Source organism: Oncorhynchus tshawytscha, linkage group LG30, assembly GCF_018296145.1.
Source record: "Oncorhynchus tshawytscha isolate Ot180627B linkage group LG30, Otsh_v2.0, whole genome shotgun sequence".
Taxonomy (NCBI): Eukaryota; Metazoa; Chordata; class Actinopteri; order Salmoniformes; family Salmonidae; genus Oncorhynchus; species Oncorhynchus tshawytscha.
In genome coordinates, this window is record NC_056458.1 from 4,834,820 (window position 1) to 4,892,361 (window position 57,542).

The following is a 57,542-nucleotide window of genomic DNA, read 5'->3' on the forward strand; positions in this document are numbered from 1 at the left end:
TAGTAACGGTAAAATAGATTGGGCTTTGGTCGATCTGCACATAAAAAAATCTTACCATTTGGATGGGAAATTTCTGCTGGGCTGGAGGAATTGTTTGTAATGCTCAACTAGACCAGGACGGGTACCATTGCCCAAAGAGGTGAATTATTGCGATGGGCTATATGGCTGTACTTATGATTCTAATTCTCAAGAGGAAAGTTAAAACCCTCAGCCATGATGAGGAGGACCAACAGTCGTAGAGGGATCGTCTGAAAGGGACTGTCATGCAGAGATGGAACATAAGGATTTTGGGCACTGGCCAGCAGACCACGATTTCTACTAGCCTGGGTAACATTCAGGTCCTAAATCTGTGGCATGTGATGTTTGTAAAGGCAAAGTTGCACTGCTGTGTCAGGCTAGTTTGGCAGATTGTCTACCCACCAATGCACCCGTGAAACAAAACCGTGTCTGTGTTTTGTATGGGGAAACGGTGAGCCCACAAGTACTTTGTGAGATAGCTAGCCAGCTAGTTAGTGTTAGCTCACCATTCGTGTAGTCACACTTTTCCATGTGGTGACATGCTAGCTAATGTTAGCCCACCAGGGCAGGGATATCAACACCAAGGGCTTCCCATGGGAAGGGTAAACAGTAATTAAATGGATAGTTCACCCAAATGTTCTTACCCTGTAAGCTGTCTATGGACAAGATATGCCAGCAGTCCATGCTTTGTTTTTGTTTACCTAACCAATGTTTTCAAATGCTCACGATTTAGCATTTGTGACACAAATCCAATTCAATGGTACTTATTTTTTTTTATTTTTTTTATGGGGTTTTGTGTGCTGTGTTTCTACACTGCATGTTCCCTGTTGCAACTTGTAATAAACCAGGTGTTTTTGATTGACTTATCTGCAACTCCTCTTCTCTTTATCTTCTCTTTTGTTTAAATACAGAATTTTAATAGCAGAGTATCTGAATGTAATTTGAAGAATATAGCTGGTTTAATGTAACCCTTAAGGTCTGTGTGGAATCCTGCATCTGGCCCACCTGTGGACCAGGGATCTAGGCGGGAACTCAGCCGTACCTTTGTGCCCTATTTAGACCAGACCTGGGCTGTGCCTTTTTATTTGACAATCATTTTTCACCATATGGCCCAGAACTGATGACTCGTCCCTTTTGGTTCGTGACATGTTTGTGAAACTACAATATATCGACATTTACAGACTGCAATTTTTATTTAAAAAGTTGCATTCTATATTTGCACAACATATGTTTTGTTTGTGTGTGACTCACTATTTAAGACATTTCGATAGAAATCGTGGTGTCACCAAGTTATTGTTTTACAAGTCACAAGTCCAGTCCCAAGTCAAGACAGGCAAGTCTCAAGTCCTAAACTTTGAGTTTCGAGTCCTAAACAAGTCATAATGTGCTCTTCACCAAATGTAATACCATCTCATATTTTTATCAAGATTTATAGTTAGAATATTACATTTCGCAAATCATGAATGCTTTTAAAAACATCTATATATTTATTACTTTCCAAGTAAACATTATATTTCCATGGAAATACATGGGTAGCCATGAGAAAGACCCCCAACAGTGATCGACTATTGAGGATCGCTATGGGGCGCAATCGGGCGATGTAGGCTTGTACACAATCGCCCAACCTTAACACACACACACACACACACACACACACACACACACACACACACACACACACACACACACTCTGTGTGGTTACAGTAGGCTAATGTATCAATGGTTTTAGGAACAGCAGTAACATCAGGCAGGTTTTAGGCTACCAACTGCCTAGCCAGTTGTAGCTCAATCTTGGGTGCAATGATTACGTTCCTGCACTGACTGACTATGTGGAGGCTCATTTATTTAGCTTACATGATACACTAGTACAGTAATAAAATATATAGCTGTCAGCTATATTAGCCACGATTTACCGTTCATTGTGCAGCATCAAATGTCGAACAAAGTTGGAAATTGTTGCGCCTCAGTCTGTAATTTTCTTCCTGCATGTTTTGCAAGTTGAAATCTGTTTTTGTTGATACAGCATCGTCTTTATGTCCGAAAATAATAATTTGGGGTATCATCTTTCCAAGGGCTCCATCTGAATTCACCCGCCGACGTTCCTCTGCACTGCCACGCACAGCTTTTTCTCAGCTGGCACAATTTGATTGTCTGCTGTCCGATTCAAACTGTAATCTGTTAAATGAAGAGTTGATGCGCTGCACACTTTTTTAAATAGCATCATTTTTAATATTTGGGCTTGGGGAGGGTATCAAGTCAGGTCGAGTCAAAAGGCTCAAGTCCAAGTCAAGTCACGAGTCATTGGTGTTAAAGTCAAAGTCGAGTTGCAAGTCATCATATTTGTGACTCCAGCCCAAGTCATGCGACTTGAGGCCACACCTCTGGAAATCGATCTCCATACATTATGCCCCTGGGCTTGAGTGAAACACTGTATCTTTATCCAGACATATCTGGCAAGCCGATACTAAAATGCCCCAAAAAAATGTAACTTTAAATTTTTAAAGTATTTTTGGTGTCACCAACCGAAGTGTTTCAGGTCCCACTTGCATTTAACGACTCAACAACAGGCCCATTTTTGTGCAGTTCATGAGTAAAGCTGCAATAATAAGTTGGCCTAATGACGAGCTACATTTTTTAATGCATTTAATAATTCCAACAGGATGTTCTGAAGTTTGTTAGGCTGGCGGAACAGTGTGAACTCGAGTCACAAGTTTACTAGCCAGCTGGATAGCATTCTCAATCTGAGTCTTTTCGGTGTGGAGCATCATTTGGCAGAATTTATGTCTCCCGACCCCTCCTGTCTCAGCTTCTAGTACTTATGCTGCAATAGTTTGTGTCGGGGGGCTAGGGTCAGTCTGTTATATCTGGAGTATTTCTGCTGTCTTATCCGGTGTCCTGTGTGAATTTAAGTATGCTCCCGCAAATTCTCTTTTTTTCTCTCTTTCTCTCAGAGGACCTAAGCCCTAGGACCATGCCTCAGGACTACCTGGCCTGATGACTCCTTGCTGTCCCCAGTCCACCTGGTCGTGCTGCTGCTCCAGTTTCAACTGTTCTGCCTGTGGCTATGGAACCCTGACCTGTTCACCGGACGTGCTACCTTGTCCCAGACCTGTGTTTTGGACTCTCTCACTACCGCACCAGCTGTCTCTAACTCTGAATGATTGGCTATGAAAAGCCAACTGACATTTACCTGTTGCACCCTCTACAACCACTGTGATTATTATTATCTGACCCTGCTGGTTATCTATGAATGTTTGAACATCTTGGCCATGTACTGTTATAATCTCCACCCGGCACAGCCAGAAGAGGACTGGCCACACCTCAGAGCCTGCTTCCTCTCTAGGTTTCTTCCTAGGTTTTGGCCTTTCTAGGGAGTTTTTCCTAGCCACCGTACTTCTACATTTGCATTGTTTGCCGTTTAGGGTTTTAGGCTGGGTTTCTGTACAGCACTTTGTGACATTGGCTGATGTAAAAAGGGCTTTATAAATACGTTTGATTGGTTAATTGCTTGATTAAAAATGCTGCATCATTTGGCTTCCAAACGGCACTTCATTCAAAATGGTTGAAAATCGACCTAGAACCAAAGACAGTACAGTATGAAGATTGGAGAAGCAGTTTTTCCCTATAGAAATCCTTGATCACAGTGTGGTGCCAGGAAAATAACCTCTCACTCAACATCAACAAAATTAAGGAGATGATCGTGAACTTCAGGAAATAGCAGAGGGAGCACCCCCCTATCCACATCAATGGGACCGAAATGGTCCACCCACATAGACAGTGTGGTGAAGAAGGCACAACAGCGCCTCTTCAATCTCAGGAGGCTAAAGAAATTTGTCTTAACACCTAAAACCATCAAACTTTTACAGATGTACAATTGAGAGCATCCTGTCGGGCTGTATCACCCCCTGGTACGGCAATTGCACCGCCCACAACAGCAAAGCTCTCCAGAGGTGGGTATTCTATGTTTTGGCCGGGTAGGGTTCTCAGTCAGGCTGAGTGAGAACCCTACCCGGCCAAAACATAGAACATAGAATACCCACCCCAACTCACGCCCTGACCAAACCAAAATAGAGACATAAAAAGGATCTCTAAGTTCAGGGCGTGACACAAGGACATCAACCACCCGAGTCACTGCCTGTTACCCCGCTATCATCCAGAAGGCAAGGTCAGTACAGGTGCATCAAAGCTGGGACCAAGAGACTGAAAAACAGCTTCTATCTCAAGGCCATCGGACAGCTAAACAACCATCACTAGCACATCAGAAAAATGTAGACAAATAGACGTAGATTAGGAATCACTGGCCACTTTTATAAATGGATCACTAGCCACTTTAATAATGTTTCAGTATCTAGCATTACTCATCTCATATGTATAAACTGCACTCCACAATATTCTATGGTATCTTAGTCACTTTTAAATTGTGTTTACATATGGCATCCCCCATTTCACATGTACATACTGTATTGTATTCTGTACTACACCACTGACTGTTAAACAGCCATCTCCAGCACATCAGAGGCTGCTGCCTAGAGACATAGATGAGGATTCACTGGCCACTTTAAGGAAATGAAACACTAGCCACTTGTCTCCGTATCTTGCATTACTCATCTCATATGTGTTAACTGTACTCCATACTATTCTACGGTATCTTAGTCACTTTAATTGTTTGTAAATATTGCATCACCCATCTCATATGTATATACTGTATTCTATACTATACCACTGTATCTTAGTCCAATGCTGCTCTGAAATATATGTATATATATATATTCTTAATCCATTCCTTATTTAGATTTATGTGTATTTTGGGTTTATGTTCTCAAACTGTTAGATATTACTTGATATATATTATTGCACTGTCAGAGCTCGAAGCACAAGCATTTCGCAACACTTGCAATAACATCTGCGTATGTGACCAATAAAAACTGAAACGGATGGAGGAGCTTCTGGGTGGCGCTGAGAACATGACTTTTCACAATTTTCTCAAGGCATTCCATTACTAAGGATGTCAAGGCGACAGGGCGGTAGTCATTCAGCCCAGAGGGAATTAGATGCTTTAGGAATGGGTATAATTATTGAGTTTTTCCACAATACTGGCACGTGTTGCTGGTCGTTGACTCTCACTTTGAGTCAACTACTCACCACATTTTAGCCACTGCAGTCCTAGCTAGCTGTAGTTTATGCTTTCAGTACTAGATTCATTCTTTGATCCTTTGATTGGGGAGCTCTGATAGGTTGAAGGACATCCTCCGGAAGTTGTCATAATTACTGTGTAAGTCTATAGATGGGGGTGAGTGCCCAGAGCCTCCTAGGTTTTGTGTTGGAGTCAATGTACCCAGAGGGGGACGGAAACTAGCTGTCCTCCGTCTACACCATGGTGCTACCCTACAGAGTGCCGCTGAGACTACTGTAGACCTTCATCGCAAAACAACGTGTGATATTTAGTGTAGTTTTATCTAAAGGATAAAGGATAACTTTTTTATTTTTATGAAATTCACTGAGGAGGTGAATAGTCCTCTTCCTCCTCTGAGGAGCCTCCACTGGTACACATATTTACACACAGGTACGCACACGGTTTCAGCCTACCTTTCATAGGTGAGTCTATCACATGCTTGTGTGTGTGTGCTTTGTCCTGCAGGTGTGGCGGCCATGTTGTTGTGTAGGAGGACTCAGGCTCACTACACTTTCAACGACCTTTCGTCTGACTCCCAGGACAGAGTCCAACCGGTACTGGAACAGATGCCAGTCTATTGGTCTCTAAAACCATGCTGTTGGTTTTTGTTAGACAATGCCTGGCCTGACATTTGAATTTAGATTTTTGGTGTTCAAATGTTAATTTTTCATTAGATAAACACAACAGTTCTAGCCATAACAATCCAGTCTTCAACTTGGACCCACCATTCGGGAAGCACTGTTCAATGGTGATTGTATGTACAGAATAGTGCAGTCCAAGTCAAGTCACGAGTCATTGGTGTTAAAGTCAATGCAATGTTAAACATTATACGCTAGAGGGCACTCTTTGAATTTCGTTTGCAATGTAAAGGAAAGTCAGTTCATACACAATCAATGAAAATATAACGAGGCACTAAATGCCTTTATAGAGGTTATTCCTTTATTGATGATGATCGTGCTCAGACTACTATAAATCAAGCGCAGCAGTTTCATACAGGAAACCTGAATGTTTCATTAGCTGATAGCATCACATCAAATAGATTCATCACACTACCCTTAATATGTTGGTCTATTTAGCCGACCAAGTTGAGCACACATTCTCTGATGGCTGATGTTCTCGGTGACATTCTAATGCTGTAACATGCGTTACTCGCAACGCTTATCTGTTTTCTTCTTTCCCACCAACCACCCCGGCCTCCACCTGTTTGGGATCTGCTTTTGTTTCGGTCAGGGGGATTGGTATAGCATGCTTTGTTCACTGCCTGCTATTATTATATCTTACATGATATATGCTCTGGCAGTGAGCTACCCCGAAGGAGCCGAGCCAAAAGGCCAAGACTAATGTATAGTAATCTCCTAATGAATTGCTAAAGGAATCCGTGGCGTTTTGAGGATTAGATCTCTTGAGTGTAGCCTCCTCCAGCTACCTGAATCCGCTGTTGACTCACAGCAGCCCACCCCTTACTGCCACCCTGCCAGGCTGCTGTGGCCCCTTGGCACGCTGTCTCACCAGCCCTCAGGCATATGAGATAAGTGTTCACAAGCAAACACACTCCCACACACACTGGTAATGTAATGGTTGTGGTTCTTGATTCGTTCTCTGTCCAGAATGAAGGGCGCATGCACAATGACGAATCTGACAAACTGAATGACGGCAATGCAACCATGTATTGTGACATCACAATGAGCACTGATGCCTCAAGCACCCGCATCACCAACCGCAAATGCCTGTCTGCCTCCACAAGGGGTGTGACCTCCTTGAACCAGGTGGTGGTGTTTGGGGAACATGAACTGATCATAAGGGGAACATGTCTGGTCCTGCCTATGGACGACACCCCTGAGCCTACTGTGATTTGTACATATTAATGAATAATTTACAGTAAATCATTTGGATTATTATAACTTGAAACCCAGCTCAATGTTATACCAATACACTGCGGAATATAATGTGTATGAGCAGACTTATTCATAAGCAGATTTATGTTAGGAGATCCCTGCCTACTCAAGTCTTGCTCTGTGCACTACAGTGTCCTTATCCATAAGCAGATGCCTTGATACTGAATCTATTGACCTGAAGAAGGATTTGGTCGTTGACTCTCACTTTGAGTCAACTACTCACCACATTTTAGCCACTGCAGTCCTAGCTAGCTGACACTGTACAGGGCTGCTGTCTATGGAGTACACCCTGGCTTAATGTGTGTATGGGCTCCAAGACAGGAAGCTGGAACTGTAACTCCGAGCTCCCGCTATGCGGGATATGTTTTTGTTTTCAAAGAATTATACCTGGCCAAACCCTTTCTTTTTTAGTCAGGTAGGCAGAAACTAAATCTAAATCAAATCATATTAGTCACATGCGCCGAATACAACTATAGACATATTCTGACATTTGTTCTATATTACATTGTTGTATTTTCTTTTATTGTCATCTTTATTTAACATAAGCCACTTGCGCTAACAAATTCTACCCTACCACAGACAGTAGATAGTGTAACCACATGTTATGAGTACTGTAACTGTACCAGTGTATTGTAGTCAGTATATGAATGGAATTCTTCACATAGTCTACCCTGGCACAAATCTAGTCTGTAAGTAGGGTTGTAGGTGGGGTTGTAGATATTTAGTATATAAAAGGCCATTTGTTGAAGTAGCAGCAAATTCAACCTGAAAAGGTTGGCAGTCTTTACTTGTTCCAACCGTATTTGGGTGTATGATATTGATGTATATTTTGTTTTTGCCTTGAAATGTGAATTCAAAAAATAAAGGTAAATTGGTGGATGTGGGGAGAAACAAAACCTTAGATCTGTATAATTCATTTGTACGTGACAAAGTTACTAACAGCACAATAAAATACTTTATTATGTGAACTTAATGTGAACTTAATGGTGAATAAAAATAAATGTTGCTATTACCAAAAAAAGCAAATCCATCTCACTGTGTGTGTATTTATGTACAAGTATGTTATAACTGTTAAACTGTAACTTGTTTTATATCACATAGGCCAGGGGTTTTCAAACTTTTCTTGCCCAGAATCCCCTGCCCAGGCAAATCAGCGACCCAGGGACCCCAATTTATGTTAGCATAACAAAACAACATCACATCTTGTTTTATCATCAAGTGAATGATAATGGCAAGTAGAAGTAACGTTAATCAACATTTTAAAATTAATAGATTTGGTAGACAGTCATTATTTGAACTCCCCACAGTTCATTGGAAGAGCAAGTGTGAACTCAGTAATCTAGCTAGAAAGCTAAAGGTATATTGGCGGAGTAGAGAAAATGTTGCTTTTGTCAAGCAAATTTTCTAAAATTCTTCAGGTTTTTCTATTGAGCTGAGAGAACACTTTGCAGTTTTGAATCTAATTTCCAGCAAGTTTGGCATGGAGCTGAGAGACATTTTAGCTCTATGCATTTTGCCATGGCTAAATGTTCCTCTGCTCAAACAAAACAAAATCAATGGCCATGTGCCTTGAATGCCTGTTTTTTTTTTTTTTTACATGTTTTGATTCTTCCTTACTGTCGAGCTTTTATTTGATTGTTAGTTCTCAAAGATGGTATTAAATATATATAGATATATCTATATATATTATTTAAAAAATCTGCTTGCTTTCTGTCTGTTTTTGGTCATTTAACTGTTTTTCCATCCCGAAAATTACCACTTCTATGCAGAAACAACCCTGTAATTAGCGCCAGTAATTTCTTCCATATTAAAGGGATAGTTCGAGATTTTGTCAATGAAGCCATTTATCTACTTCCCCAGAGTCCGTTGAACCGGAACAGCTAGCATGCTAACTTCCAGTCATTGCGCTAACGCTAGTTAACATTGGCTCATGAAACTACTTCTAACTTCTTTCATACTGGATGCAAATACATAGAAATGGTATCCATGATGGTATTCTTTTGCAGCTAGCGTTATTCATAATTTTGTTTTTTAAATCACCAAAAATCCCCCCCCCCAAAAGTTTCCCAATTATATATATTTTTAAATCGCAGACCTCCTGCAGTACCTCCTCAGATCCCAGTTTGAAAACCCCTAACATAGGCTACACTTTCAGTTTAAAACAATTGTGTAAAGAATAGTGCTACAATTAAAAAACAAAGATCAATCAACATTTCAGACCAATAAGTAGGCTTATTGTTAATTCAACCATTTCCTGAAGACCTGGCTAATATATTCTGCATGGAAATACAGTACTTTTGCGTTTATTCGAAGGCAGTCATATCCTGTCATGATTTATTACCCTATATCCTGCCTCCAGAGTGGTTTGCATTTTTTTTGTAGGTGCCTTATACAGTAGTAGGCTATATCCTGTGCAGAATAACTGGCGCTTGTGCAGATCAGGGAGTGCGTGCGCGTCCCACAACTTTATTTGAACTTGGTAAGTTGCATGGACAGATCCAAATCTTGTCGTTATTGATTAATACAAGGACATTAGAAAATATTTGTAGACCTGTTGGCAAGGCATGTTTTTCGATTCAATTGTGAATGTAAAAGCTATGTAAACACGAATGTACAGTTGCCAGTCCATATAATGCAACATGGCAACAAAGACTGATATTGTTTCTAATGTGCATCTTCGACTTCTGCATTTCATGTCTGTCTTTTATTCGAGAATCAGCAATATATACCACATTTTAACAAGCCTATTATTAATAGTTTTCTGCACATGAATTGGCTCCATGATGATTACATTCCAAACTCTGGCGACTTCCGTTAAATCACCGGCGTTAGTAATAGGAATATGCCTGCTTTAATAGATCGTCATCTTTCTTTAAACACCGAATACTATTTATTTTGAATCAATTAGAGACTTTAAAAAATGCTGTAGGGCTATTTGCAGTAATGTGTTGAGTTGGTTGGGGCGTTGGCTGAAATATCATATGCAACATGCTGACTTGTGAAAATCTTCCTCCAAAATCTGTTTCTTATTAAGATTTTTCAGTGTAGGGATGGACCTCTGGGACTGAGGCATGTGATGGTAGAAACATGCATCACCAAGATCAATTAAATGAATTCCTGTCCTCTCTCTATCGCTCTATCTCTCTCTCTTTATGTCTCGCACTCATTATCTCACCTCCTCTCCGTCTCTGTGTGTCTGTGTTTGTCTGGTTTAAAGTCCAATTGTGCTATCGGACAGATGTTGGCCCATAGAGCGCTTCTTTCAGCAGCTTTCCCGCTCCCAGAAAAGAGCTAACGTCAGAGGTCGCATGCAGAAAATGAATTACTATGAGCTCAGTGCTCCATAAAATCTTAATTTGCTCATATTTATGTATGGCTGCTATATAAAGCTGACTCTTATCCATCCTGTAAAATGGTAGGCAAGTATACCCCAAAAGATCTTGACACCTAGATAGTTTGTGTGTATGCATTGATATGTTTGTGTGTATGCATTGATATGTAGGTATGATATGTGTGCGTTTTTAAAATTGTATGTCGTTCTGTGCTTGAGCTGTTCTTGTCTAATGCTGTTCTGCATTATGTCATTCTGTATTATGTTTTGTGTGGACCCCAGGAAGAGTAGCTGCTGCTTTTGCAACAGCTAATGGGGATCCTAATAAAATACCAAAATACCTACAGTACCAGTCAAAAGTTTGGGCACACCTACTCATTCAAGGGTTTTTCTTTATTTGTTCTATTTTCTACAATGAAGAATAATATTGAAGACATGAAAACTATGAAATAACACATATGAAATCATGTAGTAACCAAAAAAGTGTTAAACAAATCAAAATATATTTTAGAGTTTAGATTCTTCAATGTAGCCATCCTTTGCCTTGACAGCTTTGCACACTCTTGGCATTCTCTCAACCAGCTTCAACTGGGGTGCTTTTCCAACAGTCTTGAAGGACTCCCCACATATTCTGAACACTTTTCCTTCACTCTACGGTCTAACTCATCCCAAACCATCTCAATTGGGTTGAGGTCAGATGACTGTGGAGGCCAGGTCATCTGATGCAGGACTCCCTCACTCTCCTTCTTGGTCAAATAGCCCTTACACAGCCTGAAGCTGTGTTGGATCATTGTCCTGTTGAAAACAAGTGACAGTCCCACTAAATGCTGTGGTATTCATGCTGGTTAAGTGTGCCTTGAATTCTAAATAAATCACTAACAGTCACCAGCAAAGCACCTCCTCCTCCATGCTTCAAGGTGGGAAACACACATGCGGAGATCATCCATTCACCTACTCTGCGTCTCACAAAGACATGGCAGTTGGAACAGAATCTCAAATTTGGACTCATCAGACCAATGGCCAGATTTCCACCGGTCTAATGTCCATTGCTCGTGTTTCTTGGCCCAAGCAAGTCTCTTCTTCTTATTGGTGTCCTTCAGTTGTGGTTTCTTTGCAGCAATTCGACCACGAAGGCTTGATTGACGCAGTCTCCTCTGAACAGTTGATGTTGAGATGTGTCTGTTACTTGAACTCTGTGAAGCATTTATTTGGGCTGCAATTTCTGAGGCTGGTAACTCTAATGAACTTATCCACTGCAGCAAAGGTAACTCTGGGTCTTCCTTTTCTGTGGCGGTCCTCATTAGAGCCAGTTTCATCACAGCGCTTGTTTGTTTTTGCGACTACTTGAAGAAACTTTCAAAGTTCTTGAAATTTTCCTGATTGACTGACCTTCATATCTTAAAGTAATGATGGACTGTCATTTCTCTTTGCTTATTTGAGCTGTTCTTGCCATAATATAGACATGGTCTTTTACAAAATAGGGCTATCTTCTGTATACCACCCCTACCTTGTCACAACACAACTGATTGGCTCAAACGCATTAAGAATGCGTTAACTTTTCACAAGGCACACAGGTTAATTGAAATGCATTCCAGGTGACTACATCATGAAGCTGGTTGAGAGAATGCCAAGAGTGTGAAAATCTGTCATCAAGGCTAACGGTGACTACTTAGAAGAATCTCAACTATAAAATATATTTTTATTAGTTTAACACTGTTTTGCTTACTACATGATTCCATATTTGTTATTTCATAGTTTTGATGTCTTCACTATTCTACAATGTAAAAATAAAGAAAAACCCTTGAATGAGTAGGTGTGTTCAAACTTTTGACTGGTACTGTATATCTTTACATACAGTGAGCTTCAAAAGTATTGGGACAGGGACACATTAGTTGTTGTTTTGGCTCTGTATCTCACGGCCGTCGTTGGAAGGAGACCAAAGTGCAGCGTTGTGAGTGTACATTTCTCTTTTATTTAGTAAATGCCGCCAACAAAACAACAAACGAAAAACAACCGTGAAGCTTACAGGGCTATAGTGCCACTAACAAAGATAACCTCCCACCCTAAAGGGGAAAGGGCTACCTAAGTATGGTTCCCAATCAGAGACAACGATAAACAGCTGTCCCTGATTTGAGAACCATACCTGGCCAAAACATAGAAATACAAAATCATAGAAAACAAAAACATAGAATGCCCACCCCAAATCACACCCTGACCAAACCAAATAGAGACATAAAAAGGCTCTCTAAGGTCAGGGCGTGACACTGTACTCCAGCACTTCGGATTTGAAATGATACAATGACTATGAGATTAAAGTGCAGACTGTCAGCTTTAATTTGAGGGTATTTTTTATCCATATTAGGTGAACCGTTTAGACATTGGCACTTTTTATACATCATCCCCCACATTTTAGGGGACCAGAAGTATTGGGACAAATTCACTTCTACTGTATGTGTATCAAAGTAGTCAAAAGTTAGTATTTGGTCCCATATTCCTTTCACTCAATGATTAAATCAAGGTTCTGACTCTACAAACTTGTTGGATGCATTTGCTGTTTGTTTTGGTTGTGCGAAAATGTATCCACTCACTACTGTAAATCGCTCTGGATAAGAGCATCCGCTAAGTTACTAAAAATGTACATGTAAATGCTTCAGATTATTTTGTGCCCAATAGAATGAATGGTAAATCATGTATTGTGTCATTTTAGTCACTTTTACTGCAAATAAGAATTGAATATGTTTCTAACCACTTTTACATTCATGTGGATGCTACCACGATTACCGATATTCCTGAATGAGTCGTGAATAATGATGAGTGAGAAAGTTACAGACGCACCAGTGTAGGCTAGCTACATCAGTCTAGCTTTTCTACATGGAACACAAGCTAGATCACACTTTGCTCAATGAATAATATTTATTAGAGCCATGGAGGATGCTACCCTTACACAGGTAGAACAGAGCAGGTCTCATGCCCCAGCACTGACACACCCGTGTCCATGCTGGGCTATGATAGCAGGCATAGACAAACACCACATGTGCATCACCAGCTTGGGGCTTGAGCACGCTAATGCAATACTCACTAACCCCGATTCCTGCGTACAGCGGTGTAAAGTACTTGAGTAAAAATACAGTGCCTTGCGAAAGTATTCGGCCCCCTTGAACTTTGCGACCTTTTGCCACATTTCAGGCTTCAAACATAAAGATATAAAACTGTATTTTTTTGTGAAGAATCAACAACAAGTGGGACACAATCATGAAGTGGAATGACATTTATTGGATATTTCAAAATTTTTGAACAAATCAAAAACTGAAAAATTGGGCGTGCAAAATGATTCAGCCCCTTTACCATGGAGTGCAGCAAACTCTCTCCAGAAGTTCAGTGAGGATCTCTGAATGATCCAATGTTGACCTAAATGACTAATGATGATAAATACAATCCACCTGTGTGTAATCAAGTCTCCGTATAAATGCACTTGCACTGTGATAGTCTCAGAGGTCCGTTAAAAGCGCAGAGAGCATCATGAAGAACAAGGAACACACCAGGCAGGTCCGAGATACTGTTGTGAAGAAGTTTAAAGCCGGATATGGATACAAAAAGATTTCCCAAGCTTTAAACATCCCAAGGAGTACTGTGCAAGCGATAATATTGAAATGGAAGGAGTATCAGACCACTGCAAATCTACCAAGACCTGGCCGTCCCTCTAAACTTTCAGCTCATACAAGGAGAAGACTGATCAGAGATGCAGCCAAGAGGCCCATGATCACTCTGGATGAACTGCAGAGATCTACAGCTGAGGTGGGAGACTCTGTCCATAGGACAACAATCAGTCGTATGTTGCACAAATCTGGCCTTTATGGAAGAGTGGCAAGAAGAAAGCCATTTCTTAAAGATATCCATAAAAAGTGTTGTTTAAAGTTTGCCACAAGCCACCTGGGAGACACACCAAACATGTGGAAGAAGGTGCTCTGGTCAGATGAAACCAAAATTGAACTTTTTGGCAACAATGCAAAACGTTATGTTTGGCTTAAAAGCAACACAGCTCATCACCCTGAACACACCATCCCCACTGTCAAACATGGTGGTGGCAGCATCATGGTTTGGGCCTGCTTTTCTTCAGCAGGGACAGGGAAGATGGTTAAAATTGATGGGAAGATGGATGGAGCCAAATACAGGACCATTCTGGAAGAAAACCTGATGGAGTCTGCAAAAGACCTGAGACTGGGATGGAGATTTGTCTTCCAACAAGACAATGATCCAAAACATAAAGCAAAATCTACAATGGAATGGTTCAAAAATAAACATATCCAGGTGTTAGAATGGCCAAGTCAAAGTCCAGACCTGAATCCAATCGAGAATCTGTGGAAAGAACTGAAAACTGCTGTTCACAAATGCTCTCCATCCAACCTCACTGAGCTCGAGCTGTTTTGCAAGGAGGAATGGGAAACAATTTCAGTCTCTCGATGTGCAAAACTGATAGAGACATACCCCAAGCGACTTACAGCTGTAATCGCAGCAAAAGGTGGCGCTACAAAGTATTAACTTAAGGGGGCTGAATAATTTTGCACGCCCAATTTTTCAGTTTTTGATTTGTTAAAAAAGTTTGAAATATCCAATAAATGTCGTTCCACTTCATGATTGTGTCCCACTTGTTGTTGATTCTTCACAAAAAAATATATCTTTATCTTTATCTTCATATCTTTATGTTTGAAGCCTGAAATGTGGCAAAAGGTCGCAAAGTTCAAGGGGGCCGAATACTTTCGCAAGGCACTGTATTTTTAAGTACTTAAGTAATTTCTTTGGGTATCTGTACTTTACTATTCATATTATTTACAACTTTTACTTTTACTTCGCCTACAGTCCTAAGGAAAATAATGTATTTTTTATTCCATACATTTTCCCTGACACACGAAAGTACTTGTTATATTATGAATGCTTAGCATGACATGGAAATGGTCCAATTCACGCACTTATCAAGAGAACATCCCTGCTCCTCTCCATCAAGGGGAAGCAACTACTCCCAGTGGTCCCAGCTTGCGAGGCGGAAACCCAACTCAACTGGGACAAGCTCTTGTCCAGCAAGGTCCAAACCAGGCACTTTGATAGGCCTTGGCAAGCTGCCGGTGGTCGAGCCGTCATTGGCTAGCCACCTCAACCCCAGTTTCTCTTCTATGACCGCCACTGCTCTCCCTGGGAAGACGGAGCGCTTCACAGTCTCCATATTCAAAAAAGTTTACGTATTTGCGGAGCGTCCAGTACAGGCGTCGAACGTAACATCCCTGCTGTTGGCTTACCAGGCAGATTTGTTACAAGAGATGGGCAATCTCTTAATCACAGACAGCCAAACTAGGACCTATGGGACGAGATCTGCATCATTGCAGATCTCAATCTCCGGGCAACCAGAGGCGCCATCCAAGGCTGTGGGCATGCCATGATCCTTGGGGTGCTGGGGGAGAGAGCCTTGTGGCTCAACTTGTCCAGCCTCACAGACAGGAAAAGGGCAGATTTCCTATGTTTGGACCTTCTGTCGCCACCATGCGGCAGAAGTGTGAACTTCGCAGTAAGGAAGGCGAGTGCCCCGCTGACCTGGGTACCCTGACAACCCGGTGTCCCCCTCCTGGAGCCAAGGCTTCGCGGCACGGAGAGGGCAATTAGCTTGCCCCATCCTGGACATACGGGTCCTCAACTTCTTTCTGAGACATGTTCTCTCGCTCCATTCACTGAGGCGACTGGTTTACTTCAGTCGACATGCAGGACACTTAAGTATTCAGTCAACAAAGTAGGTTTCTCAGGTTTGCCTTTTGTTCCATTCGGGCTAGCCCTGGCTCCCCGGACGTTCAGCGAGTGTGTAGAGGTACCTCTAGCTCTGCCTAGATCGTCGATTACCTGCTTGGCTTCCCTACGCAGGAGCAAGCGGTACGTGACACGGCTTCCCTTGTAACCCACCGCACCGAGTTAAGGTCCAAGATCAACCAAAAAAAGAGCTGTTTGGTGCCCAAACAGAGAATAGAATACCTAGGCATCAAGCTGGGTTTTCTCTCTTATCGAGCTACTCTTGGACGACCACATCACGTTGTTCCCGACAGTGCCTCTACCTGTTCAACAGGGTGCACTCGGTCACACTCAGAACATGTCTCCTAGCGCTGCGGTCTGCACAGGTCATCACCGGGGGCAAACTACCTGCCCTTCGGGACACCTAAAGCACCCGGTGTCACAGGAAGGCCATAAAGAGCATCAAGGACAACAACCCCCCGAGCCACGGGCCTGTTCACCCCGCTATCATCCAGAAGGCGAGGTCAGTACAGGTGCATCAAAGCTGGGACAGAGAGACTGAAAAACAGTGTTTATCTCAAGGCCATCAGACTGTTAAATAGCCAATCACTAGCACAGAGACGCTGCTGCCTACATACAGACTTGATATCATTGGCCACTTTAATAAATGGAACACTAGTCACTTTGATAATGTCACTTTAACAATGTCTACACCAATACAGCTGTGGTGACATATCTTGTCATCTCATATGCATATACTGTATTCTATACTATCTACTGTATCTTAGTCTATGCCTTTCTGACATTTGCTCATCCATATATTTATATATTCTTAATTCCATTCGTTTACTTAGATTTGTGCGTATTAGGTATTTGTTGTGAAATTGTTAGATATTACTTGTTAGATATTGCTGCACTGTCGGAACTAGAAGCACAAGCATTTTGCTACATCTGCTAAACACGTGTATGTGACCAATAGAATTAGATTTTATTTAATGGCGTCCACCATCTCACTAGTACAGCTAAGATTACTGAGAATGAGAGACTCCCAGCGTTGGTTATCTGCTCATTGCCCGTGTCCATGACAGCACCTTGATTGAAAGATAACGTTGAGCACAGATTGTGGTTAATTCCCTAATACACTTTCTGCCCTTTCTTCGAAACTGTCACATCCTTGTCAGGACAGACAATACAGCTGTGGTAACATACATCAACCAACAGGGTGGAACTTACTCTCTGCATCTACACAGACTAGCTGTCAAGATTATTCTGTGGAGCAACGCACACCTCAAATCAAATCAAATGTTATTTGTCACATGCCGAATACAACAGGTGTAGACCATACAGTGAAATGCTTTACAAGCCCTTAAAGAAAAATTCACGTCCTGGGTGTACTGAATGTAGGGACGGACTAGTTGTCCAGAGGGAATCCCCTTTACGGGGATTGGAGACTCCATCCCCAGATGGTGAACCAGATCTGGGAGAGATATGATATAGTCACCATAGATCTCTTCGCATGCTCTGTCCGTTGTTCTTTGCAATAGCAGGATACGCACCACTGGGATTGGACGCGCTGGCTCTACTCTTTTCCTCCTCTATGCTTGATACTCCCCACCCTGAACAGAGTGATGGAACAATGATTATTCCTAATCTTGGTAGCCCCTCGATGGCCAGGGAGGCTCTGGTTAGCAGAGATCATTCTTCTGCTTTACGACAATCCCTGGCAACTACCATTACGAATTGAGAGATTTTCCATCCTCACCTAGGAACCATGGCCCTCTGGGGCAGGCCCGTGACAGGAGAAATCTGAATGCAACAGGCTGGACTCTCAGAGTCACTGAGACTATACAGTGCCAGAGCCACTCCTACACCCTCACTGTATGGAAACATGTCGTGGGACCGAAAACAGATTATTCCTTACCAATGCTCTGTATCCGAGGTTTAATGCTTCTTGCAGAACCTTTTGGACAGAGTGAAGGCTTTATCCAATGTTAAAGTCTAACTAGCTGCTATCTCATGTAGGCTTCGACATTAAAAGAATAAGGAAACACCTTCTGTTATGTTATTTCATGAAGGGAGCGCGTCACGCTTACACCCATTCTCCAGGCCTTTAGCCCCATCTTGGGATCTGTCTATTGTGCTTGAGGCAATTCCACAGCAACCTTTTGAGCCTCTGGAAGGTTTGGAGTTGAAATATCTCTCCTTCAAAACATCTTTGCTGATTGCCCTTACATCTGCAAAGCGAGTGAGTAAGCTACACGCACTGTCAGTCCACCACTCGTGCCTAAAGTTTATCCAAAGTAACATACTCAATCCCGCCATTACACCTAAGGTCAGTTTGAATTGCAATTGTCTCGCCTTAGAGCTCATGGCTTTCCACCCACTGCCCTTGACTTCTACAGAAGAAGGAGTGGTGATGATGTTGGGACTACCCTGGCTTCGGAGAACATGTCTGTAATACGGGAGTTAGCCATATCCCATTGTGAGAATGCTTTTCATTGACTACAGCTCAGCGTTCAACAGCATAGTGTCCATAAAGCTCATCAGTAAGCAAAGGATCCTGGGACTTAACACCTCCCTCTGCAACTGGATCCTGGACTTCCTGACAGGCCGTCTCCAGGTGGTAAGGGTCACATCTTCCACGCTGATCCTCAGGGGTGCATGCTCAGTCCCCTCCTGTACTCCCTGTTCACCCACGACTGCGTGGCCAAGCACAACGTCAACACCATCATTAAGTTTGCTGACAACACAACGGTGGTAGGCCTGATCACATACAACGATGAGACGGCCTATAGGGAGGAGGTCAGAGACCTGGCAGTGTGGTGCCAGGACAACAACCTTTCGCTCAACGTGAGCAAGACAAAGGACTACAGGAAAAGGATGGCCGAACACACCCCCATTCAAATTGAAGGGGCTGTAGTGGAGCGGGTTGAGAGTTTCAAGTTCCTTGGTGTCCACATCACCAACAAACTATTATGGTCCAAACACACCAAGACAGTCATGAAGAGGGCCCGACAAGGCCTTTTCCCGCTCAGGAGACTGAAAAGATTTGGCATGGGTCCCCAGATCCTCAAAAACTTCTACAGCTGCACCATTGAGTGCATCCTGACCGGTTGCATCACCGCCTGGTATGGCAACTGCTCGGCATCTGACCGTAAGGAGCTACAGTGGGTTGTGCACACAGCCCAGTACACACTGGGGCCAAGCTTCCTGCCATCCAGGACCTATATACTAGGCGGTGTCAGAGGAAAGCCCCAAAAATGGTCAAAGACTCCAGTCACCCGAGTCATGGACTGTTTCGTAAATATTTTCTTAACTCTTATTTTCTTAAAACTGCATTGCAGGCTTGTAAGTAAGCATTTCACGGTAAGGTCTACACCTGTTGTATTCGGCGCACGAGACAAATAAAATGTGATTTGATTTGAGCGTCAGACATCGAAGTGAGTATTTGCGTAACCCCGGTTCTACGATAATATGAGTAGATGTCTCACCGCATTTCCATGCTCAAAAGAGTGCAAGGAACAGAGGCACCCTTGAGAATGACCAGTGGGTTGGCGAGTGGCGTCTTATTCGGAGGAGAGGGGCTCACCTCATTCGCCACTCACCTTGTCTGTCTCCAACAGACATTGTGTGAGTCATTACTCAAGCCATAAGTGATCCACTGAGTGAATCCGATTGTGAGACATCTCACTCATATTATCGTGGAACCAGGGTTATGCAAGTAACCACAAGGTTTTATTAGATGTTTAGTGTCTGCTCTTTTCTGTACAACCTAACTTCTCAGTTACCGAGCTACTGAGTTCAGGTGAGCTCTTTAGGGAAAGAGGTACTGAGAGAGAGCAAGAGAGACCGAGAGGGGGGGGGCATACATTGCCTGTTTTGGCCTACTTTCAACCTTTTTACAAGTATCTGTGAAAGTGATCATAACGTATGACTCACACAGATGTCATACGGAGCCCCTTGTAAAATGCCCATGTTGGTCGGTGTCAGTCAGCTGCTGATAGGTATCTGGCTCATGTCCAGTAAAAGTGTATTGCTGGAAGGATAGTGTGTACTTGTGTGTGAACTAGACTATAGGCAGTTTCTGAGAATAGTTCGGCAGTTTTTGCAGACTGTTGACAGCTTGAAGCAGACTGTGCCACCAGTCTACCAGACGTCCTGTTTCTCAGCTTTCCTCCACATTCTTTAGTGATAAGCTCATGCCAACATACCAGAACCCTACAATGCTTCCCCAGCTGCTGAATTGTCTTCTCTCTGTTTGTGTGTGTGTGTGTGTGTGTGTGTGTGTGTGTGTGTGTGTGTGTGTGTGTGTGTGTGTGTGTGTGTGTGTGTGTGCGTGTGTGCGTGTGTGCGTGTGTGTCTGTGTGTGTCTGTGTGTGTGTGTGTGTGTGTGTGTGTGTGTGTGTGTGTGTGTGTGTGTGTGTGTGTGTGTGTGTGTGTGTGTGTGTGTGTGTGTCTAAAAGCTGTTTGAACCACAGGATGGTGTCATTGTCCCAATTCTAATTAGGTCTCCCTCATCTGTGCCACTGGTTAGGGGTGAGGTAAAGCACCAAACCCTTTTCCATGGCCAGAGGGATAAAAACAACTTTACTATAGAGAGAGAGGGAGGGGGAGAGAGGCCACAAGGCAGTATATGGCTTGCCAACCACTTTGGAATTTCCGTAGAGTCCCGTGGCTGATGCATATCCCCTGCTGAGAGAGACCTGGCCACAGATGCTCTGGTTTTGCCGTGTCCCCTCTTTGGCTGTAGCCCTTCACACATACCCAACCAGGATCCAGATGCTGGCATGAGATGTCAGAGAAGCAAGAGTCTACCGCTCTGTTTCCAAATAACTCTTATCGTTTCCATGGAGATCAGATCAATTCAGATAAAAGAAGTTTGCTTACCTCTGACGTCATCGTCAGAGTCATTGTTAAGTTCCTGTGCGTACGTGTCTGCATTTGTCGAGGATTGGCCAGAAAACAGTGATGATAGCATGCAGCACAGAGCAGAATGACTGGCCTATGAATGGCGGTCATTGTTCTGAGTAGCTCAAGTTACCTCTGACTGCCAAACCACCCGGGCTACTGATAATGGTGGTTGTGGCTCACTCAGAGATAAAGAAAAGTCATTGACTTCTTTCATTTCAATGTTCTCATTGGTCATACCTTAACATAGATGCCAGTTCTCCTTTTTTGGGGGAGGGGGGTAAAAGCAACACAAGAGGAGGGGGAAATGTAGATAACGTCACGTGTGTCTATGAAAGAGAGAGAGCAAGAGATGGGGGGTAAAAGCAACATAAGAGGAGGGGGAAATGTAGATAACGTCACGTGTGTTTATGAAAGAGAGAGAGCAAGAGATGGGGGGTAAAAGCAACATAAGAGGAGGGGGAAATGTAGATAACGTCACGTGTGTCTATGAAAGAGAGAGAGCAAGAGATGGGGGTAAAAGCAACATAAGAGGAGGGGGAAATGTAGATAACGTCACGTGTGTCTATGGAAGAGAGAGAGCAAGAGATGGGGGGGCGCGATGGTGGAATAGAAGGGTAAAAAGAAGGATTTCAACCGAGGAAGTGAAGAAGAGAAAAGACAGAGAAGGTGTGGGTTGGCCTCAGCTGTCAACTCAACAGAAGATACATTAGATTATGGAAACTTTCTGTGGGCACTGGCCCCTCTCGTTTTTGTTTTCTCATGTGCTTAAGTGATGCGTCAGTCTTTTACAGGTTACTACGGGAGATGAGGAGATGGTAGGGAAGATAGTTAGAGACAACATGGGACATGAATGTGCTCCAATTTGGTTTGTGCATTCAGACTGTCACTGTCTGAAATATGCTAGTGCAGTGAAAATGGCTGGGCTATTTGAGTCTGTGGTCAGGTCTAAGGAAGTGGCAGACATTCCCTGGGTTCTAACTGCTTTACACTGCACTTACAACAACAAGCTCTTTAACATGATTTTCTTTTTTCAAACACCATCGGTTCTTTATTGTAAGTGTTTGCACACAGCATATGGATTTTGTTGTGTTAAACGTGCATATTTCTGTCCTAGCAACAATGGAAAAACCGTACACATTGTAATAGATGAACGTAAGAGTCTAGCTTTTGTGTGCTGTGGGTCCCTAGTACCTCTTCTGCTTCACAGAGGGGGTCCAAAGGGAGGGTACGCTCACTGGGTCTGTCAAAGAGCTGTGTCAACAGTCCAGGTCTCACCACATTCATACCAGGCATTCCTTCATGTGCACACCTCCCTGCACAAACATACCGTTCACACGCACGAACGCATGTTCACACACATACACACTCACACCTAGTACATGCACAAGAACATGCTGATATAGTAAAAAAGGTGTGTGTTGGCTATAATCAGTCTCCGTTGTTTAGGTTCCACTCATTTTACATATGGATTTGATTTATTTTCTGTCATCCTAACCCTACCATCAGGGATCTATTTGTGATCTATGGCAGGGCACGTGGTGATTTTCTCCAGACCTTTTTATGCCCTTTCAACCAGTCATAGTTCATTCTCCGTTTTACAACATCCCTGCCGGTCATATTAGTTGAAGATAAGCATAATGTGAGGAACATGCACAGTCTACCTCTTGTTTGCTGTGATTACACAGCAAAGCAACCGGGCTCCAACCCAGTTCTCCCTTGTTAAAAGATGTTGAACAAATAGCATCTTATCAACACCTTCAGTAAATATTACGGCATGGTTTCCCCGGGAACGGTTTCGATTGAATAGTGTTCCGTCTCTCCTTGTTCACAGTTCACTTCTTTCATTCCCTCATATCGTTAGAGCTACACTACTAGAGCTACGCTGTCCCTCTGTGGCAACAAGAAGTAATGCAAGTGGCCAAGTAATGTAAAACCCAGTCATTACCACATCTGATAGCTTTCAATTGTATTGATGTACTCTGCAGGACTTACACCATTTTACTCTGACGACAGCTCCTGAAACACACCACTTGTGGTAAACAGAGCAACAACTCAGTATGTCCTCTACGCCTGTGTGTTTTCCAGGTGTTTGCTGCCCTGCTGTTGATGTTGCCATGGCGGACAGTATGAACTGCAAATACTGCCGGGAGGACCTGAGTGGGAAGAAGTACGTTAAACAGGAGGAGAAGCCTGTCTGTGTCCGATGCCATGACAAGTTCTGTGCCAACAACTGCACTGAGTGCCGCCGCCCTATTGGCATCGACTCCAAGGTGTGTGTGTGTGTGTGTGTTCAGTGACACCTCCCATGTCTTATATACTGCCATGAAGTGTATTTTACGTATTACATGTGTTATGTTTTTTTTGTGTGTTTCCATATGGGTTTGTCTATACCTGCACACTGTCAGCACGTGTTTTCATGACTGCAGACTGTCTGTCTAGACTTGTTTATGAGTGCACACTGTCTACACAGCAGTTGAGGGAGAAAACCATTCTACTCCTCCCTTCCTAAAGATAAAAACTTAAACATGTAAGGACTGTTCAACTTTGGTCTGACCAATTGGAATCTATGCTTCAGGATTGTTTTTTCAATTGTCACGTTCTGACCTTAGTTCCTTTGTTATGTCTTTGTTTTATTATGGTCAGGGCGTGAGTTGGGTGGGTTGTCTATGTTCCGTGTTCTATGTTGTGTTTTGCGTTTGGCCTGGTATGGTTCTCAATCAGAGGCAGGTGTCGTTAGTTGTCTCTGATTGAGAATCATACTTAGGTAGCCTTTTCCCACTTGTGTTTTGTGGGTGTTTATTTTCTGTGTCTGTGTGTTCCACACGGAACTGTTTCGGTTAGTTATTACACGTGTCGTTTATTGTTTTGTTTCAGTGTTCGCTTGTTTTAATAAAGAGCATGAACACGTACCATGCTGCGCATTGGTCCTCCAATCCTTACTACTCCTCCTCGTCAGTAGTAGGGGCTGACGTGAGAAAGATATTTAAACGTGTTAACCCTTGCAAGGCTGCCGGCCCAGACGGCATCCCTGGCCGCGTCCTCAGAGCATTTGCAGACTAGCTGGCTGGAGTGTTTACAGACATATTCAATCTCTCCCTATCCCAGTCTGTTGTCCCTATTTTCTTCAAGCTGTTCACCATAGATTCTGTTCCCTCATCACTAAGCTCGGGGCCCTTGGTCTGAACACCTCCCTGTGCATCTGGGTCCTGGACTTCCTGACAGGCCGACCCCAGGTGGTGATGGTAGGCAACAACAAGTCCACTATTCTGATCCTCAACACGGGGGCCCCACAAGGGAGCGTGCTCAGCCCCCTCCTGTACTCCCTGTTCATCCATGACTGCATGGCCACTCAATCATAAAGTTTTCAGACAACACAATAGTGCTAGGCCTGATTACCAACAATGATAAGACAGTCTACAAGGAGGAGGTGAGGGCCCCTAAGACACTCATGAACTTCTACAGATGCACCATTGAGAGCATCCTGTTGCGCCATGTCATCGCCTGGTACGGCAAATGCACCGTCCACAACCGCAAGGCTCTCCGGAGGGGGGTATGGTCAGCCCAACGCATCTCCGGGGACACACTGCCTGCCCTCCAGGACATCAACAGCACCCGGTGTCCCAGGAAGGCCAAGAAAATCAGAAAGGTCCTCAGCCACCAAGCCACAGCCTGTTCACGGCCTGTTAACAGGCGCATCAAAGCTGGGACTGAGAGACTGATAAACAGCTTCCATCTACAGGCCATCAGACGGTTAAATAGTCATCACTAGCCGGCCTCTGCCCAGTACACTGCCCTCAACTTTAGTCACTGTTACTACCACCCAGTACTCTACCCTGCACCTTAAAGACTGCTGCCTATGTCAAATCAAATCAAATGTATTTATATAGCCCTTCTTAAATCAGCTGATGTCTCAAAGTGCTGTACAGAAACCCAGCCTAAAACCCCAAACAGCAAGCAATGCAGGTGTAGAAGCACAGTGGCTAGGAAAAACTCCCTAGAAAGGCCAAAACCTAGGAAGAAACCTAGAGAAGAACCAGGCTATGAGGGGTGGCCAGTCCTCTTCTGGCTGTGCCGGGTAGAGATTATAACAGAACATGGCCAAGATGTTCAAATGTTCATAAATGACCAGCATGATCAAATAATAATAATCACAGTAGTTGTCGAGGGTGCAGCAAGTCAGCACCTCAGGAGTAAATGTCAGTTGGCTTTTCATAGCCGATCATTCAGAGTATCTCTACCGCTCCTGCTGTCTCTAGAGAGTTGAAAACAGCAGGTCTGGGACAGGTAGCACGTCCGGTGAACAGGTCAAATCAAATGTTATTAGTCACACATGAAAGTCTTACTTACGAGCCCCTAACCAACAATGCAGTTTAAAAAATATGAATAAGAATAAGAAATAAAAGGAACAAGTCATTAAAGAGCAGCAGTAAAATAACAATAGCGAGACTATATACAGGGGGTACTGGTACAGAGTCAATGGGGTCACCTGTTAGTCGAGGTAATTGAGGTAATATGTACCTGTAGGTAGAGTTATTTAAGTGATTATGCATAGATAATAACAGAAAGTGTCATCGGCCAACTTAATGATGGTGTTGGAGTCATACCTGGACGTGCAGTCATGAGTGAACAGGGAGTAAAAGAGGGGGCCGAGCACGCACCCCCGAGGGGCCCTTGTGTTGAGGATCAGCATGGCGGATGTGTTGTTACCTACCCTTACCACCTGGGGGGCGGCCCGTCAGGAAGTCCAGGATCCAGTGTTTAGTTGTTTAGTCCCAGGGTCCTTAGCTCATTGATGAGCTTTGAGGGCACTATGGTGTTGAACACTGAGCTGTAGTCAATGAATAGCATTCTCACATAGGTGTTCCTTTTGTCCAGGTGGGAAAGGGCAGTGTGGAGTGCAATAGAGATAGCATCATTGGATCTGTTAGGGCGGTATGCAAATTGATGTGGGTATAGAGTTTCTGGGATAATGGTGTTGATGTGAACCATGGCCAGCCTTTCAAAGCACTTCATGGCAACAGACGTGAGTGCTACGTGTCGGTAGTCATTTAGGCAGGTTACCTTAGTGTTCTGCTTAAAACAGGTTGGTATTACAGACTCAGACAGGGAGAGGTTGAAAATGTCAGTGAAGACACTTGCCAGTTGGTCAGCGCATGCTCACAGTACATGTCCTTGTAATCCATCTGGCTCTGCGGCCTTGCGAATGTTGACCTATTTAAAGGACTTACTCACATCGGCTGCGGAGAGCGTGATTACACAGTTGTCCAGAACAGCTGGTACTCTCATGCATGTTTCAGTGTTATTTGCCTCGAAGCGAGCATAGTAGTAGTTTAGCTAGTCTGGTAGGCTCGTGTCACTGGGCAGCTCTCGACTGTGCTTCCCTTTGTAGTCTGTAATGATTCGTCGGAGGGCATAGCGGGGTTTCTTTTAAGTTTCCGGGTTAGAGTCCCACTCCTTGAAAGCGGCAGCTCTAGCCTTTAGCTCAGTGCGGATGTTGCCTGTAATCCATGGGGTATGTACGTACGGTCACTGTGAGGACAACGTCATTGATGCACGCCTCAGTGCCATCAGAGGAATCCCGGAACATGTTCCAGTCTGTGCTAGCAACACAGAACTGTAGCTTAGCATCTGTTTCATCTGACCAGTTATTTATTGACCAAGTCACTGGTGCTTCCTGCTTTAATTTTTGTTTGTAAGCAGGAATCAGGAGGATAGAATTATGGTCAGATTTGCCAAATGGAGGGCGAGGGAGAGCTTTGTACGCTTCTCTGTGTGTGGAGTAAATGTGGTCTATTGTTTTTTTCCCTCTGGATGCACATTTAACATGCTGATAGAAATTTGGTCAAATGGATTTAAGTTTCCCCGCATTAAATTCCCCGGCCACTAGGAGCGCCGACTCTGGATGAGCTTCTTCCTGTTTGCGTAATTTTTTACATTTTTTTGAACCTTTATTTAACTAGGCAAGTCAGTTAAGAACAAATTCTTATTTTCAATGACGCCCTAGGAACAGTGGGTTAACTGCCTGTTCAGGGGCAGAACGACAGATTTGTACCTTGTCAGCTCGGGGATTTAACTTGCAACATTCCAGTTACTAGTCCAACGCTCTAACCACTAGGCTACCCTGCCGCCCCAATACAGATCATTGAGTGCGGTCTTAGTGCCAGCATCGATCTGTGGTTGTATGCCGATACAGCGTATAACCAGACAGCTGTGTGTTGATAATGTCGTCATTCAGCCACGACTCTGTGCAGCATAAGATATTACAGTTTTTAATGGTTGGTAGTTTAATCTTCCTCGTAGGTTGTCGATTTTATTTTCCAATGATTGCACGTTAGCTAGTAGAACAGAAGGCGGGGGGGAGTTATTCGATCGCCTACGAATTCTCAGAAGGCAGCCCGACCTCCTTCCTCTTTTTCATCGTCTCTTCACCAAATGACGGAGATTTGGGCCTGTTCCCGGGAAAGCAGTATGTCGTTCACATCGGGCTCGTCTGGCTCGTTAAAGGAAAAAAAAGCTTCTGCCAGTTCTTGGTGAGTAATTGCTGTTCTGATGTCCAGAAGGTTTTTTTTTAAAGTTACAAACAACACAAAAAAAACGAACTAAAAAACACAGTTGGTTAGGAGCACGTAAAACATCAGCCATCTTCTCCGGCGTCTTGATACAATGTACATAGGCATTGAACACTGGTCTCTTCAACAATGTTTACATACTGTTTTACCCACTTTATATGTACAGTTGAAGTCGGACGTTTACATTCACCTTAGCCAAATATATTTAAACTATAGGATTGAGGTCAGGGCTTTGTGATGGCCACTCCAATACCTTGACTTTGTTGTCCTTATTAAGCCATTTTGCCACAACTTTGGAAGTATGCTTGAGGTCATTGTCCATTTGCAAGACCCAAGCTTTAACTTCCTGACTGATGTCTTGAGATGTTGCTTCAATATATCCACGTAATTTTCCTTACTCATGATGCCACCTATTTTGTGAAGTGCACCAGTCCCTCCTGCAGCAAAGCACCCCCACAACATGATGCTGCCACCGCTGTTCTTCACGGTTGGGATGGTGTTCTTCGGCTTGCAAGCCTCCCCCTTTTTCCTCCAAACATAACAATGGTCATTATGGCCAAACAGTTCTATTTCTGTCATCAGACCAGAGGATATTTCTCCAAAAAGCACAATCTTTGTCCCCATGTGCAGTTGCAAATTGTAGTCTGCTTTTTTATGGCGGTTTTGGAGCAGTGGCTTCTTCCTTGCTGAGCGGCCTTTCAGGTTATGTCGATATAGGACTCGTTTTACTGTTGATATAGATACTTTTGTACCTGTTTCCTCCAGCATCTTCACAATGTCCTTTACTGTTGTTCTGGGATTGATTTGCACTTTTCACACCAAAGTACGTTCATCTCTAGGAGACAGAACGCTTGAGCGGTATGACAGCTGCGTGGTCCCATGGTGTTTATACTTTCGTACTATTGTTCGTACAGAATGTGGTGCCTTCAGTTGTTTGGAAATTGCTCCCAAGGATGAACCAGACTTGTGGAGGTCTACAATTTTTTTCCTGAGATTTTGTCTGATTTCTTTTGATTTTCCCATGATGTCAAGCAAAGAAGCAGTGAGTTTGAAGGTAGGCCTTGAAATACATCCACAGGTACACCTCCATTAGACTCAAATGATGTCAATTAGCCTATCAGAAGCTTATAAAGCCATGACATCATTTTCTGGAATTTTCCAAGCTGTTTAAAGGCACAGTCAATTTAGTGTATGTAAACTTCCGACCCACTGGAATTGTGATACAGTGAATTATAAGTGAAATAATCTGTCTGTAAACAATTGTTGGAAAAAATACTTGTGTCATGCACAAAGTCCATGTCCTAACCGACTTGCCAACACTATAGTTTGTTAACAAGAAATGTGTGGAGTGGTTGAAAAATGAGTTTTAATGACTCCAACCTAAGTGGATGTAAACTTCCGACTTCAACTGTATATACTGTTTTCTAGTCAAGGCTCATCCTATATAACTACTGCTGCACACACATTTTCTATTCATATACTGTCCATAATGTCTGTACACACCATCATATACATATATATTTATATTCCAGACTCTGACATTGCTCTTTGTGAAATGTTTCTATTTCTTAATTTGTTTCTTTTTATTTTGGGGGATTTATGTGTATTGTTTTGTAATTGTTTGGTATTACTGCACTGTTGGAGCTAGGAACATTAGCATTTCACTACACCCGCGATAACGTCTGCAAAATATGTGTACGCAACCAATAACATTAGATTTGATTTGAAAACATTGACTTTCTTTCCCTCCTCCATTCCCTTCTTCTCTCTGCCTTCCTTCCTTCCTCCCTCCCTTCCTCCCTTCCTTCCTTCCTTCCTTCCTTCCTTCAGGAGTTGCAACATAAAGGCCGTTATTGGCACGCAGACTGCTTTCGCTGCTACAAGTGCTACAAGCCATTAGCCAAGGAGTCCTTCAGTGCTAAGGATGACCGCATCATGTGTGGGAAGTGCAGCTCCCGGGAGGATGCCCCTCGTTGTCACGCCTGCTACAAAGCCATTCTAGCCGGTAAGGGACACTATGGGCTAAGACTCACTGATTTGCGTTTGACATTAAATGAAGCTAGTGATATTTATGCCCTCTGTATGATTCATTTCTTAGATGCTCTCCATCACGTGAACTTAGATTAGTAAACGCTTTCCTGATTTTTAGTTAAGTGGAAATGTGCATTTCAAACAATAACAAAGTGGACACCCCACTACTGTTTTGATAAATAGCTTAGGGTTGGGTCTGGAGAAATGTAACCAGTTTCAAATGCATAGACAGAGCTATAGATGGAATGACTGACCATCCATAAAATTGATGTTTTCAGGCTATTCAGTACTTGTTTACAATGACATTATTTATAACCAAAGGAGTAAAACAAGCTTTTATTTTGGGTTCTGATGGGGTACGACAGTTGAACTAAGCTCATAAGTTATATTCAGCAAGAATCAATAGGTATATCAGTCATGGCCAAAAGTTTTGAGAATGACACAAATATTAATTTCCACAAAGTTTGCTGCTTCTGTGTCTTTAGATATTTTTGTCAGATGTTACTATGGAATACTGAAGTATAATTACAAGCATTTCATAAGTGTCAAATACTTTTATTGGCAATTACATGAAGTTGATGCAAAAAGTGTCAATATTTGCAGTGTTGGCCTTTCTTTTTCAAGACCCCTGCCATCTGTCCTGGCATGCTGTCAATTAACTTCTGGGCCACATCCTGACTGATGGCAGCCCATTCTTGCATAATCAATGATTGGAGTTTATCAGAATTTGTGGGTTTTTGTTTGTACACCCGCCTCTTGAGGATTGACTACAAGTCCTCAATGGGATTAAGGTCTGGGGAGTTTCCTGGCCATGGACCCAAAATATCGATGTTTTGTTCCCCGAGCCACTTAGTTATAATTTTTTCCTTATGGCAAGGTGCTCCATCATGCTGGAAAAGGCATTGTTCGTCACCAAACTGTTCCTGGATGGTTGGGAGAAGTTGCTCTCTGAGGATGTGTTGGTACCATTCTTTATTCATGGCTTAGGCAAAATTGTGAGTGAGCCCACTCCCTTGGCTGAGAAGCAACCCCACACATGAATGGTCTCAGGACGCTTTACTGTTGGCATGACACAGGACTGATGGTAGCGCTCACCTTGTCTTCTCCGGACAAGCTTTTTTCCGGATGCCCCAAACAATCAGAAAAGGGATTCATCAGAGAAAATTATTTTACCCCAGTCCTCAGCAGTCCAATCCCTGTACCTTTTGCAGAATATCAGTCTGTCCCTGATGTTTTTTCCTGGAGAGAAGTGGCTTCTTTGCTGCCCTTCTTTGACACCAGGCCATCCTCCAAAAGTCTTTGCCTCACTGTGCGTGCAGATGCACTCACACCTGCCTGCTGCCATTCCTGAGCAAGCTTTGTACTGGTGGTGCCCCGATCCCGCAGCTGAATCAACTTTAGGAGATGGTCCTGGTGCTTGCTGGACTTTCTTGGGCGCCCTGAAGCCTTCTTCACAACAATTGAACCGCTCTCCTTGAAGTTCTTGATGATCCGATAAATGGTTGATTAGGTGCAATCATACTGGCAGCAATATCCTTGCCTGTGAAGCCCCTTTTGTGCAAAGCAATGATGACGACACGTGTTTCCTTGTAGGTAACCATGGTTGACAGAGGAAGAACAATGAATCCAAGCACCACTCTCCTTTTGAAGCTTCCAGTCTGTTATTCAAATTCAATCTGCATGACAGAGTGATCTCCAGCCTTGTCCTCATCAACACTCACACCTGTGTTAACGAGAGAATCACTGACATGATGTCAGCTGGTCCTTTTGTGACAGGGCTGAAATGCAGTGGAAATGTTTTTTGGGGATTCAGTTCATGTGCATAGCAATGAGGGACTTTAGAAATGAATTGCAATTCATCTGATCACTCTTCATAACATTCTGGAGTACATGCAAATTGCCATCATACAAACTGAGGCAGCAGACTTTGTGAAAATTAATATTTGTGTCATTCTCAAAACATTTGGCCACGACTGTATATATATATATATATATCATTAATTCAAAAGTCAAAAAATGTATGTACCAATTGCAGATTGCCCCTTTAAACCATCATAGAGACTGATGTGTGTTTTTTTCTTTCCTAAAGGCTCTGAGAATGTGGAGTATAAAGGCAATGTGTGGCATGAGGACTGCTTCACCTGTTACCAGTGTAAAAAACCCATCCGCTCCCAAAGCTTCCTGACCAAAGGCACTGACATCTACTGTGGCCCTTGCCATGAGAAGAAGTTTGCTAAGACCTGTGTCAGCTGTAAGCAGGTAACATAAAGATTTCATTTTTTCAATGACCTCCAAATTCTTGGATATCATTGATGGATGTTCATTGTCAATAAGCCAATTGGACCAAAGTGGTTGATTTGAAACCAATGGTTCTCCTGTATAAAGGACATGACGATTCCCCTCTAAACTGACTTGACTCTCTGCCGACCCCTGTCTAGACCATCACCTCCGGGGGAGTGAACTACCAGGAGAACCCATGGCACTCAGAATGTTTTGTCTGCAGCTCCTGCCGAAAGCCTCTGTCTGGGACCCGCTTCACCTCCCACGAGGAGAAGGCTTTCTGTGTGGACTGCTACAAGACTACTGTAGCCAAGAAATGCAGCGGCTGCCAGAACCCCATAACAGGTCAATACGCGCTCGCACACACACACTCTCGCACACCCACAGACGCACACACACACACACACACACACACACACACACACACACACACACACACACACACACACACACACACACACACACACACACACACACACACTCTCTCTCTCTCTACCCCCACTATTGAACGATTGTACACATTTGTAATTGTTTGTTGTTTTTTCTCGGTCCCATCCAGGTTTCGGCAAAGCCACCAATGTGGTGAACTACGAGGGCAGCTCGTGGCATGAGTACTGCTTCAACTGCAAGAAGTGTTCCCTGAGCCTGGCTAACAAGCGCTTTGTGGCCAACGGAGGGAACATCTTCTGCTCCGACTGTGCCAAGGACTGAGGTGAACTTGGAACAGAAACAGTGGGTCTGCTAGGCCAGCTTTTCAGGGATGTGAAGCTGAAAGCAATTGTTTTACTTTTCATTTTACAGCGATAGCGAGGGATACAAATATTTGGATGAAATCTGTGGATTCGGTGGGGTAATCGAGTATCTTCCTAAAGATTGGGGTCATGTTCTACAGGAGACATTTCAACCCTGGGGAACTTCAAAACCGTAGCTGTTAATTCAAAGGTCTTAAAGGGAAAAACAGTGTCCCAGAGAGATTGCTTAGCTAATAGTTATTGTGATAAGCACTTTAAATTTGTCACTTACCGTGCACAAAGCCAATGAAAATATCTGAAAATCCAATATAATGAACTGCATGTCTGGTGTCTTGCATATGTGGGTCTGTAATCAGCAATAAACAAATATATTTCCACAAAGTTGTGTGATTTTCCTTTTTCTGTGTTCCCAAGCATTGGGAGGGACTCTGGTTTCTTTTGTCATGATCGTTGTAATTACATTGAATTGTCACATATTGGGTTCAGTATATACTAGGTATAACATCCTTACTCAAATAAAAATTCAAAATCTCAGACCCATGGACAAATGCCTAATTTATCCAGCAACACAGACGTTTTACTGTACGGTTTGTGTGCCATCCAAACCAAGAGATTGAAAATGTAACAAACATCCATTGATTATAAGCGTTTGGAGAGCGCAGTAAAGTAGGGAAGAGAAGAGCTCATACCCTGAAGGCTGATTCACTGTCACAGCATATAAAGCAAAGAAGGAATAGGCGAGGGGGGGGTGGAGCGACAGTCAGGTCGGGGTTTTCCATGTGTGTACACCTACATTTCTCACTGACACTAGAAAACACCATCGGTCTCATCCATCCATTCAGGGATAGAGACGATTCTTAATAACGCCATACAATAGGCTACTATATATCAGGACCCTCTGCAGTCAGTTGTATGCCTCCTAATGATTTGGTAAGTCAATTTACCATTTATATTACTGACCTTTTAAAATGTACTTTAAGACGATGGTTTACACAGCGGTAAAGTGTAAAGTGATGTTTTAAACTCTATTCTCTGTTGAGAAAATCCATTTCCAACTCAATTTCATTTGAATCTTAAAGTCATCTCCCGTTCATGTCCTACATTGTCATCTTTTATGATTGTCCATAATTCTGTTGGGATTATTATAAATGTTCATTACTGTAAATATTGTCATATTGTCTCAGTTGGAATTAAATTCAACCGTCCCTCGACGGACTAGAAAGGCTTTGGCAGTGGAAGCGATATAATAGAAACAAAATATGCAAACACGTGAACAAAGTGCAATTGAGTAGCTACATTTGCTTTGATATTGTATCGTGTCGGATAATAGCAGTCTTGACAACCGCCCTGTAAACTGTTTACCCAAATGTAAAGCTTATACAATGATTGATAGATTGATACTACAGAGAACCACATTTTGTCCTACAAAATACGATCTTCAAAGAAAATACATTATACCAATAGATAAAACATCAGAGCAAAAGCTTGAGAACGGGTCTTATTCTTATTTGTGTTTATTTCAGAGCCGTGATGAAGTTCAGTGAGACACTCCTCCTTCTCAACCTGTCTCTACTAAGCTGTGGCTCTCGCAGGGATCCAGGTTAGCAGCTGGCCACAGCACTCAGCACTCTTTACTCACACTCAATAACACACACAACTGATCAATAACACGCCACACGTAGCCAATCCTCTGAGAGACACTGTATCTGTAAGATGTGTAAGTTAATAATGGAGATGTACACGGAGTGGACAAAATATTAGGAACACCTGCTCTTTCCATGACAAACTGAACGCTACAGTATGATCCCTTATTGATGTCACTTGTTAAATCCACTTCAGTCAGTGTAGATGAGGGGGAGCAGACAGGTTAAAGAAGGATTTTTAAGCCTGGAGACAATTATGATATGGAATGTGTATGTGTGTCATTCAGAGCGTGAATGGGCAAGACAAAATATTTAAGTGCCTTTGAACGGGGTATGGTAGTAGGTGCCAGGCACAACGGTTTGAGTGTGTCAAGAAATGCAACGCTGCTGGGTTTTTCACGCTCAACAGTTTCCCGTGTGTATCAAGAATGGTCCACCACCCAAAGGACATCCAGTCAACTTGACACAACTGCAGGAAGCATTGGAGTCAACATGGGCCAGCATCTCTGTAGGAATGCTTCCGACACCTTGTAGAGTCCATGCCCCGACGAATTGAGACTATTCTGAGGGGAAAAGGGGGGTGCAACTCAATATTAGGAAGGTGTTCCTAATGTTTTGTATACTCAGTGTAGAAGATAACAAAATCCAAATGTGCCTGTTGACAGTGGCCCATTTGCCCTGTGTACACCAGAATGTTCCAGCGTGAGCTTGTGGGGGAAGATGGCTGACTTCACAGGGGAGTGCAGTTACTGGCAGCTGAGTCCGGACCTCTCCATCCCTGCCCTGGAGGAGCTCAGCGTGTGTGTCCACCTCCAGCGGCACATCAACACACCAGCCTGGACAGCCTTCATGTACCGCCACCCTGACGGGCTGCAGGCTGAGCTGGGCCTGGCGGGTCAGGAGGGCCTGGTCCACACCTGGCTGTTTGGGATGAGGTGGTCAGCCCCCCTCCACCTCCCCCTGGGCCACTGGCACTACGTCTGTATAACCTGGTCTGGGGCTTCTCACCAGCCAGCCCTCTATGTCAATGGGACCAGTGTGGATGTTACAGCCCATGCTAACGAATCCCCCCTGTCCCCGTCCTGCTGCAGGCTGGCCCCGCACGGCACGCTCACCCTGGGTGTCTCCCACTACTTCATCCAAGGGGAGATGCATGTGGAAAACGGTACCAACCTCAATGGGAGTGTTTCTCTGTTCCGCGTGTGGGGGCAGGCACGCACCCCTGAACAGGTGTCGGACCTGAGCTGCACAGAGGGGGATGAGGTGCGCTGGGATGCTGTTGACTGGCTTACCCTGAGCTGCCCTCCAGTCCCAGACTCCCATCTACAGTGTGGTGAGGCAGGAAACCATTAACATTTTATATCAATTTTGATTGTCTATGGCCACAGCACTCAGCTATATTGAATGTCATTCTCTATGGAAAAACTGATTGGTGTTCGCTTTAATGAGCAGCCTTTTTTGTCATGTTTCCACGTCTCTGGTGGCCTCATCTCCTGTTCCTGTTACGTGACTGGAAAATATTGATCTTGTGAACCCATTTTAATGGCGCACACACAGGGTGCATAATTAAACTTGTTAAACATCAAAGCTTACTGCAGATGTTTTCATGTTGTTAGAGATGGTCCTTTAACATTGTATTAAGTACACTGAACAAAAATATAAAGGCAACATGTAAAGTGTTATTCCCATGTTTCATGTGTAGAAATAGAAGATCCCAGAAATGTTCCATACACACAAAAAGCTTATTTCTCTCAAATGTTGTGCACACATTTGTTTACATCCCTGTTAATGTGCAATTATCCTTTTCCTAGATAATCCATCCACCTGTCAAGTGTGGCATATCAAGAAGCTGATTAAATAGCATGATCATTACACAGATGCACCTTGTGCTGGGGACAATAAAACCCCACTTTAAAATGTGCAATTTTGTAATACAACACAATGCCATAGATGTCTCAAATTTTAAGGGAGTGTGCAATTGGCATGCTGACAGCAGGAATGCCCACCAGATTTGTTGCCAGATAATTTAATGTTAATTTCTGTTCCATAAGATGCCTCCAATGTCGTTTCAGAGAATTTGGCAGTATGTCCAACACGGCCTGATGAAATTGTAGGTTCGCACAACCAAAGAATTGCGGCGCAAAACTGTCAGAAACCATCTCAGTGATGCTCATCTGTGTGCTCGTCATCTTCACCAGGGTCTTGATCTGACTGTAGTTTGCCGTTGTAACCAACTTTAGTGGGCAAATGCTCACCTTCGATGGCCACTGGCACACTGGTAGTGCTCTCTTCACGGATGAATCCCGGTTTCAACTGTACCGGGCAGATGGCAGACAGCGTGTATGGCGCCATGTGGGCGATGCGGTTTGCTGATGTCAACGTTGTGAACAGAGTGCCCCATGGTGGCGGTGGGGTTATGGTATGGGTAGGCATAAGCTACGGACAATGAACACAATTCCATTTTATCGATGGCAATTTGAATGCACAGAGTTACCCTGACGAGATCCCGTAGCCCATCGTCGTGCCATTCATCCGCCGCCATCGCCTCATGTTTCAGCATGACATGCACGGCCCCATGTCACAAGGATCTATACACAATTCCTGGAAGCTGAATGTCCTAGTTCTTCCATGGCCTGCATACACTCACCAGATGTGTCACCCAATGAGCATGTGTGGGATGCTCTGGATTGACGTGTACGAACACGAGTGGGACAACATTCCACAGGCCACAGTCAACAGCCTGATCAACATGCGAAGGAGATGTGCTGCGCTGCATGAGGCAAATGGTGGTCACACCAGATACTGACAGGTTTTCTGATCGTACATTTTTCTTAAAATATCTGTGACTAACAGATGCATATCTGTATTCTCAGTCATGTGAAATTCATAGATTAGGACCTAATCCATTTCAATTTCAATTGACTGATTCCTTTATATGAACTGTAACTCAGTAAAATCGTAGAAATGGTTGCATGTTGCGTTTATATTTTTGTTCAGTGTAGATATGTAAGTTAAGTAGTGTTAGCTACAAATCAGAAGGTAAATGGGGTAAACACCAAGGTAATGCTTTGTCTGTTATACATTGCTACTGATCAATGCCATCATTTTCCTAATTTGTGTCAGCCTGGTCTTTGTACGAACTTAAAGTCAAGATCGCCATCATCTGCTACGATGGAAACAGTACTGACGTATACAAAGCCAGAGACCTTGCACAGAAATGGGTAAGCTAATGAGGTCACATTTCACTTACTGTTTGTTGCACAGTGTTTTAAATGGTTCCGAGATGACTCAGCACATGCAGTGTTCTCAATTTGAATGTCTACATTACCTTTATGTCCTTGCAGCTCAGACACATATTACCATCCAACAAATATCATTTGTACAGAGTCTCTGTGTCTGTGTCAACCAGGTAAGGAAAGTCCAAAATACAAAATTAGTACAGGTGTATCGTGGATTTATGCATGTAATACTCTAATCAATAATCGTTTCATCTCAATTGCAATCACCAACACAAGCTATTTCACACTTTTGACAGTGTCGGTGAGACACATGAGGACGGGGCCCATGTAAGTGTTGAACTTGACGGAATGACGATACTACACAGTAACAACAATAATGTGATAGTTACATATACATTTACTCTGATAATCCATGCAACGGAGCACAGATGATAGCATGTACTACAATTTCAATTCCCCAGGACAAACCAATATTGCGGGCTGAATTTGATGCAAACCGGTAAGAAAGACATTATTCTGGTGGCGTTCATAGGTTTTGAGCTTCCCTTTTTTTAAAATGGTCTCTGTGACACTACAATTGGCAGAAATGAACACAAAAATATACACACTGTTTAACATGTCCAGGAGCTGATTGAAGCTATAGGTTTGGGACTAAAAGAACTTGCCCTTGTTGTGGTTTGATAATTGCTGTATTCACCACACAGCTTTGACTGCCTGGTCCACCTCAACGTGATCCCCAGCTCTGATGTCAGTACAGTGCAGAAACAGGTCTCTCAGTTGCTGAACACACCTCACAACGTCGGATATCTCACGCTAATGGCTAACCCCAAGAGCATCCAAGTGAACGCTGTAGGTAAGTCACAAACCATTCCAAAAGAAATCCCACCTCTGGAGAGAAAGTCATAACTAAAGAGTAGCCAACTGGGGAAGAACGGTTACTGAATGATTAGGCTCAGAGTTTTTCCTGGTCACATGGCCAGGAGGACAGATTCCTGGCCCTATATATAATATAGAAGAGTGATGCCAATGCAGGTCCATGGTTCCACTGTGATGATGAGAGTGATTGTTTCTTTCCCCAGAGGACTTCCCCCCTGCCACAGTCAATCCTCCCATTGTCATGGCCACTGGAACCTCTTCTGACACAGCCACAGACCTTATTGTCACGACTGGTGGCGAACTCTCAGGTTAGTGTCTTCTTCTGTTTCAGGAAATGATCCAACCACAACCTGTCACGTTCGTTGTATACATAATGAGCGGACCAAGGCACAGCGTGCGTAGAGTTCCACATACTTTATTACAAAGGGGACAACCTGATCCCCAATTAGAGACAACGATAATCAGCTGCCTGTAATTGGGAACCATAGAAATACACCGACATAAAAATAACAATACTAGAAAAAAAAACTAGCCACACCCTGACAAAAAACACCCCGAGGGCTCTCTATGGTCAGGGTGTGACACAACCAAACTAATTACAGCATGTGATATCATATCTGGCCTGAAATACGTATATTGGTTTCAAATATCTCACACTCTCAGTGTTAAACTACTTAATGTTGTCTTTCATCACAGACATATATTTTGAAGTTGATGTGAACGTGACCCTTACTGGGTTCTGTATCCATCCGGAACTGACAATCATTACCTGGGTATGTAGCCTGAAAGGACAGCTTTTCTTCATTCAAATCCTTGATTTCCTGATGAACCCAGGTTTCATCTCACACTGCCTGTTCTCTGACAATTTCAGCTGCATGTCACTCTACCTGATGAGATGTCTGTTCTGACCTTCCAGCTTTTGGGAAAGGCATACAGGTATGTATCAGAAAAACACTCACTAATACAGGAAAAACTGCATTTTGAATGCACTGGGTGTAAGGTCCTGGGTGTCGTGAGGGTGAAATCAGGCACAGGAAAGCAGAGTTCAATAAAGTGCTTTTTTTTAATGCACACACGGTGAACTACGGTCACCCCACCTACGGGTGCTCAAACCAAATGCCCCAGACACAGGGAAATGAAAACAGTCTAGCACTAAGTACACAAACATGTACATCTAATGCAAACACCAAGGTTACAATAATCAATCCCGCACAAAGAACCAGGCGGGCCGGCTGACTAATAAAGCCTCACTAATTATAACCAACTCAAAACAGGTGTACTCAATAAACACATAAGGAGGGGGAGAAAATAATCAGTGGCAGCTAGTAGGCCGGCGACGACGACCACTGAGCGCCACCCGAACGGGAAGGGGAGCCACCTTCGGTCGGAGTCGTGACAGTACCCCCCCCTGACGCGCGGCTCCCGCAGCGCGCCAACACCGGCCTCGAAGTCGACCCGGAGGACGATCCGCAGGGTGATCCGGATGGAGGCGATGGAAATCCCTCAACATTGACGGATCCAAAATGTCCCCCACCGGTACCCAGCACCTCTCCTCCGGACCGTACCCCTCCCAGTCCACGAGGTACTGCAGGCCCCTCACCCGGCGTCTCGAGTCCAGAATAGCCCGTATCGTATACGCCGGGGACCCCTCGATGTCCAGAGGGGGAGGAGGGACCTCCGGCACCTCACCGTCCTGTAGGGGACCAGCTACCACCGGCCTGAGGAGAGACACATGAAACGAGGGGTTAATACGATAATAGGAAGGGAGTTGTAATCGATAACACACCTCGTTTATTCTCCTCAGGACTTTGAAGGGCCCTACACACTGCGGCCCAAGCTTCCGGCAGGGCAAGTGGAGGGGCAGGTTTCGGGTCGAGAGCCAGACCCTGTCCCCCGGTACAAACACGGGGGCCTCACTGCGGTGGCGGTCAGCACTCCTTTTCTGCCGTCCACTAGCTTGTTGGAGGGATTCCTGGAAGGCCCTCCAGGTCTCTTTGGAGCGCTGCACCCATTCCTCCACTGCAGGAGCCTCGGTCTGGCTCGGATGCCACGGTGCCAGGACCGGCTGGTACCCCAACACACACTGAAAGGGGGACAATTTAGTAGAGGAGTGGCGTAGTGAGTTCTGGGCCATTTCAGGCCCAGGGGATGTATCTCACCCACTCCCCTGGCCGGTCCTGGCAATACGACCGCAGAAACCTACCCACTTCCTGGTTTACTCTCTCCACCTGCCCATTACTCTCGGGGTGATAACCGGAGGTCAGGCTGACCGAGACCCCCAGACGCTCCATGAATGCCCTCCATACTCGAGACGTGAACTGGGGGCCCCGATCAGAAACGATGTCCCCCCGTAGTGCCGGAAGACGTGGGTGAATAATGCCTCTGCAGTCTGTAGGGCTGTAGGGATACCGGGCAACGGGAGAAGACGGCAGGACTTAGAGAACCGATCCACAATCACCAGAACCGTGGTGTTCCCCTGAGACGGGGGCAGATCGGTCAGGAAATCTACGGAGAGATGAGACCATGGCCGTTGTGGAACGGGGAGGGGTTGTAACTCCCCTCTAGGAAGGTGCCTAGGAGCCTTACTCTGGGCGCATACCGAACAGGAGGAGACATAAATCTTAACGTCCCTAGCCAAGGTAGGCCAACAATACCTCCCCTGAAGGCTCCCCACTGTCCTCCTCACCCCAGGGTGACCCGAGGAGGGTAGGACGTGAGCCCACCGAATCAGTTGGTCCCGAAACACCAAGCGGCACGTACTTCCACCCCGCCGGACACTGAGGAGGCGCGGGTTCAGCCCGCAACGCCCGCTCGATGTCCGAGTCCACCTCCCATACCACTGGTGCTATCAGCCTTGAGGCGGGAAGGATGGGAGTAGGTTCGGTGGACTGATCCTCCTTGTCGTAAAGGCGGGACAGTGCATCCGCCTTCACGTTCTGGGAGCCCGGTCTATAAGATAACGTGAACCGGAATCGGGTGAAAAACATGACCCACCTTGCCTGACGTGGGTTCAGTCTCCTAGCTGCCCGAATATACTCCAGATTTTGGTGGTCGGTCCAGATGAGAAAAGGGTGCTTAGCCCCCTCAAGCCAGTGTCTCCACACCTTCAGAGCCCTGACCACCGCTAACAACTCCCGGTCCCCCACATCATAGTTACACTCCGCTGGGCTGAGCTTCCTCGAGAAGAAAACGGCACCCACCCCAGCCTCGGACGCGTCCACCTCCACTATGAATGCTAGAGAGTGGTCCGGATGCGCCAACACGGGTGCATCAGTGAACAGCGCCTTCAACCTGTTGAAAGCTCCGTCCGCCTCTGCTGACCACCGCAACCGCACCGGGCCCCCCTTCAGCAGTGAGGTAATGGGAGCCGCTATCTGGCCAAAACCCTGGATAAACCTCCGGTAGTAGTTGGCAAAACCCAAAAACCGCTGCACCTCTTTTACCGTGGTCGGAGTCGGCCAATTACGCACAGCCTTAATGTGGTCACCCTCCATTTCCACTCCCGAGGTGGAAATGCGATAACCCAGAAAGGAGACAGCTCGTTTGGAGAACACACACTTCTCAGCCTTGACGTATAGGTCATGCTCCAGCAGTCTACCAAGCACCTTGCGTACCAGAGACACATGCGCGGCGTGAGTGGCTGAGTAGATCAGAATGTCATAGATATAAACAACCACTCCCTGCCCGTGCAGGTCCCTGAGAATCTCGTCTACAAAGGATTGGAAAACGGCTGGAGCATTCTTTAACTCATACTGCATGATGCAGTACTGGTACTAAATGCGGTTTTCCACTCATCTCCCTTCCGAATACGCACCAGACTATACACGCTCCTGAGATCCAATTTTGTGAAGAACTGTGCTCCCTGAAATGATTCCACTGCCGTAGCAATGAGAGGTAGTGGGTAGCTGAACCCCACTGCGATGGCATTTAGACCTCTATAATCAATACACAGACGCAAACCTCCCTCCTTTTTCTTCACAAAAAAGAAACTCGAGGAGACGGGTGAGATGGAGGAACGAATGTACCCCTGTCCCAGAGACTCCGTGACATATGTCTCCATAGCCAACGTCTCCTCTTGGGACAATGGGTACACGTGACTCTTGGGAAGCGCAGCGTTTACCTGGAGATCTATCGCACAATCCCTTCCCGGGCGATGTGGTGGTAATTTAGTCGCCTTCTTTTTACTGAAAGCGATTGCCAAATCAGCATACTCGGGGGGAATGCACACCGTGGGACCCTGGTCTGGACTCTCCACCACGTGGCACCGATGGAAACTCCCAGACACCTTCCAGAACACTCCTCTGACGACCCCTGGAGAACCCCCCGCAGAGAGTATCAATTTAATCAGTAGGTGTTCTATCTTTCAGTGTGCAGCATCTCCACGATCAAACACGGTTGAGTCTGATGGGGTATGTATCGGCAGGACATACAAATTATTCTCCAGGTAGTTGAGGCAGCAATACATGTAATTGCGAGAGGTTAACATATTCCCTTTGAAAATAAAAACTGCTTTGACCTTCCGCTACTGCTTTGACCTTCTGCTCAAATATTCAAGGTCTGTAACCACTAAACAGTGTAATTCTTTCTTACAGCCTTCCTTGCTCAAAACGTCAAGGTATGATCTGACAAAAGAATACCCCAAAAGTCAGACATACACTGAAGACAACAAGACACCGCATGTCATTTATGATGAAATGGGAGTGAGCCATATGTATGACTTAAGGAGCAAGTAGTTTGGCGCACAGATGTATGTAATGTTTCCCCATCCATCCACAGACACGCTGTCAATTCCGGATGTATGTAATGTTTCCCCATCCATCCACAGACACGGCTGTCGATTCTAGATGTATGTAATGTTTCCCCATCCATCCACAGACACGGCTGTCGATTCCAGATGTATGTAATGTTTCCCCATCCATCCACAGACACGGCTGTCGATTCCAGATGTATGTAATGTTTCCCCATCCATCCACAGACACGGCTGTCGATTCCATATGTATGTAATGTTTCCCCATCCATCCACAGACACGGCTGTCGATTCCAGATGTATGTAATGTTTCCCCATCCATCCACAGACACGGCTGTCGATTCCAGATGCGGGTGACAACGTCATCAAGTCAAGAGGAGACAAGGACACGGATCCGTACCCTCCTGGAGAGGACATACACCAATGGCACTATAACCATGGAAAACAAGTCCAACGACATTAACATCCGTCATATACGTCAGTTTCACTTTGTTGATATGAAACAAGACCCATAAAAACAGAAATTGAATGGACTCTGGTACTGTCTAGACAAGAGCAAAAGAGGTTTAGGGGTCTAAGAACCAGGACAAAAATTGCATTCCCTTTGATGTGAATGATTTGAAAATACACCCTTTATCCCTGTGAATTGTGCAGGAGTTGATGCCTTGTCTTCCTTGTTCCCCCAAGCGCCAGGGAGTTGTCCTGAGCACCGACACCAGACCAGACAGGGCCTGTTTGTGTGGCCAGGCACCTGGGCCCCCCGGACTGCCACGCTGCCATGTCAGGGAGACACCAGCAAGACAGCTAGCAGGCTCTGGTGAGACAAGCTGTCAAACTAGAATATTGTAGTACATAATGTAGTTAGTATGTTATGCAAGGTCATGAAAATTACCAACGTATAAAGGGCTCTTGTGGTCTCAAATGGTGTCTCTCAGTGAACAACTTGAGTTGTAAGAGGTTTACCGTTTCTGGCTCATTGATTTTATAGCCAATTTCATCTTGTTGTCAGAGACAATGTGCTGTCTGCAACATAATGACCAAGCTGTCTCTCTTTAACATTAGAATAGGGCTATTTGCATTGAACAATTATGACTAAATCAATTGATGACTGTACATCTGGAATATGTCCTGCAATAAAAGCATGAATCTGTTATAGATAATAAGCAGAGTTAATATTTCAATTATAACCATGATCAATTTTATTATGGGTGTTAAATACTGTTTGCGAGGGACGTGATAGTGTTTGTCTCTGAGAGACCTGTTTGCCTCCATAACAATAAATATGTGTAGGGATGAAACACTGCAAATTACATATGTGGTATCCTAATTTGATCACTTCGTTGTCACTGAGAATTTTCCTGCGCTAGAGGAAACTCAAATTGTGATGTAGATACATTTTATGAAAGCCTGCAGTTCTCTTTCTCTTTCACTCGCTGAAACGTTAAAGCACCAGGCAGAATACATGTCCTACTAGTGTAAATCCTACTACTGCAAAAGTCAAATGAACAAAAATGTATCTGAAATTCATCCAAACACATCAACAACGTTGTTTTATATACTGTAGCTTAACAACACAAAATATATATTGGTCTCCACTACGACATACCTGAAATGCAGCCGTAAGCTACACCTAAACTATAGCCTACCATAGGCTATCAAAACTAATTTCCCGTTACAAATAGCACTTTTTTGAGAATAATCAAATCCTCCTGCCGCAGGATTATTTTACTCCTGCCGCAGGATTATTTTACTCCTGCGACGAAACTGGAAGAACAAATATATATATTTACTCCTCAGCACCCCCAAGAAGTATTGGCTTCACAACACGTGTCACGTTCTGACCTTAGTTATTTTATTATGTCTTTGTTTAAGTTGGTCAGGGCGTGAGTTGGGTGGGATGTCTATGTTCCTTTTTCTATATTTTAGGATTTCTGTGTTTGGCCTGGTATGGTTCTCAATCAGAGGCAGCTGTTTATCGTTGTCCCTGATTGAGAACCATATTTAGGTAGCCTGGTTTCACTTTTGAGTTGAGGGTGATTATTTTCCGTGTTAGTGTTTGTTACCACATGGGACTGTTTCGTTTGTGTCACTTTGTTATTTTGTATGTTTGTAGTGTTCAGTTTGTCTTATTAAAATGGACACTTACCACGCTGCAAATTGGTCCGACCTCTCTTACTCCTCATCAGAGGAAGACGACGAACGTTACACTGCGGTCGTGAAGCCAAATTCTCTAAAATGCCGTTGGAGGCAGCTTATGGTAGAGAAATTAACATTCAGTTCTATGGCAACAGCTCTGGTGGAAACTCCTCCAGTCAGCATGCCAATTGCACGCTCCCTCAAAACTTGATACATCTATGGCATTGTATTGTGCGAAAAAACTGCACATTTTAAAGTGGCCTTTTATGGTCCCCAGCCCAAGGTGCACCTGTGTAATGATCATGCTGTTTAATCAGCTTCTTAATATGCCACACCTGTCTGGTGGGTGGATTATCTTGGCAAAGGAGAAATTCTCACTAACAGGGATATAACAAATTTGTGCACAACATTTGAGAGAAATAAGCTTTTTGTGCATATGAAAAATGTCTGGGATTTTTTATTTCTGCTCATGAAACATGGGACCAACCCTTTACATGTTGTGTTTAGATTTTTGTTCAGTGTATATTATACTCATTGACTTTGATATTTTTGTCTGTCATCTGTTTGACCATGGGTGGATGACGCCTGACACACCTGTCCTGCTGACAGTCTGTTGGGTTTTCCAATCCATTGGGGTGTCCCAGATCTGCACCAGTGCCCGTTTGTGGTTGAGACCATTCCAGACCTAGACAACATTGATGTCACTCCTGGTGAGTTGACTTCACCTGGGTAGTTCTACTGCGTCCCTTTGGGGGGACGCACACTGTCTATGACCATAATAACCAATGCATTGTACTTTTTATGTTTTCAGAGAATGCTATGGATGTGGTGGAGATGATAGAGGGCCTGCTGAAAGACCATCCAGACCTCAACTGCACTGAACTGAGCACCATTCTGAAGAAACTCAAAAACATTGTTTTCATCAGCTGTATGACCCCACCTCTGGGCGAAGCTATCATCAACATCATCTCAGACATCTTGGAGTCTAAGAGCTACCTGCAGCATGTCACCAACCAGTGGGTGTTTTCTCTCTGTTCCACTCATCCCACCCACACAGATCAGGTGGTTAAAGAAATGGAGGGGTGATCAGGAGGAGGCTTCCTCAAAACCACACGGTCGTACGAGATACGCCTGGGATCCGATCCAGGATCCATACTAGCCTACCAATTAGAATGAATTAATGTTTGGGCTAATGTTAGTATGGATATTGGAATGTAGCCCTGGACTATTGAAGCTGTACAAATGGATAACGTGTTCTCTCTCATTTTCCTGTACGTTCTGCTATCAATATTTACTGTGTCCTCAACGTTGCCCCCTGCTCTTTGCTCTGCAGAATACTGGACATTACAGAGATGGTTGGCGACAAGATGTCTTGTTTTGACCAGACAAATTACACTTTGGTTGCTTCTGCGATGGCAATCTCCGTGGTGGACGTAGACCTGGGCCAGTTTCAGGTCCTCACTTTTGGCGTCTCGTCTGCTGCAGAGGGCCTAAGCCCCGAGGTTAGTGCTAATTCATTGCCAAACATTAAAATGGTTCCCCAGAGTTATACTTCTAAACACAAGGTGATATAACCCCTCCATTTTACCCATCTGTACAGTCATTGATATTAAGATGGCATTGTTCTGATCCTGGCCTTAATCTTGGTGTTGTAGATTTATATCAACAAGGATCCGTTCAAAGGGACTGTTGCATTCATCTCCCTACCCTCAGCCTTGAAGTACAGATTTCCTCAACACAGTGGAGCCCAGCCGCGGGTTCAGTTTCAGTTTTATGGAGTCCCAACTCTCTTCATGGTAACCGAGTTGTACCACTGCAGGGCTGCCTTTATTATGTCAGAACGGCACTGTATTATTGGATAGAAGTAAATCGCCGGTCTTGTGTACTTTAACATTTCAGAACAACCCGGATGGGAAGATCCTGAACACTTATGTGGTCTCAGCCAGTGTCACCAATGCCAGTGGCCCCATCAAGGACCTAGAGGAGGATGTAGAGGTGACACTACATCACTTGACGTCCAATCCAGTATGTGGAACACTTCCTGACAAGAAATCAACTGAACAATCACTTGTAAAATGATCAATCAAACCCATATTTTTGCTGCCTGATCTAATTGGATTTTCTCTTGAAGCTTGGCAAGGAGGTGCAGTGTGTCTACTGGGACTTCAATCAAAATGGTGGGTCCTATTATAAACCGCAGAGGAATAATCCAGCAAATGAAATCCTAATATTTTGGAAAGTGTATACTCCGAGTTGATCTGTGTAGTGTGTGTGTGTGTGTGTGTGGGGTACAGAGGAGGCATGGGGTAGATAAATATTGTATTTTACTACAGAAGGAAGGGGAGGATGGGAACAGCATGGATGCAGGAAGCACAACACCAGTGCTGACTATACCACATGCCTGTGTGACCACCTCACTCATTTTGGAGTACTTCTGGTAATGAGCTTCTTTGAAATGCACCAAGGGTGGTTACCTTGCAAAAAAACGGTACACAAGCTTTGTTCTCACCACGATGTTCTCCTCTACGCCACGATCCTCCCTCGTACTGTAGGATGTATCCAGGACTCAAATCGACATACCAAATGAGGAAATTCTGACCATCATCACTCATCTGGGCTGCGGTGTGTCCTCCGTCTTCCTGGGAATCACTGTGTTGACATACACAGCATTTGAGTAAGACTCAATTCAGCTACATCTACACTCTGCACCTTCAGTTTTTGGAGTGGCACCGTCTTCCTGTTTTCACACTGTATCGTCTTTGTGCGTTTTGTAAAGTGGCTTACAGTGTTCTTTCCACAGCCTCCTTTCTTTTCATGTACTTTAAACCATCTGCTCAAATTTTGCCTTCTCAGCTTTCTCTCAATCTCACATACCCCCATTTTCCCTCACAGGAAGCTCCGCAGAGACTACCCATCCAAGATCCTCATTAACTTGTCTCTGGCGCTGCTGGGGCTCAACATGGTTTTCCTGGTCAACTCCTGGCTCTCCTCCTTTGGCAGCTATGGGCTTTGTGTGGCGGTGGCTTCCGCACTGCACTATTTCCTACTGGCCTCTTTCACCTGGATGGGCCTGGAGGCTGTGCACATGTACTTTGCCTTGGTCAAAGTCTTCAATGTTTATGTGCCCTCATACATCCTCAAGTTCTGCTCCCTAGGATGGGGTGAGATCAACTTCGTTCAAATAGAACAATAGCGAAATGCTACCTTTTTTTTAAACTACAGTTATCCGTATTTCCCCTTAGTCTTATCAGTTGAACCATATCACGTGTTCTACTTCTCCATCTTCCTCCCCTCTCGCAGGAATCCCTCTGGCTATATGCTGCGTAGTTCTGGTTGTGAAGAGAGAGTCCTACGGCAGCTCCCTCGGCAGTGAGTCCATGGAACCACTAGATAACTCCGAGGCGTTGTAAGTATTAGATTCATCCTGTTGTACTTTTATTGTTCCATGTCACTATCATTAGATGAACAGTACCCTTTTCTGACCCTGAATTACATGTATCTGACACTCAATGTCAATTCAAAACTTTCGACAGTTACGTTGGGCTACGTGTAGATCATGAATGATCATTGTGTGGTACTAGAGTCTGGGTATTGTAGATTCTGGCAGGGGGGCAACTTTGGTTTTAGAAGTGGGGGGGACATATATATATTTTTTCTTCCAGTCAGATAAACACTCCAAACAGCTCAGAGGCGTCCACCTGGTCCTAAAGTACACCGCGCCTCGTTTTGTATCACCTTCCTATGATAAAACTGGGGGGACAAAAATGCAATTTCAGAATGTGAGGGGGGGGGGGACGACATATCCCCCCAGTTCCCAGTGAAAGTTACACCCCTGGATTCTGGACTGAGGTTGTTATTCAGATGTGTAGATAAAGTCCCTCTATCCTATTATCAGCTGCTGGATCCAGGATGAAGTGGCTTTCTATGTGTCTGTGGTGGGCTACATTCTGCTAGTGATGCTGTGCAACATGGCTATCTTCGTGGTGGTCCTGGTCCAGATCCGCCACATGCGGGTCAATCAGCCGGCTGGCATCCATAGCGGCCTCCTTCTGCAGGACCTGAAGGGGGTTTCCAGTCTCACCTTCCTGCTGGGTCTCACCTGGACTGTGGCTTTCTTCGCCTGGGGGCCAGCCAAGGTTCCCTTCCTCTACCTCTTCTGTGTCCTCAACAGTCTGCAAGGTGAGTGACTGCTGCCAGGCGTTTATTTGTTTAAAGCATGCTAGCTGTTCCTGTAGACTTCAAGTCATGGCGCTAACGCTAGTTAGCAATGGCTCCAGAAACGACCTTAAACTTCATTCAAACTGCACGCAGAGACGTGAAACTGGTATCCATGAGTTAATCTGACTCTGGGAAAGTTGAACAAAATGGAATTGCCAAGATGTCGACACTATCCTATCATAGGGTGTAATGTATAGAGGGTATAAACCTGATGCCAGTGTCACTGGTGTGTTTTAGGGTTCTTTATATTTCTGTTCCATTGTCTGATGAAGGAGAATGTGAGAAAACAATGGAGAATCCATTTGTGCTTTGGCCGCTTCAGACTCCAAGACTACTCTGGTATGCAACCACATATCAATATACTGTAATATAACCACCCAAATCAGAAATTCAATTAATGTTTGAACGTGATCAGAATAAAACAAATGTTTATTTTTTTATATATACACTGCTCAAAAAAATAAAGGGAACACTTAAACAACACAATGTAACTCCAAGTCAATCACACTTCTGTGAAATCAAACTGTCCACTTAGGAAGCAACACGGATTGACAATAAATTTCACATGCTGTTATGCAAATGGAATAAACAACAGGTGGAAATTATAGGCAATTAGCAAGACACCCCCAATAAAGGAGTGGTTCTGCAGGTGGTGACCACTTCTCAGTTCCTATGCTTCCTGGCTGATGTTTTGGTCCCTTTTGAATGCTGGCGGTGCTTTCACTCTAGTGGTAGCATGAGACTGAGTCTACAACCCACACAAGTGGCTCAGGTAGTGCAGCTCATCCAGGATGGCACATCAATGCGAGCAGGAGGAGCACTGACAGAGCCCTGCAAAATGACCTCCAGCAGGCCACAAATGTGCATGTGTCTGCTCAAACGGTCAGAAACAGACTCCATGAGGGTGGTATGAGGGCCCGACGTCCACAAGGGGGTTGGCTACAGCCCAGCACCGTGCAGGACGTTTGGCATTTGCCAGAGAACACCAAGATTGGCAAATTCGCCACTGGCGCCCTGTGCTCTTCACAGATGAAAGCAGGTTCACACTGACCACATGTGACAGACGTGACAGAGTCTGGAGACGCCGTAGAGAACGTTCTGCTGCCTGCAACATCCTCCAGCATGACCTGTTTGACGGTGGGTCAGTCATGGTGTGGGGTGGCATTTCTTTGGGGGGCCGCACAGCCCTCCATGTGCTCGCCAGAGGTAGCCTGACTGCCATTAGGTACCGAGATGAGATCCTCAGACCCCTTGTGAGACCATATGCTGGTGCGGTTGGCCCTGGGTCCCTCCTAATGCAAGACAATGGTAAACCTCATGTGGCTGGAGTGTGTCAGCAGTTCCTGCAAGAGGAAGGCATTGATGCTATGGACTGGCCCGCCCGTTCCCCAGACCTGAATCCAACTGAGCACATCTGGGACATCATGTCTCGCTCCATCCACCACAGACTGTCCAGGAGTTGGCAGATGCTTTAGTCCAGGTCTGGGAGAAGATCCCTCAGGAGACCATCCACCACCTCATCAGGAGCATGCCCAGGAAACTGGGGAGATCATACAGGCACGTGGAGGCCACACACACTACTGAGCCTCATTTTGACTTGTTTTAAGGACATTACATCAAAGTTGGATCAGCCTGTAGTGTGGTTTTCCACTTTAATTTTGAGTGTGACTCCAAATCCAGACCTCCATGGGTTGATACATTTGATTTACATTGATCATTTTTGTGTGATTTTGTCTTCAGCACATTCAACTATGTAAAGAAAAAATTATTTAATAAGAATATTTCATTCATTCAGATCTAGGATATGTTATTTTAGTGTTCCCTTTATTTTTTTGAGCAGTATATATATATATATACAGTACCAGTCAAAGTTAGGACAAACCTACTCATTCAAGGGTTTTTCTCCATTTTTACTATGTTCTACACTGTAGAATAATAGTGAAGACATCAACACTATGAAAGAACACATATGGAATCATGTAGAACCAAAAAAAGTGTTAAACAAATCATAACATATTTTATTTTTGAGATTCTTAACAGTAGCCACCCTTTGCCTTGATGACAGCTTTGCACACTCTTGGCATGCTCTGTAACGGTTTTCGTCCTCCTCTTCTAAGGAGTAGGAAGGATCAGACCAATGCGCAGCGTCGTAAGTGTTCATAATGTAATTTTAATTAAATATAACTGAACACAGAAAACAAAAGAATAAGAGACTAAATGGAAACCGACACAGTCCCGTATGGCGCAAACACTGACACGGAAAATAATCACCCACAACCAAAATGGGGAAAACAGGCTACCTAATTATGATTCTCAATCAGAGACAACGATCGACAGCTGCCTCTGATTGAGAACCATACCAGCCCAAACACAGAAATACAACATAGAAAAAAGAACATAGACTACCCACCCCAACTCACGCCCTGACCAAATGAACACAAAGACATGATAAAGGAACTAAGGTCAGAACGTGACATGCTCTCAACCAGCGTCACCTGTAATGCTTTTCCAACAGTCTTGAAGGATTCCCACATATGCTGAGCACTTATTGGTTGCTTTTCCTTCACTCTGTGGTCCAACTCATCCCAAACCATCACAATTGGGTTGATGTTGGGTGATTATGGAGGCCAGGTCATCTGATGCAGCACTCCATCCCTCTCCTTCTTGGTCAAATAACCCTTACACAGCCTGGAGCTGTGTTGGGTCATTGTCCTGTTGAAAAACAAATGATTGTCCCACTAAGCCCAAAACCGATGGGATGGCGTATCACTGCAAAATGCTGTGGTTGCAATGCTGGTTAAGTGTCCCTTCAATTCTAAATAAATCCCAGACTGTCACCAGCAAAGCATCCCCACACCATCACACCTCCTACTCCATGCTTTATGGTGGGAACCACACAATGCGGAGATGATCCGTTCATCTACTCTGCGTCTCGCGGCGTTTGCAACCAACAATCTCACATTTGGATTCATCAGACCAAAGGACATATTTCCACTGGTCTAATGTTTCTTGGCCCAAGCAAGTCTTCTGTATACCCCCGCTACCTTGTCACAACACAACTGATTGGCTCAAACGCATTAAGAAGGAAATAAATTCCACAAGTTAACTTTTAACAAGGCACACCTGTTAATTGAAATGCATTCCAGGTGACTACATCATGAAGCTGGTTGAGATAATGCAAAGCTGTGTGCAAAACTGTCATCAAGGCTAAGGGTGGCTACTTTGAAGAATCTAAAATCTAAAATATGTATATGTTTACTACATGATTGCACGTGTTATTACATCATTTTGATGTCTTCACTATTATTCTACAATTTAGAAAATACTAAAAATAAAGAAAAACCCTGAAATGAGTAGGTGTGTCCAAACTTTGGATTGGTACTGTATGGATTATGTTGATCCTGAAAATCTAAGGTTATGGATGTGTAATTTGTCTTGTTATTCAGAGTGGAGCCAGACTTTTACAGTTGGTGCCAAATCCAGACCTAAACCTCTGGTGCGCATGCCCTCAGTGAGGTCCATCAAGTCCAGTGCCACAGAAAGCACCTCAGCCTCCTCCGACTCCAGTCAACGACAGGTCTCCATCAGAAGACCTAACTTGAGTGAGATCCCATTTTTTTAAGGAAGAACTATTCTGATTTTTAATTATTCTATGACTCCTGTGATGACGTTATAATGAGTGATTTGAGCTTGAGCGCATGGTGTAGAAATATATTTTCTGCTTGTTTTCGGCAGACCTTGTGTATGAGAATAACTTGGCACTACCACTTGTCCAACGCAACTCCACTCCTCTACCTCACAAGAGTGCCTCTTTCCCAGAGGAGGGGCACTGCGAGGGGCCCTCTTGGCAAGACGGATCTCACCCAAGACATCGGCTACCCATTCCTTAAGACCTTTGAAATACGGCAAGGAGGAACACCTTAATTTGTGCTAAATGAATGAATAGAGAAACAAAGATTGTAACTTGTGCAATCTGAAATATCAGACAAGGCTTGGTTCTGTGTAACATGGCAGCTTTTGCTTTGACTCAATCTGGGACATGAATGCACATGTATGATAAAGCAACATTTAGGACATAATATGAATGGTGTTTTTAATTTCTACTTACTTTGTAGCAAATTAAAATGAAGTTCTTTGTGATGATCTATCGGATGAATGATGTCCTGTCCATCTTCACTGATCTATTTATTATACTGAAGGTGTGACAAATTAGACTAGTATGCATGTGTGCAAAACAGACAATAAATGACATTGGCTGCAATCTTTTTTAAATATTAATATTTGTGTATCAAAGTTTTATGTGAGATGAAAAATACCAGTATGTGCCTGAAAAGTTGGGATGGGAGATTTTATTGATCTGTGGTTAACGGGTGGTGCTCTCTACTGCCCCCTGCTGCCATGCATTATATGCATGGGCAGAGAGCAAGATGCAAAGTGAGAGGCTCCACACCTGTCAGAATCTGTCCATGTGAGAAAACAGCGGTAAGCAGACGGACTAAGGATTCTTTGTATGAGAGTGTTGGATCTGATTTGATCAAATAGTTTTGTAATGTTACGGTAGTTACGAATGTACTGATATAAGTGGACACACGTTGCATCAACAAAAAGTTGTCTGCTGTGCACACGTATCTGCCCTCTCATTTGCTAGAATGTTCCCACCTGATCTCGCCTCCTGCCGCCTGCCTTTCCGCCTTCTATTTATGGTGCATTACCGCCAATCCACATAATCCTCAATTTGTCTACAGTCGGTTGCTGACGCCCGACCACTCAAACGAGCCCAGACAATTGTTATCTCCATAATGCAACACACATTGAAAGGCGGTGACCAATGATGGTTACGACTTGATAAAAGTGATCCGCTCGAACGCGCCCTATTTTTGAGGGACGAGACAAGACGATCTGTGTCATGGGCGTGTTCGAGGGGATCACTTTCACACACATACCAGCAACAGTACATCCACCATCATCACTACTTTTAATCAAATATAAACAATTGTGAGTTTTATTAACTGAAAAATGTATAATTATTTGTAAGAGTAAAATTCAACTCAGACAAAACAGAAGTCCAAACTCTCGTGGTATAGTAAGAAAAAAAAACTTTGCTCACTCAAAACCGTCTAACAAATAACAGAGCGCAGATTGCTGTTGATCACCCATTGCTGTTGATCCATCCATTTCTATCACAACACCCACTTTCAGACACACTCTAATGCTGCGTTCATAACAAAGTGGGAAAGTAGTATTTACTGGAAAAATAAACTTGAACGACCCTTCAACTGGTAATTACTAGTCTATCATCCCTGAGCTCCGACTTCTCCCACCTCTGATGTCAACTACTAAGGAAATTACCTTGATATCAGTATTTTCGGTAGATTTTTTTGTAATTTTATTTATATATATTTTTACCCCTTTTTCTCCCCAATTTCGTGGTATCCAATTGGTAGCAGTTACAGTCTTGTCTCATCGCTGCAACTCCTGTACGAACTCGGGAGGGGAGAGGTCGAGAGCCAACCCAACCTAGCCGCACTGCTTCTTGACACAATGCACATCCAACATGGAAGCCAGCCGCACCAATGTGTAGGAGGAAACACTGTACCCCTGGTGACCTGGTCAGCGTGCACTGCGCCCCATCTGACACAGTCGGTAGTGTCGCGAGTGCGCGATGAGACAAGGATATCCCTGCCGGCCAAACCCTCCCTAACCCGGACGACACTGGGCCAATTGTGCGCAGCCCCATGGGCCTCCCGGTCGCGGCCAGCTGCGACAGAGCCTGGGTTCGAACCCAGAATCTCTGGTGGCACAGCTAGGCACTGCAATGCTGTGCCTTAGACCACCCGGGAGGCCATATTTTCGACAGTTAACAGCAACAACAATACATTATTTATAAAAAGCAATCTATTAATATAGTTTTTGAACACTATGATTTGTTTACAAACATGATAGCTGTACTTTGAGTTTATGGTTGACAAAGCATGTTGGCCATTAGCCAATCAGAGTTTCTCAAGGAGTTCAAAGAACGTGGGCGCGTTTGAGTGATCACTTTTGTCAAATCGGTGACACTCAATGGTCACCACCTTTCAAAGGTGTGTTGCATTAATGGGCATAAAAATTGTCCGACTTGCAACTACGTGATGAGTGTATGAACTTTTCAAAAATCATGTGATCAAAGGACATGAAGTTTTTGATGAAGTCGCCTTCAAGTAGCTGCAATTGCTTATCACCAACTATACAATGCAGGTTGGAGACACAATTTGTCAACCAATCATTAGGGTTTTTTGTTTGACCCACGTGAATGTGGCCAAAGACATGACTGAAACAGGAGCCAACTTTGCCACGGTTCTAAAGCTACGGAGATATTACATGAAAGTGATATTTGCGACCTCGCTCTAACCAATTCATCTTCCACGCATTATGTTTGCAGTTTGTGAGTGTGTAATATGGGGGTATAGAAAAGTTTATTTGGACAGACGGAAACTTTTAGAAACAATAGCAGCTATGTTGACATTGCCGTGTTGATCTGAGCCTTGCTGTTGGAAATCCACCAGTGTCAGACTTTACTCAACTTTCGTCTGCAGTCGGCTTTGTTAGGCGTACTACTAGAACTCACCCCATGAATGCATTCAACTGGTATTTACGACTTTCCAACTGGGAATTACCACCTTCCTACTTGGTTATGAATGCAGAATTCGTAAGCAGTTACCCATACTTGGATCATCTCGTCATTAGAGTATCACTGGCAAGATGTCCCAAGGATTCTGTTTAGACTCATCCCACTCTGGTATGCAACATGTTTAGTGTCATGGGTACCTGCATATGTGGAGTGTGTCTGAAAGTGGGAGTTGAGAAAGAAGTGGGGGGATCAACATAAGTGGGTGTATGTATGGAAACCTAACAGCTAAATGTGAAGATTGGTTGCCTCTCAAGACCATTCAGTGGCTGCTTGCTGCTTCCTTGTAGCGTTTTTAGCAAATCCTAACGCTTTTCCTAACCTTAACCTTATTCTCCTAACCTGCTAGGTTAGTTCTCCTAACCTGTCACATTATTTATCTTAACCGGCTACATTAATCCTCCTAACCTGCCAATTTAATTATGAACAGATTTAAAAAATTGCGCGCACAGAAGTCATGAGGATAATTTAGTTGCAAATGGCAGCCTGCAGTACCCCAGTCGGCCTTCAACTAGAGTTAACACTTAGATGTTGCATGCATCAACCAATAGTTGCGTGCTACGTCATCGACTGTGTCAGCGACTGACAGATTGCTGTAACATATAATGTGGTTCGCCATTTTTATTCATTTTGGTTGTGGAACTTCTATCTCTAGATATTCTGAATGATGCCAATTTATATGGCTTAACCATTTTTAACAAATAAATCAAAATTTCCCAACTGGCTGATGATTCTACTCTTTTCTTAAGAGACAAAGATCAGGTCGCACATGCCCTTAATGCTATAACTGCATTTTCTATTGCATCAGGATTAATGCTGAAAGTTTCTAAATGTGAAATCTTAAGTTTATTTGACTTTGATGATAAAGAAATTGAAAATATTCCTGTAAAGGACTGTGTTAAATATTTAGAAATACATCAACATTTGAATTTCTCTCCTAAAATTAAGTGAACTAAAAATATATTTAATAATTGGCTACAAAGAGATCTTTCTATACTTGGGAGAGTACTTCTGTCCAAGGCAGAGGGATTTTCTCGTTTTGTGTACCCCTCATTATCGTTATGTATAAATTCAGCTACTTGTAAAGAGATCAATAAGACCTTTCTTGACTTCATCTGGAAAAATAAGTCTCACAAACTAAAAAAAAAGTCCTTTCTAACAAAAGAGCTGAAGGCGGTCTAGAGTTGGATTTTGTTGACATAAATAACACTTTCAAGATAAACTGGTTGAAAAAATGTTTGCTCGATACTGATTCAATATGGTATTTCATACCAAATAATGGTGTTT

At 44.0% G+C, this 57,542-nt stretch overlaps 2 protein-coding genes across 3 annotated transcripts; both read left to right on the forward strand.

The window, feature by feature from the left end:
* The first annotated feature begins 9,408 nt into the window (after positions 1 to 9,408).
* LOC112228957 (four and a half LIM domains protein 1-like) lies at positions 9,409 to 33,110 on the forward strand. Its single transcript, XM_042309560.1, has 6 exons — positions 9,409 to 9,565; positions 23,183 to 23,367; positions 29,497 to 29,671; positions 31,787 to 31,956; positions 32,136 to 32,322; positions 32,537 to 33,110. Exons 2-6 carry the CDS (start codon positions 23,212 to 23,214, stop codon positions 32,686 to 32,688), a joined length of 840 nt encoding a protein of 279 aa, XP_042165494.1. The 5' UTR covers positions 9,409 to 9,565; positions 23,183 to 23,211; the 3' UTR covers positions 32,689 to 33,110.
* A 9,706-nt stretch (positions 33,111 to 42,816) lies between these two features.
* LOC112228942 (adhesion G-protein coupled receptor G4) lies at positions 42,817 to 53,860 on the forward strand. 2 transcript variants are annotated; one of them, XM_024394751.2, is made up of 16 exons: positions 42,817 to 43,711; positions 43,922 to 44,051; positions 45,980 to 46,080; positions 46,182 to 46,386; positions 46,704 to 46,872; positions 47,026 to 47,166; positions 47,270 to 47,395; positions 47,502 to 47,547; positions 47,704 to 47,807; positions 47,923 to 48,044; positions 48,263 to 48,531; positions 48,671 to 48,776; positions 49,266 to 49,549; positions 49,826 to 49,927; positions 53,035 to 53,190; positions 53,324 to 53,860. In XM_024394751.2, the coding sequence occupies exons 1-16, from the start codon at positions 43,582 to 43,584 to the stop codon at positions 53,476 to 53,478; spliced, it is 2,346 nt and encodes a 781-aa protein (XP_024250519.1). In that variant the 5' UTR covers positions 42,817 to 43,581; the 3' UTR covers positions 53,479 to 53,860. The 2 variants fall into 2 exon arrangements, with proteins under 2 accessions (XP_024250519.1, XP_024250520.1); XM_024394752.2 differs by lacking the exon at positions 49,826 to 49,927.
* The last annotated feature ends 3,682 nt before the right edge of the window (positions 53,861 to 57,542 follow it).

Coding starts and splice junctions, on each gene's coding strand:
- LOC112228942 (XM_024394751.2), top strand. CDS start 43,582: ATGCGGGTGACAACGTCATCAAGTCAAGAGGAGACAAGGACACGGATC. Junction 43,712..43,921: donor CATTAACATCCGTCATATAC/GTCAGTTTCACT, acceptor TGTTCCCCCAAG/CGCCAGGGAGTTGTCCTGAG. Junction 47,808..47,922: donor CTCATTTTGGAGTACTTCTG/GTAATGAGCTTC, acceptor CTCGTACTGTAG/GATGTATCCAGGACTCAAAT.
- LOC112228957 (XM_042309560.1), top strand. CDS start 23,212: ATGGCGGACAGTATGAACTGCAAATACTGCCGGGAGGACCTGAGTGGG. Junction 23,368..29,496: donor CTATTGGCATCGACTCCAAG/GTGTGTGTGTGT, acceptor TCCTTCCTTCAG/GAGTTGCAACATAAAGGCCG. Junction 32,323..32,536: donor CTGCCAGAACCCCATAACAG/GTCAATACGCGC, acceptor GGTCCCATCCAG/GTTTCGGCAAAGCCACCAAT.